Source organism: Mytilus edulis, chromosome 7 (assembly GCF_963676685.1).
Source record: "Mytilus edulis chromosome 7, xbMytEdul2.2, whole genome shotgun sequence".
Lineage (NCBI taxonomy): Eukaryota > Metazoa > Mollusca > Bivalvia > Mytilida > Mytilidae > Mytilus > Mytilus edulis.
Genome location: NC_092350.1, coordinates 72,486,884 through 72,558,972, shown reverse-complemented (window position 1 = coordinate 72,558,972; position 72,089 = coordinate 72,486,884). Strand labels below are relative to the sequence as shown.

At 33.1% G+C, this 72,089-nt stretch overlaps 4 protein-coding genes across 4 annotated transcripts; 3 read left to right on the top strand and 1 right to left on the bottom strand.

The window, feature by feature from the left end:
* The first annotated feature begins 22,503 nt into the window (after nt 1-22,503).
* Nucleotides 22,504-25,041, top strand: LOC139483625 (uncharacterized). The gene is made up of 2 exons (XM_071267615.1): nt 22,504-22,690; nt 23,265-25,041. Exon 2 carries the CDS (start codon nt 23,268-23,270, stop codon nt 24,960-24,962), a length of 1,695 nt encoding a protein of 564 aa, XP_071123716.1. The 5' UTR covers nt 22,504-22,690; nt 23,265-23,267; the 3' UTR covers nt 24,963-25,041.
* Nucleotides 25,042-30,610: 5,569 nt separating this feature from the next.
* Nucleotides 30,611-31,765, bottom strand: LOC139483407 (paramyosin-like). Its single transcript, XM_071267426.1, has one exon. It carries the CDS (start codon nt 31,562-31,564, stop codon nt 30,611-30,613), a length of 954 nt encoding a protein of 317 aa, XP_071123527.1. The 5' UTR covers nt 31,565-31,765.
* Nucleotides 31,766-44,265: 12,500 nt separating this feature from the next.
* LOC139482147 (uncharacterized) lies at nt 44,266-48,287 on the top strand. Its single transcript, XM_071265834.1, has 2 exons — nt 44,266-44,372; nt 46,370-48,287. The coding sequence occupies exon 2, from the start codon at nt 46,373-46,375 to the stop codon at nt 48,065-48,067; it is 1,695 nt and encodes a 564-aa protein (XP_071121935.1). The 5' UTR covers nt 44,266-44,372; nt 46,370-46,372; the 3' UTR covers nt 48,068-48,287.
* Nucleotides 48,288-58,538: 10,251 nt separating this feature from the next.
* On the top strand, nt 58,539-60,032 carry LOC139483406 (uncharacterized). The gene has a single exon (XM_071267425.1). The coding sequence runs from the start codon at nt 58,539-58,541 to the stop codon at nt 60,030-60,032; it is 1,494 nt and encodes a 497-aa protein (XP_071123526.1).
* The last annotated feature ends 12,057 nt before the right edge of the window (nt 60,033-72,089 follow it).

Sequence of the window (72,089 nt, the reverse complement as noted above, 5' to 3'; positions counted from 1 at the left end):
TATTCAACAAATACACACTTGGATATCCACAAATATTCTAATAAGAAGACAGTCGAAAATAAATCAAGACCACTACATAGGGGGGTGTTGATAAACAGCGGAAACGGAATACGGAACGGGAACGGAAATTAATGTAAATATGGACGCAGTTTAAGCAAGAATTCGTTTAGTATCTAGATGTGTAGGCGATGCAATACCCGCAATTACTCAAGGCAGGCTGAGCATCTTTAAAAAGCACCATAGATGAACACACAAAATCTCACGCTACATAAGACATTATATCTTATTATACTTCTTATATCATGTCAAAATGTGGGCTTCTGATTGGTCAATACGAAGGAGACAATTGACTCTATCCCATTGCAAATGCTTTACAAGAGAGTTAATTGGTTCACGCACCAAATTTGTGGGCCAAAAATATGGAGGTTTTTGGTGTAAAAAAGTGCAAAGTATTATATAAACAATCTGTATATTGAGTTGACCTTAATCCTCAATTGCCAGAACTGGCCCAATCCAATTAGTTATGATAATGCTATAACATAGAATATAACTAATTGTGAAGTTAATAAAATCGAAATTCTTTTAAGCGCAGTTGATTAAACGGAATATCATCTAATTCATTTCCAAGACTTGATTTTGACTCGTGACTATCAAAGCGGCATCTACTAACAAAATATTTGTATTCCTCATCTCAGATATGGACTTAAACGCAGCCTTTCACCTCGTTTACTCATCCATGAATTTATGTCAAGATGACATATTTTTTAGGACTCTCGATTCTGACCATTAAAGACGCATTTACTGACAAACTATTATATCTCCATGAGTTGTATCTCAGATATGGATTCATACTCAAACTTCGATCAGTTACTCATTTGTAAAATGTAGGTAACGATTCCTTATTTTTATCAGGACCCCTTGGTGATACAAGACGCATCAAATCTCAAGAACTATGACTTATACTTCCATGGATATATGGACTTTATTTTGTGACGGACAGATGAAACACTATATCCCTCCCCGAACTTCGTTTGACAAAGAAAATAAAAATCTTAAAGCAAACAATTAAATGTCAAATTATTCCTCTCAGTAAAAGTTGAGAAGAAGACATTGCGCACGATGATGGTACTACTCAAACTCCGAACAGTAATCGTTTCCGTTCCGGAACTTTTTTCCTTTACTTCATCATTAGTGTAGAGTATTATGCGGACCCTTATGCGGATCGGAGCTGGAACTGGAGAGTAAGGGTACTACTTAGCGTTTGACGACGTTCCTCAAAATAAGGCGATTATGACCATTTTAAAGAAAGTTTCAGGCGTTCAAGCATACTATTGATGAGGTCAATGTACTGTATGGTTTTTGGTAACCGATTTCGGTTTACCTGAAAAAATATGAGTATTCATTTAAAGGAGTCGTCAGTCGTTCAATGCATATTTGACAATTTTTCTTTCGGCAGCAGTTCGCATTAATAGATCCGATACATTAATTTTGCAAATTTACACAGATTTATTTATAAATTAGATTTTGAATTCATATTCTCCTATATTTTGCATATTCATACATTTGTACATACTCCTTTTGTTGCATTTCTTCCCGTTTCCGTTTCCTTTCTATATTTTATCATTTCCCGATGCTTTCTTTGTCGCAAAATATTTAGGAAGTTAAACGTTCGGGATTCATGTTTTAAATTATCTCATTCCCGTATTTGTGTGACATATAAATAAATCCTTTTTTTTTTAATTGCCAGCAATGGGTTTTCTCTATTTTATTGTATCAACAAAAAAATATACATGTTACTTCAGACGATTTGAAACTTGCAGATGGACAATGTTCCTTATATAAAACAAATATGATATGAAAAAACCCTAAGATCCCGATATTTCTTTATATCAATCTCATTTGGTCAACATTTGAATTTAAACTTAAACTATGCCTTTCTCATACATTGGTTGTATTGTAATTTATACATGTATTTTTATTTTAATTCGAATCATGTAAACTGGAAAAAAATAATGACGATATAAAATTAAAAACCAGAGCATGACATCAATTACGTTATGCGAACGTTGGGACGACACGGCTATACTTTTTGAAACGATCTAAAAATATTGTTGCCTAACGAAAAAATATTAAGCACTATATTGTTTAAAAAGAAAAACAGAAAAACCTTTACCACCAAGTTTTATTTTCTATGATCTAACCATGCTTAGATTGACAGCTTGTTAAAACTCAATTTTAAAGAAAATACAGCGTTGGGACAAGATGGCTATACTTTTTGAAGTCATTGCAATAGAAACTATACGCATGGTTTTCGGTAAAAACTATCATGAACCAGGAGAATAGAAAAAAAAAACTTTCAAAATTTAATAAATATTTTTCCTATCAGCTTTTTTCAATTTCACGGTATAAATGTGCAACCTCGAAATATACTTACCTTGTATAACCTTATTATGCTTGGACTTTTTTTCAGACTGTTTACAAAAATAACTTTTTTCGGATTTAGACTGTGTACCTCAAATGTTTTTACAGAAAAAAATGTCTTCACTGGAAACCCCAGAGCTGAAACGTGTACATTTCAGGTTAACGGGGACAATACTCTGTACCGTTTTTTTGTCATTTTTGCACGATGTATTTTAACAAAGACTGTCAGTGGTTCAGACTAGTGTTTGTCAAAGACATGTCTACTAAGATAGTGAATCCTGCATTCTGTTATGGGCTGTTCGATTCATTCACAGAAATTTTGCAAATGTCAAAAAAAGAATACACCCTTTTCTATTCAAAATAGATATTCTACATTATAAGGTGTCGACGTAAAGTTAAGAATGGAACTTGAATAACTTTTAAAAGTTTAATTTAAAACAAGACTTTAACAAAAGGTTGCCACATATGCAATATGATATTCACACCAACCTTCAAAGATAGGTCCCTTGTATGATGCTTTGTCCGTTTCATTCTCAAATATCTTTTTTGGTTAATAGCTTTTCTCTATAATAGTTGACCAAAGCTATAAATAATCTTGCATATAAATTCTTCTACTCATCTACGTATTAGAATGTTACAAAGATTCAGAATTATGTCAAGCGGCATATATTACAGTCATATCCGGATTCTTTATTATGCGATGCTGAAAAATTCCTATTGTCAAATTCAATTTCAATTAGATATAGAAGTTTAACAAAATTAAATTCTGTTTGTGAAACGTCTGAAAAAAATTATTCATTGTTGGTCTTTAACGCCACTGTTATCATTTGTTTGCTATTTCATGGCGGCCAGGTTTTTTTTATTGTGTAGAAAGCTCGAGATCCCGGATGGAACCACTCACCTTCGGCTGGGAAACTTACAATTATAGTTTTGAGACGAACCCAGCTACCACTTGTGGGGTTCAAACTCTAAAATAAGCAATTAAGCAATAATTTGTACTTATGACAGAAGCTTCTTTCTCACTTTATCCACTTTTCGATTGATAGATAGTTTTTTTTAATGCAAATTGAATATAGCAAGAGATTTTAAAAGAATTGATGAAATAAAAAAACATTTCCTAAATCCATATTTTTTTAAAAGATATGTTTGTCGTTGAGATGATGTCTCGTTAAGGAAAATTTGCATATGTATCTGGATTCCAGTCAATTCACGCACATATCTTTTGGCTATTTATGTTGCTAGGTTGCTGTCTCATTGACGTTTACCCCGTATTGACATATTGATGCACAATACATAAATATATATTTTAAAGCATGAATAAAAAATAGTATGTCATGCTTAATAAAGCGAAGAACAAATGCAAAAAAAACCCTCAAAGAACTGAATAGAAAAAGACGAAATGATCTGATTTGCCAAAATGACCTGTTTGGTCGCTCGTAATCGGTTGTCTATGAATATAGTTCCTGTCATTTGTTATGTATGCCAACTTTAAGTACTGTGTTTTTTACATCTAAATATCTATGGCTAAAAGTATTAGTTATGTTATTTCTTTTATAGAGAACTGTATGATATAATTTTCATTATGCTCAAGATCATTAGGGCACTGTGACACTATTGTTCAAATTGTATGAAGGGCAATTCTGCCTATTCACGCAGTGACTATTCGCATGTGTCTTGTGACTTCATTTCATGTGTAAGCAGTTCCGAATTTGTAAATTCTTGAGTATACGCCAAGACGAGCATCATCTTTTCAACGTTTGTTTCATTTTATAGACTGTGTACCTCAAATGTTTTTACAGAAAAAAATGTCTTTACTGGGAACCCCAGAGCTGAAACGTGTACATTTCAGGTTAACGGGGACAATACTCTGTACCCCTTTTTTGTCATTTTTGCACGAGGTATTTTAACAAAGACTGTTAGTGGTTCAGAGTAGTGTTTGTCAAAGACATGTCTACTAAGATAGTAAATCCTGCATTCGATTAGGGGCTGTTCGATTCATTCACAGAAATTTTGCAAATGTCGAAAAAAGAATACACCCTTTTGTATTCAAAATAGATATTGTACATTATAAGGTGTCGACGTTAAGTTAAGAATGGAACTTGAATAACTTTTAATTGTCAGAGTTTTCTATGTGTTCGACAAAAGAACTGTATTTGTTACTTACTAGTAAACTATGTCAGCATCCTATTTGCTATAAAAAGTGGACGGAAGTTTTTGAGATTGAAGTGAATGATCTTTGTAAAGTATGGAAAAACGTTAATTTTTATTGGAAACCATCTATATTAATGGATCTAGATTTCAAAATAGCACATTATTGTATTTTCACAAAATCTAAACTTATGACTATGAAACTTATAAATTACAATGTATGTGATGTATGTGAAAAGGAAGTAGAAAATATCACTCATTTATTTCTATTATGTTCTGAATTAGTAGAATTTCATCTGTTTATGCAAAAAAAGTTGTCAGTTTTATTTGATAATGTTGATTCTGACAAAATTGATAATTTAGTGTATGAAGAGGTATTTATGTTTGGTTTATTTGGATCTATCAAAGGCGTAAATGTAAGTTTTGTCAATTTCATGTTATCTGTAGCGACATTGTATCTTCAGAAGAAGGAATTTACTTAAAAATTTAAACAGTAATGTTGATCTTATTAGACTATTTAAATACACTGTAAAACATTATATAACTTACCTGTATGAATATTTGTGTGATGCAAGATGTATGAGAAATGTTTTTGAGAAACACTTTTTAAAGAATAATATTCTGGTACAAGAAACCGAAGGTGTCATAACATTTAATTTCTAATTATTGTGCTGATTATATATGTGATTATACTTAAAAACATTGCCTTGTGATATTTTTGTGTAATATGTAATATATCTGTTGTATATATATGTTGAAGAATTGAGTAAAGATAAAAAAAAAAAAAAAAAAGTTTAAATTAAAACAAGACTTTAACAGAAGGTTGCCACATATGCAATATGATGGACACACCAACCTTCAAAGATAGGTCCCTTGTATGATGTTTTGTCCGTTTCATTCTCAGATATCTTTTTAGGTTAATAGCTTTTCTCTATAATAGTTGACCAAAGCTATAAATAATCTTGCATATAAATTCTTCTACTCATCTACGTATTAGAATGTTACAAAGATTCAGAATTATGTCCAGCGGCACATATTACAGTCATATCCGGATTCTTTATTATGTGATGCTGAAAAATTCCTATTGCCAAATTCAATTTCAAATAGATATAGACTAGCTTAACAAAATTAAGATCTGTTTGTGAAACGTCTGAAAAAAAATATTCATTATTGGTCTTTAACGCCACTGTTATCATTTGTTTGCTATTTCATGGCGGTCAGGTTTTTTTATGGTGTAGAAAGCTGGAGATCCCGGATGGACCCACTCACCTTCGGATGGGAAACTTACAATTATAGTTTTGAGACGAATCTAGCTACCACTTGTGGGGTTCAAACTCTAAAATAAGCAATTAAGCAATAATTTGTACTTATGACAGAAGCTTCTTTCTCACTTTATCCACTTTTCGATTGATAGATAGGGTTTTTTTTAATGCAAATTAAATAAAGCAAGAGATTTTAAAAGAATTGATGAAAGAAAAAAACATTTCCTGAATCCATAGTTTTTAAAAAAATGTGTTTGTCGTTGAGATGATGTCTCGTGAAGGAAAATTTGCATATATATCTGGATTCCAGTCAATTCACGCACATATCTTTTGGCTATTTATGTTGCTAGGTTGCTGTCTCATTGACGTTAACTCCCCATTGACATATTGATGCACAATACATGATATATATTTTAAAGCATGAATACAAAATAGTATGTCATGCTTAATAAAGCGAAGAACAAATGCAAAAAAAACCCTCAAAGAACTGAATAGAAAAAGACGAAATGATCTGATTTGCCAAAATGACCTGTTTGGTCGCTCGTAATCGGTTGTCTATGAATATAGTTCCTGTCATTTGTTATGTATGCCAACTTTAAGTACTGTGTTTTTTACATCTAAATATCTATGGCTAAAAGTATTAGTTATGTTATTTCTTTTATAGAGAACTGTATGATATAATTTTCATTATGCTCAAGATCATTAGGGCACTGTGACACTATTGTTCAAATTGTATGAAGGGCAATTCTGCCTATTGACGCAGCGACTATTCGCATGTGTCTTGTGACTTCATTTCATGTGTAAGCAGTTCCGAATTTGTAAATTCTTGAGTATACGCCAAGACGAGCATCATCTTTTCAACGTTTGTTTCATTTTATAGACTGTGTACCTCAAATGTTTTTACAGAAAAAAATGTCTTTACTGGGAACCCCAGAGCTGAAACGTGTACATTTCAGTTTAACGGGGACAATACTCTGTACCCTTTTTTGTCATTTTTGCACGAGGTATTTTAACAAAGACTGTCAGTGGTTCAGACTAGTGTTTGTCAAAGACATGTCTACTAAGATAGTGAATCCTGCATTCGATTATGGGCTGTTCGATTCATTCACAGAAATTTTGCGAATGTCGAAAAAAGAATACACCCTTTTCTATTCAAAATAGATATTCTGCATTATAAGGTGTCGACGGTAAGTTAAGAATGGAACTTGAATAACTTTTAAAAGTTTAATTTAAAACAAGACTTTAACAAAAGGTCGCCACATATGCACTATGATGGACACACCAACTTTCAAAATATGTCCCTTGTATGATGCTTTGTCCGTTACAAAACAAATTAAGGATGTTCCCTGGTCAATTAAGACATCTTGTTTAAATTATTTTTAAATCTTGTTTTTTTCTACAATTTAAACCATTAAGATAGTTATTCATTTAATTTAGTTGCAATACAGGTTAATTGGTTTCATTTTGATTATACCAGAATCAAAATCTTAAAAGCGTGATTGACACTCACAAACTTTAAATATCGGATCAAAAAGTTGCAGGAGTAAATAAATATGACTTATCTCCCTTCTTTTAGTTTCACCATAGATGTATGGGTCATGGTGGAAACAGGATACCCTACAACAGAAATCACCATATTGTGTACTGAGAATCATAACATATGTTTGTGGATAGAAAACAGCATTGTGAATGGACAGTACATAAACTCAACAGATCAATGGACAAGCGTGGTACTGATATATGATGAAACTGGTAATTAAATATAGTACATCCATTTAAATTTGTATTCAAATTTTTTTTAAACATATTTATTTATAGTGGATTGGGAAACAAGTTATTGCAACTTACATTAATCCCTATCTACTTTGTGGGTGCAAGCTATGCTGCCTTGAAGTGCCATTAGCATGCTCTTTTTTTAAATCTATATGGGTGTCTTTTACGTGGAAGAGACATGGCTCTCTCTTAACATGGTTCAGCCATTTTTTCGTCCCCTTCTGATGGCCCATACACACAAATGGTGTCAAGGGAGACTTCATGTTCAATGAAAAATGTGTGCTTTTAAAAAAAGAACCCGGAGAGTTCAGCTCTTAAAAAGGTGACTAAAAAAATGGGGGGATAGTTTACTAAGTGAAATGGCCTAAAATAGTATTATTTGTGTGAAGTTTCAGCTTATAATGCTTCTGATTTAACAAGAGAATCATTTAGTATTTGGTCTGACACTTTAGTAATGTTGATTAAGCAATTCATCTATAAAATTCTATGCAAATTAGTTCCCATGACTGAAATAATGATGAATCTTTAAGTAATTACAACTTTTTCTCTTTTCAGATTGTGCATTGAAGCTTTATATTGATGGAACATTGTCCAGTCAGACAACAGATATTAAACCAGTAGACCTGGTAAGAGTAAATACTGTAAATTCATTTATTTTCACCATGCTACATATCCATATACCTGTCCCAAGTGATGATGGTTTTCTTTAGTTATAAAGTTAATGTTTGTCATTTATAAAATTTGATGTTGATGAAATTTTATAGACTGTTAAATTTTATTATATTTACTTATTTATCATAATGCATGTACCAATGCCTAGGAAATGAACTCATCATAGACACCAGAATAAAAAAAAGATGTCACCAGACATGCATTTCATCTACACAAGACTCGTCAGCAAGTGATGCTCAAATGAAAAAAGTTAAAAAGGCCAAATGAAGTATGAACATGGCTGTAATATTATTTTCTATGATCTTTGTTATGATTACAGGTGTCTAAATTATTGCTTAAATTTATAATTTTTTGCTTTTATTGCAGAGTCAGTATTCATCCACTGCAGACACATTCCTGTACTTAGGAACAGATGTCAGTAACTATTACCAAGGTTATATTGATGCGGTATATACCAATAGCATGTGTTTAAGTCAAAGCTTGAATAATTTTCAAGGTTAATTTTTAGACTATTTGCATTTAAGAAATTTTGCATAGATTTTACTTCAGCAGGTTTTAAAAAAAGTTGACATTATGGGCAGTCTTCAAGCTTAACCACAAGTCCTGCGGCATTGGCTTGTAAAATTGCTTTCGGGCTTGTAAAATTCTTCTGTACAAGCCAACAAAATCTAACTAAAATTTCAAAAAATTGAGCTTCTGGCTTGTGGACTCAAAAAAATTAAGTGTGAAGGCTGTATGGGTCTGGTGTTTATCATTATTATTAACTTGAAATTTGTTTGCATAAATAAATGTAGAATCTGGAAATGGTCGAATTGATTCCAAAGTTTTGAGAGTCTACCCAATATGTATTAACTTTTGAAACCTATGTTTAGACACTATGTTGTCTGTACGTTATATAGAATTTTGATTTCAAATCACAATCACATTCATTATTCTATCACCTTGTTCCCCTACAAGAAGAATGAAATTAATTGTGAAACTTGGATCTAAAAAAAAATAGAGGGGGATTAGGCTTATAATTTTTGTCATCTTTACTATTAAAAAAAAAAAGAAATTTGTTGAGATTTTTTGTTTTTGAAAACAGAAATTTAACATTGGTGGAGAAAGGATGTTAAACTTCATAGATAAATTAACATTGTCATGCTTCTGAATACTAAATTCAAAAGTTATTGGGATAGCGTTGTATCCTTATAATTTAAACTCACATTTTGAAATTTACATGAATGAAACCGAATTTTACTAAATCTTGCAAACATTAAATTCCTTTTAGTGTAAAATGACAAAAATTGCAATTATAAACACACACAATTTACAGTATTTTATATATTTGTTTAGTTCCAGTTCTTCAATATTGCCATACTAGAGACAGAAGTTGTAGAACACATAGAGCTACCATTAGTGGATGAGTATCCTAAATATCATAATTACGGACAGTTGTATTTGAAGTTTGATCAGACGAATGGAACCAGTTCACTGACAAATACTGGTTTACTGTCCCTGACAGCACAGGTTCATGGGAGTGCTGTATTTAAGGAGGTGAGAAATGTAATTTAACAGAAAAACAAAAGGATATGGGTATCCATCCATGATAAAAAATCAGTATGTACATAGCTAAAAAAAAACAGAAAGCAACGGAACAGCATTTTTATTACCTGTTCTTCATTTCAAAGTCACAGTGATATAAAAAGAAGATGTGGTATTATTGCCAATGAGATAACTATCCACAAAAGACCAAAATGACACAGACATTAACAACTATAGGTCACCGTACGGCCTTCAACAATGAGCAAAGCCCATACCGCATAGTCAGCTATAAAAGGCCCCGATAAGACAATCTAAAACAATTTAAACAAGAAAACTAACGGCCTTATTTATGTAAAAAAAGAAGCAGAAGGGATGATGCATATACATATAAAGGTTAATAATACAAAACAAATATTTTAATAAAAATAAATTTAAAAGAAGTTCAAGACAAAAAATGATTTAGAAGAAACTTTATTTGCATATGCATTAACATTTTACATGTAGATCATATGCTTTGTGTAGCAATTACACATTTTAATGTAAAGGAACTTTTACAAAATTTTACTCTGGGTATAGTGTTTGTGGAAACAAGCTCAGTTTTGATTTTTACTATTTAAGAATATGTAATCCCGTTAAATGGGATTGGATTTTCACCAATTTTTTTTAAGTGTATTAAAACATACAAGAAGATCCACATGAAGGTGTAAATAAATATGGTGGTTCCAAATAAAGGTGATTTCTTGAATAAGCTTGATTATGATTTCTTGTTTTTTTTTCAGAGCATGCAGGATTACTACAGATTTCAACTGACATACCCTGATAACTGAAGCCAGACTTTGGCTTGACATTGTTTGAACACCTCATTCTTGTGCTATTATTATTATTTTCATTTATTTATTAATGTCATCTTTTTCTATTAAATTCATTATAAAAAAAAATGACCACTTCTTTTGTTTTGATTTCTGTACAAAGTGAGAATTGTGACTACTGTTATGACTGCTTGTTTGTTTATTCATCTCCTTATTTAAGAATTATTTCAAAACATATTGAGTACCTGACTGATCTGACTTTTTATTTGAAATACTATATTGTCAAACTTAATTTATTGTTACAAGAAGAGCTACATTTATACTGTGTGACCCCTTGATGTTGAATAACATACATTCTCATGAAATTAGGGTGTAACTGGCTTGACCATGCTGGATATTGGATGATGTTTGTACATCATCTTATTTGTAATGATGAGAAAAGGTGAATTTTATTGATAGATTTATGTAAAATTGATAACTAATTGCTTTACATCCAGTGGCAAATATTTCTTGCGAATTTGGGCATTTTTTGCCAATTCGGGATAAAGAAAACAAAAATGCAAGAAAAAATTTGTACAAAATGGGTCCAAGGGGGCTTAGGGTGAGGGTTTGAGCTCACTGGAAAAGAAGGTTATGAAGGGTATGATCTTCAGGGGTAGGACACTTTGCCTTGCAATATTCAACCTACAATATCTTCAAAGAGTTGTTTCAAGGATTCATTCAAGTGTACAGTAGAGAGCATAGCACTCTACATAGGGCTTTGGTTTATCAACTCATTTCTTACTGGAGATGGCCAGATACATATACAACTTACACAATCAGACAAACATCCCTGTTATGTAATAGATTTACAGTTGAATGGGAGAAATCTAAGGGATGTCCATACTTGGGGTTTGAACTTATATAAATTATCCATTTAGGAGTATAAAAGTATATTTTGTTAGTATACTTAAGTTCAGATTTGAATGGCCTGCATTTTTCAAGCAGAACAATAAAAATAGGGTATATTAATCGAAGACTAATATTATAAATTCAGTGTACAAATACATTTTGTATAACAATAAAAATGTAATTTTTAATTGTTACAAATTTTATCTTGTACCATTTTCACATTAATATAAACATTAAATACATTTCTGATTTAAATGATAAAAAGTTAAGTTTGAAAAATAGGCAAAAAAAATTAAAACAACACAACATAAATATCATGCATCTGAAATGTATTTTATATAAGGTGTGTACAATATACTTATTATATATAAAAATTATATTAAGGAACATTATCCACCAATTCTGCAATATAGAAGTAAAATGCAAGTTATTGTCTAATATCTTGAAAAAAGTAAAATAACAAAAATACCAAACTTTGAGGAAAAATCAGAACTAAAAGTCTGTAATGAAATGACAAAACAAAAACCCAAACACATCAAACCCGTCACTTGTGTGAAAATTCCATTATATTGACTATGGTGTGTGAACAAAACAAACAGACATAATAGGCAAAAAAATCAAAAAAGGGGGACCATAATTGATTAAGAACACACATATATATATATATTCCAGTTTGCAAAAATGTTCAGAAGGTAAAGATCTATAAGAATAAAAACAGTGGCACCAAATGGTTCCAAATAATACAACTATCCACAGGTAACCGAAAAAAGGTTGAAGAAGCAATTACAGGTGTGTGTACATACATTTCTTTCCATTGTTTGTACACGAAATAATCAAATAACTCACTAGTATGAGCTATTTACTTTGAGTGACAATTTAAGTTTTTTTGCTAATTACTTGAAAACCTCAAGATACCGACAATCAGTAAACAGCAAAAATGAACAATATAATTCATCTACAGAAATCTCACTTTAAAATTCTATGTTTACAGTTGATTGGTCAATGTTAAGTTTCATGGTTAAGTCTATATTTCAGTGTTTACCCGTATTTGATGACTTGATATTTATATACGATTTTGTTTTAAATTACCGTTTACACATTGTTGAATTATTCGGGACACAGGTTTTTTTGTCGACCTTCAAGCATAGTATATAGTTTTGGTCCTATTTAACAAAACTTTTCCATTTTTTTGTATTCAATGCCCATCTACTTAGAATTTCATCAGGACTTCTAACTTTTTGGTTTTATTTTCACTGATGAACAAAGGAAGAAGCTTGGTATCTGAAATTGAAAGAGGGATTATATTTATTTTTAATCAAGAGGAAACGGACAGCTTAACTTAAACGAAGCCTTTGGTAGACATTTTTAAATATCTTTTGTTTTTTTCATTATACTTTGGAAACGGATGATCTACCGATAGACTTGTATATGTACATAAGGATATGTGGAATGATAGCCATTGAGACAAATTTCAAATTTAGTCGCAGTGTTCTCCCCAAATATTTTATTTAGCATCCTGGTAAACAGGGGAAATTGAAATACCATCTTGTTTCTAAAAATTATAGCATCACAGCCATAACATAATCTATAAGAAATCTACTTCAGATAGCATCACATGTAAGATTAAAGCATCACATGTAAGATTAAAGCATCACATTACCATGATGCTAAACGGCCCTGGGGAGAACACTGAGTTGGAAATGCGTGCATGTACGCGACTATAGATCACCTTAGGCATAAAAACAATGAGCAACATCATATCTTACAACACAAATCTAATATGACCCTGATCCACAGGACAGGTATATGACGGTGTTAAACATATTTGTGAGCCTAAAATGGGACAGCGGCGTAACAACATTATAACACACTAAAAATTTGTTGGAAATGGCTGGACTCATCGGATTAAACCTAGACAAGACGCAAAGTAACCGATACCAGAGTGTTTGCAGTTATTGAAAGTTAATTCAAAGTAAATTGAAAGTAGTGAGGATTCATTTTCGTTCTTGAGATACCAATTTTCGTTAAATTTGTGATTTATTGTATCAAAAACTTTTAAAATGTCAACGGAGTACAAATTTTCTATATACTTGTATGTAGACTTTGACGAATTATTCATTAAAAAATTATTTTTCCTTAATAAACCATTTAAACGGAAAGTCGAGATGTCAAAAACAGTCTGAAAAACATTACCTTGTACAATGCCAAAATATAAGTATACATAATTGTGACCCGCCATGACATTTCCAGGCTTATGGAGGTAGAACGTAGTTGTTAGAAAAATTATAAACATGATCAATATTGTGAAGAAGAGATAAACACTTTCCTTGGCTTCTTTTTTGCGGACGCCGAACTATACATCATATATAAGATTTGAAGAAGTTTTACTTTATCGTTTGAAGTTAAAAATATTTGAATTAATTTTAAATTGATACACAAAAAAAAATCAAAATTCTCTGCTCTATGGATTTTCTTTCATAAATGGAGTCTAAAATATATCCATAACAAATTCATCGTATCAAATGCATATAAGAGAACACCAGTCCACAAATTTTCAACAAGTTTAATTTACATGTTCTAAAATAGAGCTGCAAAAAAAACAAAATGCTCTGCTCTATAGATTTTCTTTCATAAATATATCCATAACAAATGCACTGTATCAAATGCACATGTGAAAACACCAAGACATATAAACTGTTACGCGTCGCATTCGTTGTTTAGAGACATGCATGATAAATCTAAATTAAAAGACAATTAAATTTAAAAAAAATGAGTTCTTAAAGCTTACTTTTACAAATTATAAACCAACTTCGTTTCAACATGTTCAACAAGTTGAAATTACATGTTCTAAGATAGAGCTAAGAATTGTTTATATTGTAGTAAATTTAATTCTTTGAAATTTTATTCAAATACGCTATTGAACATTACTAAGAGCCAATTAATACAATAATTTTGTATTTTATAAATTAGTGCCTTCAATAAATAGAAGTCGTCATAGAACAGTTTCATTTTCGTACCGGTATTCGAAATGACTCGTTTCATTGCTATTACAACAAATATGTCATAATAACATGACAGAGAGTTTTGTTTCGGAATATTATATAGACAAATATACAAAAAGCAAATTTTAGACAATGTACCCTCCTAAGCCTGGAAGTGGCTAGTCACATATAGTTAACGGCGTTTTTTCTCACAATGATGTTCTACCACCATAAGCCTGGATATGTCGTGGCTGGTCACATATATGTAATAGCATCGACAGGATTTAGGACCATAAGTTTTCAGAACTGCATAACTATCATATTTATGTTCTAATTAACATAAAAAACAATGCTAGTACGATCTAGTACCGATTAGAATAATATTCACAGATCTTAATCTGGTGTTATATTGATAGACGTAAAGAAAAAGAAAAAAATATACACAACAATAATAGAATGATTAAAATAATAAGCCTAGTATTTTTGATATTTTTTCTTTGCATAGAGTTTCCCGTGTAACACAAGTATCTGGATCTAGAAAGATTCTCAAGTTGATATGCTTATTATTTCTTTATTAAGTTTTTAATCTTATTTTTAACATATACAATGTAACCTGTTATCGTATATTAAGCCGTACATGCATGCTACTAAGGGCCTCAGGTTGATATTTTATTAAGTTATTGGTTGTATTTTGAATTATCTAATCTGTAAGATTTCACCGTGTTCACATGATTAAAGAAAATGACGTATCATTAACCTACCTGTACACATTTGTTGAACTTTAAAACTTTACCAAGTGTGATGTTTAATTGGTTTTAATTGGGTTTAAGGTATGTACACATGTTGATGCTCTCATTATAAATACATATGCAGGAGGATATTAAAAAGCGTAATCAAATCTACAATTTAAGCTCATATAGATGTATAACCGAAAATGATCTATACAAAACTATCTCTCTTTGACATCGTTCAACAAAATGTATTAGGCATAAACACTTATTAGCTAATAATTAGGCGCAATCATCCAGCTAATAATGTAGACCAGACTAAAACTTCAAGGTTCATTGATCGTCGCTGAGAAGAGTTATTTCAGTCTAACACAAGAGTTTCTCAATAATAGACCCTATGCATTTACATGGTTCGTGAATCAATATTATAATTTCAAAACAAGACTAGTTTAAGGAATATATCTCCCTCATGGAGAAGTCTGATTAATTTCTTGACTAAGGCTATATACTTTTTTTCCGTTTTAATTATATAAGCTTAAACAGCTTTAAGAGGAAACGTCTGTCTGAAAGAGTTCACCTGACCTTGTCATTTTGATAGCTCATTGATGAACGGTACTTGAGTACATCATATTTTCAACAAAAGGAGAAGACATGTTAATGCCATATTTTTGGACATTGGTAATCGTAAATTAAAAAAAATATTACAAATCTATCAACTAACACCCTTCCAAGATGTTCTTACAATACTATTCTGTCAGAATTGATAGTTCTTTTTTCTAGATTTTGTTGAAATCTACAAAACTTAATGGAAAGTCCACAAAAAATCAACTAACATAACGAATGGAAAGTAATTAATAGTAAGATATGAGTCAACACTTACATAAAAAGATAGTTTGTAACAAAATATATATTATAAAGATGTCAATGTGTGTATAATAGCATAAGAGGCAAAGCACTTGTTCATATATATTTTGTCCAAAATCTATGTTTTATATGGCAATTGTTGGTAAAAAAATGTGAATTTCAATATCTTTATGACGTAATAGTGACATCACATGTTGAAGTGTACACATTTTAAATAACAAGTTCCTGTATCAATAAAATAAAAAATATTTTTGAAAGTCTTGAATAAATGTACTAATGTTACAATATCAGGTGCCAAATAATGGCTCTTGTCACACTTCCTTTGTTGTATATAATATTTTTTGGAGTCGTGATTCATAATATATTGATTATGTTAAATTGTTTAACCTGTAGTAGAAGGTCATTAACCATACTCAGTAAAGCAGACACAACCTTCAGTCTGTCCATTCTTGTAAAATAATGATCATATTCTTTGGATTTCAAATATTTTGGCCACGAGCATCATTGAAGAGACATGTATTGTCGAAATGTGCATCTGGTGCATGAAATTTGGTACCGTAAATGTTATTACTTATAGTTTGATGTTTTTTTTTAAATCAAGATTTTATACCAAAAAAAAAACCGAAGAAACAAATACAATACAAAAAACCTTGTCTTGACTTTATGACGTTCCATTGTTTAATTTATTTTAAAATTAAACCACATAGAACTATCTATAGTAACAAACTGTTTGTGTTTACAGGTCATGGCCACTTCTTTCGATAATTGTGGTATTTGTAGTTTGCGATACATTTCAAAGCAGGCTGCTATTTGGTGCTCTGATTGTGAAGAAGGATTGTGCCAAGAATGTTCAGAACATCATAGCTTATCTAAGGCCTCACGAAACCACAACGGTTTTCCTATTAATGAATATCAAACGTTTCCATCTTTTATTGGAAACATAAAACTGCACTGTGATGATCACAACGAGAAATACCTATTGTTTTGCAAAGAGCATAATGAATGTGTGTGTAGAAAATGTGTTATTACAGAGAAGCACGGAAAATGTAAAGAAATGGTTCCCATTGAAGATGTGATTAAAAATTCCAAAACATCTGCAGCATTTACAGAAATTGAAACATCACTTCACGAACTGAAGGCAAACTTTGGTTTACTTCTGGAACACAAACAAAAGAATCTATTTTCAATTTCAGCCTCGAAAAAGTTAATTGAGTCCGAGATATTAGCGATTCGGCAGCAGATAACTCGCCATCTCGACTTAATACAAGACAATTTTAATGCTGAACTTAACAAAGCTGTGGAAAAATCTACCCAAAATACAGAGCTTCATTGCATCTCTGAAGAATAACCAAACAGAAATCGACGAGTGCATAGAAGATTTAGAAAGCTTAAAGAATTATGCAACAGATATGCAAACATTTTTGGGAATTGCGTAATTAGACACCAAACTTCGAAAACAAGAAAAACACCTACAGGATTGTATTGATGGTGGTACTTTGGTTCACGCTGTTGTTTCTTCCCAGTTGAATCCGTTATTACAAAATATACACAAACACATAACTTCGTTTGGAAAAGTCGTCATAGATGTTATACCATTTCAATTATCACTACGAAGAAGCAAGCTAATTCAGACTCAAATGATGAAAGTAATGGTGAAACCAAAATGTTCCGTAGAGAATATAAATCTGGAGTTAAAAACGAAATTTAAAACTAAAGCTTTTAATGTTTCAGGCTGTTGTATTTTACCTTCCGGAAAACTTGTAGTGTCAAACAACTGTCCCTCGTATTTGACATTATTTGCACCTGATGGGGAAATAAATCGAAAAATTAACTGCGATTTATCATATATTTATGGTGTTGCATGTGTCGACGACACAACTGTAGCCGTTGTTTCAATGACTATGGAGAATATCGAACTTATAAATATGGAATCAGGTCAAACATCCACAATTGTTCGCACTTATTCCCCTTGTTGCGGCTTAACTTATAAAGATAATCATTTTATAGTAAGTCCCCAAAAAGGACAGATACAGAAAATCAGATTAGAAGATACAAAAACATATGGTATTGGCAGTTCTATGACCTCATTGAATTTGGCTGCATTAGGCAATACACTGTACTCTAGAAAAAGGGACACGAATACAATCGTCTGTCATAATAAAAACGGTGACGTTCTATGGACATACACAGACACGTCGGTTCTAAATGTACCTAGAGGTATCACAGTTGATGAATATGGAAATGCTTTTGTTGCTGGGAACAAATCAAAAAACGTTGTGGCTATATCTTCTCATGGTAGAGGTCACAAAATACTCCTGTCAGAGAAGGACCTGTGTGGTTCTCCATGGGCACTTTGCTATAGTGAAAAATTCAAATCCGTGCTGGTTGCAAATGAAACTGACGGCCAAGCATTTTTGTACAGCGTTTATTACACATAAACTATATTTGCTGCTATTGTGTTATTTCAAAAAAAGCAACGTTAAAAGTTATATCATACTATGTTTAGCAAAGAAAATAATATAACATATATAGATTTTAAAATGAAAAGTAGATACATTGCATAACATAGAACTGAATAACATTTTTTTGCGTATATTCATGACGAAGACTTACATAAACGTGTCGTTGATACGCGCTGGTTATCTTTTTTGAAAAAGAGGAGATTATTATTAGTGAATATAATAAAGTCTCTTTGAATCTGTAAGAATTTATGAAATAAGTATTGCTAGCGCTCATGTTTTTTTTTTATTTTGGTTTTTTTTTTGTTAATTTGTCGAAACAATTGTTTGGTTCTTTTTTCATGTTTTGCCAATAGATAGTTTTGGTTAAAAATATCTAATCTTTTTCATTTTCCAATTTACGCTTTTTTGTTTATGGTTATTGGCCATTTTAATCGAATGGTTATCTTTGGCTGGAATTAAACGTAGACCGCATTAATATATTGTTTGACATGTTGATAGCTATCGGTTGTGTGTATTTAATATCTTGAATATTCAAATTTTATTCCCCATTAAATATGGCTTATTTTTCTACCCTTGCTCAACTAAATACGTAAATTATCGAAAACAAATTAAGCCATAGAGTTCAAAGACAACAAATAATACGTTGACTAGCTTTTATGTCCAATTATTTCTGTCTATCAGCGAAAACATCTCTTACTTTTGACAGATGCTCAGTATTAAGAATAAGGATTTAGCAATATAAATTCTGATTTCAATAGAGGCTTATCTTATGTTGTAGGCATATCCTGTTCCAAAAGACAAATAGCCGTGTGTTAACATAGATTTTTTGTTGTTGCTTGAAACGAAAACGTTCCTAGAACATCCTCTGATGGCACAGAGAACAAAATACTCCTGTTTCGAGACGTTGTTGGTTCTCAATGGCCATTATGCTACAACTTCATATCGACATTGCCTTATTATTAAATGCTTAACACATAATTCCTAGTGGGTAAATGGTCCGAGACCACAATTATTTCGTAGTGCATTTCTTTTAGAACATAAATGAAAATAAAAAAAATCCCACTTGCGCTTTCTCAAAGAAATTTTTACAGTGTGTTGTACTACTTGTGGGACAAATTATATCAAAATTATAGAAAACTTCATCAGCTCTAACTCAAAATATGGACAATTTTATGTTGAGGGGCGTCTTGAAATCTTTTGACATCTTCCGAAGTGCTAATTTTTAACCTTTTTCAGCTGGACCAAATCACTACTTTCCTTTAAAATTCTGGACCCCAATTTTTTTACAGTGTAATTTCACCCCCCTACTTGCAATTTGAGGCATTAAAAATGAAGAAATAAATTTGGAAGGGGTATAAAAATTATAGGCAAGTAACCCACTGTCAACACTAGGGACTATATTCGTGAACAACGAAAATCAAGGGACGAACAACGAAAATCAAGGGACGACAATGGTGGTCTCGGACCAAATGTGTACTAAAAAGCAATGTTCTGGCCCTGATATGCTTGAAAGAAATAAACGACGCGGATACGCCATCACCACTATAATCTTATGACAAAAAGGCAAATGGCTTTATATATCAAATTGAATAGATGTATACAAAGAAGATAATTTACAAAACGAAAATTATAAAAGAGGAGATCTGCTTATAGGTAAAACTGACGCAAACTTCTGTCGACTCCCTATAGTAGTTATTGCTCTTAAATAATGAGTTTACAAATTTTGTCAATCTGCCTTTTATCTATGAGTACAACCGAATTATTTAATAGCAAAACATTATTAGAAGGACAAAATCTACAAACAAGTCTACTAAAACTAAATTGTCAATCTCTATAAGTTATTGCTCCTAAATGACTACAATTACCGGTATGTGATCAGAAAAAAAGGACATTACGGTATATCCTTCTTGTTACAAATTTTTACACCGTACAGTCATGCCACATCTTTATATTCGAAAAGACAGTAATCTTACGAAAACACATATGTGCAATATGTGCAAGAGGGCTATTATAGAAAAAAAAACCATTTATATCATTATACGGTTATATACTAAAATGAATTTCTGACATGATCATTACAACTTATAATTGAATGAACACAAAATGATTATGAAAAAAAACTATTTTTCCTGAGCTTGATCTACTTGACAAAAAATACTAAACGATTCGATAAATTATTTGTTTTCACAAATATGCTTAGAATGGTTATGTCATACAATGAAATAGAACGCAGTATTATATTCACCAAATTACCTCCCCACGAGGCACAATGCACATATACACAATATAAATTTAAACATTTGCAGAACAATGGTTTATTCTATCTAGACAATAAACACGTAATAAACAAACAAACAAAAAACACAAAATAAACAACAATTTAAAAGGATACATAAAGCAAGTAGAAAAAAGACAGAAGATGTTGTTCAATTTAGAAAATAGCACAGATATTATCAAATAATTTGAAAAAAAGTTTATCATGAGGTATACTCATACTGTAAATTACATTCCATAAATGATATTAAGACTGATTTTCAGTATGCATTAAGAGGCAATGCGCATGCTTAACGGATAAAATTATTTTATTTACTTCAGATCAGTCGACTCACATGCATTCCATATTTAAGGTATGTTCTAATATTTTTATTTTTTTATTTTATTCGTACTTTGCATAATAATTTTTTTCAATCAGCCGATCAAAAATCAAGCACCAAGAAAATGATTAGTAAAAAATCATGAAAGTACAAATTACTGTTCCGTCGCTATGGGACAAAGGGATTAATCATATCGTAAATATATATATATCAAAAAGCAAATTCTCTTTTAAGATACACAACTGTTAATGGAATAGGATTTTTTTTAAATCTTTCAAAGTATTAAATCACTTATTTGAACAATTTTCTGGAAATTCATGTTGTTTGTGTAACTCTTTAGAATAATTTTGCTTATTCGTATCGTAATCGAACATCTCCGTAAAAATGTGGATGTCCTATCTAGTTCGAAATAAGTTTTCCACATCCAAACTTCTGATCTAAATCTTGATATGGTAGAATTTAGAAAAGGCTCAAAGTAATTTGTCGTAACGAAATCTTTAACATTGATAACATTCATTTAAAATCAAAACGTCATTAAAGACACAGGCATAACGAACGAATTGTGACATTTTTCATATGTTGTCATATAACATCAGTGTCCCTGGTTAGTGGTGGGTTGTGCACAAACAAACATGTTTAGCCCGACACTTTCTATATGTGTATGTCTCAAGTAACGGACCTGTAATTTTGTAACTGTCTTTAAAGGCTGTCTGTCAGACTTGTTTTTTCGTGTATTGTTTTGTCATATCAGGTCGTATGTTGTTTTTTTTTATTAGAATTGTTTCACGTTTTGTAATGACATGACCATCTTTTTGGGCTTGCTTTCTTATAGTTAAAGACCCACTTACGATCTATTGTTGATTACATCCACGTTTTGAAAGCTGACGAATAGTTGTTTCATTGATAATCATAACACATATCAATATGTTTTATACATACACTGAGAGATTTGAAATACATCAACTTATTTAGTATATACTTTGGAAAATATTGACACGCATAATTCGTGATGCGTTTGATATTAAAAATCAATATCTTAAGTTTTCTACTCAAAATAATAATTTATTGTCATGAAATATGATTAGTTACCTTGTCATGTTTGATATATTTTAATAACAGTTACATAAGCAAAATTTCCGGTTTCCTGTTTGGGTCTAGATTTTATGAAAATCCCATCACGAGTTTTTATGAATAGTTATTGCCTCAAAATACTAAATTCAGGTCATTAAATTTAGTACATTTCCCTATACAATCATGCTTGCTATATTCATTAAATTAGTATAAAAACTTCCTACTTTGACTTTTTTATTACAAAACTATGAAATGAACCCAAAATAACACGTTTCCATCAATATCGAAATGGAAGACTTCGAGTTCATTAATTAGCATGACATTTTGTACTCAAAAACACTTAAGTAGAAATTTTATTTTCTCTCAGCCTTTTCTCCTTGATTGACTCGACTATGTGACATCAGTAACCAATTGAAAACAAATGTTTCTCATGGATTAATATGAAGCAAAATATTTGAACAAGCAAATTCATAGAAAGTCCTGCAGCCAGGTAAAATCTTCGTTTGTTTTTTTTCATAGAAAAATGATTACATTGTAGTGTTGTGTCGTTGTTCTCCTCTTATATTTATGCGTTTCCCTCAGTTTTAGTTTGTTACCCCGATTTTGTTTTTTGTCCATGGATTTATGAGTTTGAACAGCGGTATACTACTGTTGCCTTTATACATTATCTTAATATAATTGTTTAAAATTTGAAATGAATTATATAAGATACATTTGTATTAATCAACTATAAAAAAAATTAATTTGAATGGTTTTAATGTTGAATATATATTTGATTGGTAAACAAAATACTTGTCGAGCAGTATTTTCAGATAAACATATTGAATGGTTCCGTATAAACGCAGCTTACAACTGAGGTACAGAAGTTAAGTTAAATATAAATGTGCAAATCCCATTACGGTGTCAAAATTTGCACTCATCTGCATAAAGAAAAAAAGATGCAAAAGTATAGGGAACTGCACTACCCATCATAAATCGATATTTTTTTTTTTATAAAAATAAATCTAAATAAAACCATATGTGCTTGTTTATATATATTTTTAAAAGTGTTTATTTGTTTTCAGGCCATGGCTACCTCGTTTGAAAATTGTTGTATTTGTGATTTGCGACTTATTCAAAAGTTGTCTGTTGTTTGGTGCTCTGATTGTAACGAAGGATTGTGCCAAGAATGCAGAGAACATCATAGCTTATCTAAGGCCTCACGAAACCACACTATTTTTCCTATTGGTAAATATGAAACGTTGCCAGCTTTTATTGAAAACATAAAACTGCACTGCAATGCACATGAGGAGAAATATTTATTGTTTTGTAAAGAGCATAACGAATGTGCTTGTAGAAAATGTGTCATTTCAGAAAAGCACAGAAAATGCAAAGAAATATCCCCCCTTGAAGATGTCGTTAAAAATGTTAAAACATCTGTAGCTTTTACAGAAATCATGTCCTCACTTCAGGAAATGAAGGATAACGTTGCTCTTATTCTGGAAGACAGACGAATGAATACGTATTCAATATCAGCTTCAATAGAGAGAATCGAATCCGAGATTTCTGTGACTCGACAGCAGTTAAATCACCATCTTGATAATTTACAAGACCATTTTGTTGCTGAACTGACCAAAGCTGTGGAAAATTCCACTAAACAAATACAGAGTTTCATTATGGACTTGACTAAAAAGCAAAGGGATATCGAAGAATGGATAGAAGATGTAGAAAGCATCAAGAAAAATGCAACAGATAAGCAAACATTTTTAGGGATGACAAATTTAGAAACCAAACTAAATAAAACAAGTAACGACTTGCAGTCTTGGATTGACGGTAACCATTTGTCTCAAACCGTAGTTTCTTTCCACTTGGACACTTTATTACATGATATAATCAACGAAAGAACTAAGTTTGGAAAAGTTGTCGTGCATGCCATGCCTAGTAAATTAGCATTAAAAAGACGAATGCTTGGTCAGGCTCAAATGATAAAAGTGAATGCAAAATCTAAAAGTTCTTTAGAGCATATGACACTGAAATTAAAAGCAAAAATGAGCACTAATGCCTTCAATGTGTCAGGCTGTTGTATTTTGCCAAATGGAAACTTGGTAGTGTCAAATTATGACCCTTCGTATTTGGTATTGATCGCAACTGATGGAAAAACAGAGAATAAAATTATCAGCATCATGCAAACAATCATTGATGTTACATGTGTTGATAATGACACTGTTGCCGTAATATCATATACACAGAAAAATATTGAACTAATTAGCTTGAAATCTGGGAAAACAATCAAGACTATCAGTACGTCTGACCCTGCTGTCTGCTTAAATTACACTGAAGGCACCTTTATAGTTTGCCTCGAGAACGGACAAATGAAAGAAGTCCGGTTAGAGGATAACAAGACAAGTGGTATTAGCAGTACGGTGGTGTCAAGAAGTATTACCGAATTAAACAACACTCTTTATTCTGTAAAGAAAGATACGAATACGATTGTGTGTCATAAAAGAAACGGGGAAGTACTGTGGACATTTACAGACGAAGAGTTTCTACAAAAACCGCGAGGCATCACAGTAGATGACCTTGGAAATGTTATAGTCGCCGGGGTCGAATCAAACAACGTTATTGCAATATCCTCTGATGGCACAATGCACAAAATTCTCCTGTCGAAAACAGACTTATGTGGTTCACCTTGGGCAGTTTCCTTCAACAACAAATTAAAATATTTGCTTGTTTCTAACGACAAAGATGGTCGAGCATTTCTGTACAGCGTCAACTATTCATAAACTAAGCCCTTACCTTGTTTTGTTAAATGACTTTTAATTATTTATATTTCTTGTAAATAGGAAAAACGTTCCAATCCGTTTTAAAAAAAAATTTTCAGAGATTAAAGACTTTATTATTTGTGTCTGCAGTTCTTTTCTGTAAAAAATCAAAGGAGTATGTATGTGATTTTTTGTAAGTGATTTTTCGTTGTCATTTCACAAACACACATCTGTTGGAATGAGGCCAACCAAATGTTGATTCCAGTGTCAACAAGAATTATATCAAAGATCTTCAAAAATAGTCTTTTTTTTGTAATTATTTTATTTTTCAAGATGAAACATGTGAAATTACATAATACAGTATTAGACACAAGGTATAAAAAGTTAATTAGTACTTGTCAGATCGATTAAATCATAATGGTATAACAAGATATAAATATTACAATTGATTTTGTTAATTAAATGCTGCTTCTAACAATTGCCACTTCTGATCCATTTTTATTTTTTGTGTAGGGGTTAAGAAACATACAGAGTATTTTTCTATTGTAATCCAATACTTTAAATATTCTATCCCACCATATTTTGTGGGCAATACACTCTTACATCTACATTTGTATATATAGTATTTAAATAACAACAAGATATTATTAACTGTTTTACTGTTGACAGAATCCTCAGACACACCTAAAATCACCTCTTTTGCGCTAAAAGGCAAGAAGATTTCATAATTTCTAATCCAATCTATAATGGATAACCAGAAGTTTTGTGTTACATTACATTCCCAAAAAATGTGAAAAATATTTTCTTTAACTTCCGAACAAAATGTACATAGTTCAGTTTCTTTTAATTTACATTTATATAAAAAGGAATTACATGGTAAAATCCTATGAACAATCTTAAATTGAAAATTTTGTAAAAACGAATTTTTGGTTATAATGAAGGGCATGGAATAAATAGCATTCCAATCTTCAATCTGTAAATTTAAGTCTATTTCCCATTTGTTACGGGAAGAAAGAGATAATACTTTATTATCCTCCAGAAATAAATTATAGAAAAATTTACAAGACTTAGGTTCTTTTTTAACTTTATCTACTAATTTATTTTCAATATTATCAAGTTTAGAACTACCTACTATCCTACTTTTCCATATATTTGGAATAGCACTTAAAATACCATAAAACTCTACAAAATTAGTATTGAAATTATACTTTTTCGCAAATTCTTCATATGAGAATAATGTATTATTATCTGACACCAGATCATTGATGAAAAATATGCAATTTTCAATATATCTACCCTTCAAAATCATCTTGCCATCCATTTTGATGTTTGGATTTAGCCATATGGACTGGGACAGAATATCGGTGTTGTTTTCAGTTTATTTTTCAATTTTGAAAAATTAACCAGGATATCATGCCAAAAGGGATTGACTTTTTTTGCTAAATAAAGCAATCCTTCCTTACTTAAATGTAAAATTTTGTCCCCCCCAAATTTTTGTATATAACTAAGCAGCAACACTTTCCAAGGAGAGTAATTTTGGGGGTCTAGTAATTTATACAGCCAAGACATTTTAACGCTATAACAAAAATAGTAAATATTAGGCATCTTAAGACCGCCATCACAGTGTTCGGACATAACCACTGTTCTTTTCACTTTATCTGGTTTTCCTTTCCATAAAAAATTGAAAAATATATTTTGAATCTCCTTCAAATCCCCATCTGGGGGGTTAGGGAGGACAGTCAGAACTTGAACCAGAATGGGAAGTGCTAAAGTTTTAATCACAACCACCCTCCCAATATATGTTAGTTCTCTATAAGCCCAAGTATTAAGAAGTGACTTGATACTGTTTATCTTGGCTGTAAAATTACATAGAGTCTTATCCCTTTTAGCAAGCTCAAACCATATACCTAATAGTTTGAACCTCCCAGAAAGGTTCCAAACAAGATTTTTTTCTGGTAAAAGTTTTTCCATACTACCCTTTTTTGACCCAATCCATATGGCCTCAGTTTTGTCAACATTACACCTGAGTCCAGCACATTCTGAAAATTTATCAAACAAATTTAGACATTGATTTAGAGACTTTTGGTCACCATCCAGGACAAGGGAAGAATCATCAGCATATTGACTCAATAAAAATTCTGAGTCATTAATAGTTACTCCAGCAACATCAGGGTCATTTTTAATAGCTGCACTGAGTAGTTCCAAAACTAAAATAAATAGATAAGGAGACAGAGGATCCCCTTGACGAACCCCTCTTTTCAATGAAAAAAAATCTGAAATATATCCGTTGTTTAACACTGCACTAGAGGCATCACAGTAGCATGCCTTAATCCAACTTATAAATGTTTGGTCAAAGCCATAAAACTGCAAGGCCTCTAGTATAAAAGACCATTCGACCGTGTCGAAAGCTTTTTCAAAATCGACTAAAAGTAAAAGTCCAGGAATGTCGTCTTCCTCCATCTTTTCCATTAGATCATAAATAAATCTAGTACATTCACCTATGTACCTACCTTTAAGAAATCCTTTTTGTGTTTGACTTATTATATTTACCAGCACCTTTTTTAGTCTATTTGCTAAACTTGCTGTAGCTATCTTATAGTCTACACACAAAAGTGTGATAGGTCGCCAGTTCTTTAAATAAAACTTTGACTTACCCTCCTTTGGTATACAAGTAATGAGTCCCTGTCTTTGTGTGATTGAGAACTTTCCATATTCTAAAGCCTCATTTAAACATCTTACCAGTGGTATCTTAATATCATTCCAAAAGAATTTATAGAATTCAACAGTAAATCCATCTATACCAGGTGATTTGGAATTCTTCATAAGTTTAAGAGAGGACAGACATTCCTGCATTGTTAAAAGTCCCTCACAGGAACCCACCTCTTCCTCATTCGGTTTTGTAATAAAAGGATTATCATGTTGAAGAAATGTGTCCCTGTGAGTTTCAAGTAACAATGGTTTACAACTAGTATATAATTTTTTATAAAACTGTTTTTGCTCATTTCTAATAGAACTAGGATCTGTTATCTCAGTCTCGTCCTCCAAAATAAGTTTGGGAATAATTTTTTCTGTGTAATGTTTTTTTTCCAAATTACAAAAATAGTTACTTCCCTTTTCCCCCTCTACTTGCCATCTTGCCTTAGCTCTTGTAATTATCCCTTTTACATTTTTTTCCCTCAATATTTTTAATTCTAGTTCCATCCCTTCCCTTTCTTGGTATACTGATGGCAAGTTATTCTCCAAAAGTTTTTCATCTAATAATGATATCTTATATAGTAAATCTTTTTCTTTTTTATTTCCTTCTTTTTTCTGGAAAGACGAAAAAGAGATAGCAGACCCACGGACTTTCATCTTAATCATATCCCATAAAAGCTGATAGCTTATATCAAACTGTTTATCCTCTGTCTCAATATCTATAGATGGATCAGACTCATATTCTTCAATGACAGTTTTGATATCCCCTTTTACTTTCTCAATAAATTCAGTTTCCCTTAAAAGACTGTTATTAAATTTCCATGTACCCTTCCCTCTTATCTGACTAGAAAACTTTAAATTAATCAATACAGGAGAATGATCCGATCTATAACTTATTCCTATATCTGATGAAACCACAAATGCTTCTATATCTGATGTAATCATGAAGTAGTCCAAACGACTTTGTTTGTGATTTGGACCCCGCCATGAGTACCTATTATCAAAAGGGTGCTGCTGGCGCCATATATCTAATAGATCTAGTTCATGCATTACCTCATGAATCTTGGCTTTTGACTGGGGGTTGTTTTCACTTCTATAATGTAATGTGTCCATGTCATAGTCTTGAACAACATTCCAATCTCCCGCTACTACAATTGACGAATTGCTGTAGCGGGATATTTTGTGTTTTATGTTCTCAAAAAAGACTGCGTCATCATTATTCGGTCCATATATAGCTGCCAAAGTTATCCGGTAGTCCTGAATGGTGATATCTAATATAATAAAATTACCCATCAGGTCTATAGTTTCATCATGAATCTTGAATTCGAAAGTATTTTTGAAAAGAATAGCTACCCCTCTACTTTTACTAGAATAAGAACTAAATTTCCCCACATATCCCCATTCATGAAGCCATTGTTTTTCTTTTTCAGATGTGCTATGGGTGTCTACTAATATAGTTATATCATATAAGTCCTTATATTTTGTAAATATATCAATTCTTTTAACTGTTTCTGATAAACCCCTACAGTTTACGCTACCAATAGTTATAGTCGACATAATATAATAAAGTGGTTAAAAATGAGTAGCATAAATAATATAAATACGTGTATCTACAAGCACAATATATCAAAGCAGCATTAACAAAACATACACACATGCGTCTATAATACGTAAAAGTTGTTTCACAATGTTTCAATTTTTTACTTAAAGTTACCCCCACCCCCCAAAGACTTTTTGTCGAAAGCACCATGCTATGAATAGAATGAGCATTACTTTTGTGCTAAAGTAGAAACAAAAAAATATATCATAAAAGTTCTGTAAATTTCCAATTTTTTTTTCTCAATTTGCATGTTTTAAATTTTAAATTTGTGTATTGTTTGTCTAAAGGACAAACAAATAAAAATGAATTAATAATATTAACATCGTGAAAAGAAATAACTGAAGAAAAAAGTAAATAACGAAAAAGAAACAACACAGAATATTTAACAACACATAAACATGATAAACTTGTATTCACACAATGTAAACAAAACACATATAAATATATATACACACACGCGCCCCCACATGCATTTACTGATACAAGAACATACATCTATAATTTTTCCTGTCTGAATTTTTAAACAGCACAGATTCACTACCTTTACATGTACATTCTCTTTATTTTGCATAAATATTGTAAGAAGAGTGCCAATTCTTAAGTATGAACATACCCAGATTTGACGAATCTATTTATAGAAGATTATTTTTACATACATATCAAAGTTGGATCCGTAATTTTAATAATGAACTATCTAAAAGTACATGTGAACCTATGACCTGTTTTATACCATGTTGTAGTTGTAGCTACATGTATTTGTTGGAGAAAGCCTGTCAATTTTAAATTAATTGCATGCTGGTAGGTTTATGCATACATGTAGGGTTTGTTTCTAACTGGATCATAATATCCATGTAATCAGACAAGTTTTATCAAAGTATCTAAACGGTCAATGAAAATTCGTTTTTACGTTTAGATGATGCCGTGTACATGGTGTATATAATTTGTCATTGATTAAGATTTTACTTATATTTAATTATAAAATAGAATACGCTATATTGGGTACACTTTTGCATATCAGTATAGTGCCATTTCAGTTTTGGAGTTAATAATCACAGTAAAAACCGATTAATTCTTACCAATAATCTTTAAAAAGTGTATTTTCAATGTGTGTTTTTTATAAAAATTGTACACCGGAAGTTTTGAAACGGATAGTAAAAGTATACACAAACACGGAAATGACTTTTTATATTCCGTAAAAAAACAAAATTAAATTCAGGTAATTCTGACTACAATACAAATATTCACACTTACAACTCTAGTGAAAAGGAAAAAAAAAAACGAAATACTATAGGAAAAACAACCATAAACGAGAACAACATTAAATAGCTTGAAAAGAATGAACATCAAATATTAAATGGACAGTTACGCATCTATTCTATGATTTTAGTTTCTGTCTTATGTTGTCGTAAATGTCAAAACGATGCCGATCTCCGTTATTGTCAGTGCCATATATGTGTCCGTTGAAATACCACGCACTGGTAACATCCTCATGTAGGTATAACCGATTAAGAAGTCCTTGGTTTAATCTTGTTACATCATCAGAAATCCGAACTTCCAACTTCTCATTGATTAGTTTTCTATTTCGAAGTAAAGCAATTTTAGATTCCATGCGGAGAAATTTTACTAAAATTGGCCTAGGTTTGCCCGGTTTTCCAGGGATCCTGTGTGCTGCTACAATTTCTGATTGGTCAATATTAACGTCCAGTTTACCTATCTCATTGAGAAAATTGTGAGGCAATTTTTCCCCCCTTTTTTCTGGAAAGTCAAATATTTTAACGTTTTTTTTCCGTGAATATTGTTCATTCCAATTAGACAATTGCATTGCATCTGTTGCACGCCTACCTGTATTTTCTATTTCTTCTTTCAGTAGTCTGTTCTCTTTATGAAGGCTTGCGTTTTTTTCTAAAATATTTGCATTGTCAAATTCTACGCTATCAATTCTTGCACTTAGCCTAGATACTTCTGATTTAAAGTGTTGTTCTACTTTCTCTTGGTTGGATTGAATTTCGACCATCATTTCTTTTTTTAGTTCTTTTTTCATCTCTTTTTTCATTTGGGTGAGTAAGCTTGTTACAGTTTCTGTTACAATTAATTTAACATCTTCTTTTCTCAATATGTTTTTCATGGAATTTCTTATTTCATTTAATTCTGTTTCAATGCATAGACTGTGATCGCCATCGCTAGATAGGCATGTATGCGGCCGTTTTGCAGATTTTGGTTTTGCGGGTGTTGAGTCACTAAATACAGAGTCGTCATTTTCCTGTGTAGCAGATAGTTTGCCAACGTTAGCTGTCGATACAAAGCTTGTTATTTGCTGTTGTAGTGCCATTATCGGAGGACGGAAAATGTTAATGTATAAATACTATACTATACAATATTGATATCTGGCTTTGTTTTGTTTTTGTTTACAAAATTTACGATCTATTTTTGAACTGCTATATAGTGAGTGTTGTTTACTCAATTAAGTCACTACCAATGTCTATATTTAGAAAGTTTTTTTCTATTGTTCCAACTTCAGAAGGCTTTTAAAGTATCTTTCTTTAAAAAAATCACCAAAATTGTCATTCAGAAAGACTCACATAGTATTGCTTAAGGTTCCAAAATCCAAGAAAAATCATTTACAGAACTGTAAAACTTCAAACTAGCCCAAAAACATCGGAGCGTCACTACCCTCGACTGACCATAGACGCCATATTTTTCTTTTTTCAAAAATAGTCTTAATACAAAAGACTGACAAACAATAAACCCAAACAAAAACCTGGGTTGAACTCAGGTGCTCGCGTAAGGTAGTTTCTTCTCCACATGCTGCTTAAACATGAACTATCCGGTTATAGTTGCTTTTGGTAATGTTCCAATCAAACAATGGAGAACGGGATTGTTACGACATGTGTACATATCCGTTTCAAAATTTCAAACGGTGACACAGATATTCTTTAAAGTTCTAGCATATCATGATGGCGTCCATAATACTTTTAAAAGGATGACTGCAACTAAAACTTTTTGAACCCTTTATGCCATAGTTTTTGTATACGTAAGGAGTAACCCTATTTCAAGGAATAACGATAAGAAACGCAAGTTATATCGGATCAACTGAGACATATACTAACACTCCATATGCAGGTGTTGCTCTAATATTACTTGACAGTATTGGTAATTTGTTAAATCAACTGCTTTGTTGTAAAGTTAATTCGACTATGAGAAATGATTATTGATATTGGGTATATTTGAAAGAGGGTTACAGCAAATTTTGAATAAATGAAATCTAAAGTTTTTCATCGCCTTTTTCAATCATATAAATAAAAGCAAACTAGGTTACAAAACATCCATATCATAAACTGGATAGAAATAATCTTAACTGGATAATGAGGAACTAAGATAAAAAAAAATCCCGATGAAGTATACTGTCATAACGTATTTTCCTTAAAATATTCAATAAGGGGAACCATTTTCTGTTCGTTGGCGTAGGAATATTTTGAAAAAGATAAACGATTCCAGCTGGTTTCTAATATCTTTATATCATAATCAGCTATAATAATCTATGACATAATCAAATTAAACACCTTGAAGTAATTAAGTTTAATTTTTCCTGAAAAGGGACAGTAGCTGCACAATTTATGTAAAAATATTTTTTTTCAAACTCTCATTTTATTTTGTATGTCTGGAATCATTATTACAGTATAAAACATCAAGATTCCGTGTGTATGGTTGACTAGATAATTTCAAAAGAAAACTATCGACTTAACAAACGAAAACTGTCGATTGGCACGCGACCCCGTTATAATCATGAATAAAAGCAGACATATAAACATAAAATAAAAATACACACCGTCCTCTTCGTCGAAACTGAGGAAAAAAAGAGCACATTCTTGGAAAATGATTACCATAACTATGCATTCGTACAGTCATCGTATACTTTTTTCAAATATCTTCCGAATTTGTCTTCGATTAATCAGTTGATGACTTTTGAACAGCAGTATACTATTGTTACCTTTCATTTTTTGGTAAATCCTAAATCAAGTTCAGCTGGTCCGAGTACACAGTTATCGTCCTTTGATTTTCGTTGTCCTTTCGTTGTCCACGAATATAGTCCCTTGTGTGGACAGTGTGTTACTTGCCAAATTTTTTTTATACCATTCCTAATTTATTTCTCCATGTTTTATGCCTCATAGAGCAAGTAGGGGGTGAAATGACACTGTAACAAATTTTTGTTTAGTGATTAGGTCCAGCTGAAAAAGATCAAAAAAAATAGCACTTCGAAAGCTGTAAAAAGGTTTCAAGACCCCCTTAACATAAAATTGTCCATATTTTGAGTTAGAGCTGATGAAGTTTTCTATATTTTGATATAATTTGTCCCAAAAGTAGTACAACACACTGAAAAAATATTATTGAGAAAGCGCAGGTGGGATTTGTTTATAATTTTCATTTCTTGTCTAAAAGAAATGCACCACGAAATAACTGTGTACTTGGACCAGCTTAATTATATAGGGTAAAGTTACATATTTAACTACTAGACTGGTATCTTAAGATCGAAGACCGCGAAAACAATCCCTAGTAAGTATAGTCACCGACATATCGTGTCGGGCAACCTATTCGGTTAGGGGACAGACGTGCGTTTCATCTACAAAAGACTCATCAGTGACGCTAGAATCCTAAAACGTTAAAAAGGCCAAATAAAGTACAAAGATGAAAAGATTGCTGACCAAAATTCCTAAAATGTTTGCCAAATACAGCTAAGGTAATCCATTCCTGAGGTAGAAAAGCTATAGTATTTCAAAAATTCAAAATATGTTGTAAACAGTTAATTTATAAATATGACCATATCAATGATAATTCATGTAAATTAGTAATTGATACAAATTGGACCACAGTTCATGGTTTCGGAAAAAAATAAAGAATTTGGCTTCTTCAAAAACTGTTTGCCATGATGGAGTCAATAATACTGAAAGTGCGTTAAACACCAACCATATTTTAGAAGAGTGGCAAAACTTAAACTTATCTTTAATCGACCTTAATTTCAATCATATCAATCGGTCAATATAGATATTATTGTGACTAGAAAACAGGTTTACTAAGCAAAACATTTGGAATCCTATATTTGCAAATTTTACTCTGATATTTATAATGATGATCAATTAGAAAAAAAGGTATACATATATCTTTTCATATTGTCCTTTCAATAACTTTTTGTAACACATCGAGATAGATTCTGAAATCTAGTTTTTCTAAACGAAAGATTGCACTATTTTTCAATTCTTTGGTGTATATTTTGAGCGTTAATTAACAGTTTCTAAATGTACTTGCCTTTTTATTTGCTTATCAGATTAGTCCCGTATATGCTTTTGATGAATGTGGCACATCCAATAAGGCTGAGCAGTATAAGGTATATCAGTTAATGCAACATGTCATTAACCATATGAGTATGTGTCTTCCCTCACCTAGTGTAGCTTCTACTGCTTATGTACCGGTGTGTTATTCTTGGTTCATTTCTACCTCTTTTCAATACAAATGCATTTAATTCTGGGAAAGTAATTTAACTCGTCTTTTATGTGTTTTAATCTACAAGGAAGTGTTTTCGGTACATTTTGATCGTCAAGTACCTGGTCGACTTTTAACGTTTTCTGATTCAGATTATAAGAGTTTTTGAACATAAACGAATATGTTTTTTGTAGGCTTACTATATAATGAATTCACTTCTATGCTTCTATTGGTGATATCCTGTCAGGAATTTAGCGCGAATATATACATGTTAACGTTGCTTCCTGACTTATGTAATTATGACGTTACTGATAGCAATGGCTAGACGTTAGAATAAACACGATCTATACACAACGCATGTATCTACTTTACACAACATTTATGGTGCCGTGACTGTCGGAAACAATGGAATCAAAGTTAAAAGCAGTACGTAGAGGACACAGAGGTCAAGTTACTAAAGTTATTAAAGAAATTTGATGGGATTGAAAAGAATTCGGACTTAGATAAAGACGATGTGAAATTAATTTCGGATGCAATTGAACAGAAACAGAGGACTATTGTGAACTTGAATGAAAATATACTGGATTTAACGTCAGGGAGGATGTAGCAGAGGAAATTCAAGAGTCTGATGAGTATATGTTTAATTTAAAGTCCAAACTTCGGAAAATTAGAAAAATATCAAATTCTGATTAAATTCTCAAAATGTTGCATCAACGTCTCTAGATCCAAATGCAAACAGTTTTACGCTATCTTACCCCACAAATTCATCGCTTACCAATGCCAATATTATACGCAGCAATGACACTGAAATTAATGTACAGTCAACCCATTTTGTTAATTTTTGCTCCATGCAAAATACCAATCGTGACTTGCAGTCTACAAATAATTTGTACAACCAAGGCTTTTCTTCGGTATCAAATAGCAGTCAAAACCACAGATTACCAAAACTAGATTTACCGCACTTGATGGGGAAATTTTAACTATCAACTATTCATTTCAACAGTACTTTGACCGAGATACAGAAATTTAGTTACTTGAAAGCCCAACTCCATGGCCATGCCGCCCAAACTATTGAAGGTTTCGCACTGACAAATGCCAATTACACCACTGCCGTTAATTTGCTCAAAGAGCGTTTTGGATCGCCTCACAAGATTATTCATGCCTACATGAAAGCTTTAATGGATCTTCCTTCACCGTCAAATGATTTAAACAGCCTAAGAATGTATGGAGACCACCTAGAAACGTACGTAAAAGGTCTTGAATGTTTGGGTCAAACACAAGAAATGTATGGCGCGCTACTAGTACATGTAATTATTAGTAAACTACCAGTAGAAACGAGAAAAAGTGTTGCCCGTGAATATGACAGCGATCATATAACTCTAAACAACCTCAGAAAAGCCACCACAAAAGGAGCGAGAATTCTTGAAGCGGGACAATTTACCGACCGCGACGGTTTACATATTACCGCAACATTTCTGACCGAAGCTCGTAATTAAACACAGCGAAATTTTAAATACAAACAACCCACGCCTCAATGAGACACGTTTCAATGACAAAAAACGTCCATGCATCTAATTCACTGGTGTACATTTTCCGGGAGATTGCACGATAATTTCTGACGTGAATGAAAGAATAAACATCGTAAAGCAAAAGAAAAAATGTTTCAACTGTCTAGGAAACCACGGTGTTTCCGAGTGTAAATCGCGTAACCGATGTAAGAAATGCAACACCAGTATTTGCGGGGAACAAGCTACAGATGGAAAAGGACAGAACAACAAGGAGAAATCAACTGTTGTAAGCTTGGTAAAAACAGAAGAAGCAGAAACCGCAGTAATGTATACCTCACAACAAGCGTTTTATTGAAAACAGCTATCGCACCAACATCATACGGGAAAACAGATCACAGAAGCTAGTATTTTATTAGACGAAGGTGCCCAACTTTCATTCATTATCTGTCCGAGCTCGAGAGAACATCAAGAAATGGACTACCCAAAAGTGAGCTACTATCTGACAATTTTATTTGACGAAGGTGCCCAACGTTCATTCATCACTCAGAGCATAGCCGAAAAATTACAGATAAGACCAAGCGGAAGGGACACAATTGAACTGTCAGCTTTTTGAGACAAGGAAAAGAATATATGCCATTTGGATACAGCAACCGTACAACTACAAACTGACAAAGGTGAGATTGTAAACATTTATGCATTGATTGTTCCAGATATTCCAGTTCCACTTCAAAATCAGACGAAATACCTTACATGCAATTTACCATACTTAAAGATTTAAAGCTCACACATCCTGCAAATAACGCTGATAGTTTTGTATGGAACGCCACAGCTGTCTTATCTTTTGAATGTTACTTCACACCCTGCAGAGGAAAGCGAGATCGAGAAATTCAGAAATCTAGAATCGTGAGAAATACGTTTACCACAACAGGACGAAGAGGAGAGTTTTGTAAATACTTATCAACAAGACTGTATCAAATTTGAAAACGAACGTTATTCTGCCAATTTGCCATGGAAACTGGATCATCCGGACTTACCTTCAAACATCATGATCACTAAAGCAAGGACCGAAAGCACAATTAGATGACTAAGTCGTGAACCACATTTATTAAGAAACTATTCAGAATTTTTTGAAGACCAAATGAAGAGAGGGTTAATAGAGAAGGTAAACGATAAAACGACAATGGTAAAAGCACTCACTATATACCACATCATGCCGTAAAAAAAGGATTCGACAACAACACCAATATGTATAGTGTACGACTGTAGCTGTAAAAAGTCGCCAGATCACGCAAGTTTGAATGATTGCCTAATGTCAACTCCGCCAGACTTGAACGACTTGACAAAAATATTAACGGGATTTAGAACCAAGAAGTACGCTATAAGCACGGACATTGAAAAGGCTTTCTTTCATATTGGATTAGATGAGAAGGGTCGAGATTTTACACATTTCTTTTTTGGTTGAGCGACACAGATAATCCCAGCAGTACTCTTACAACATGTCGATTTTAATCTATTTTGTTTGGTGCAACACGTTCACCGTTCATCCTAAATGCAACACTGCTTAAACACTTGGATGCATGCAACACAAATATATCAGCAATGATGAAGAATGACCTTTACGTGGATAATATTTTGACCAGTTTGGAAAATGAAGATGACGCCGAAAAGTATTTTGTACAAGCCAGATCATTGATGTCGGAGGCTGGATTCAACCTTCGTTCATGGAGTTTAAATTGCTCAAAACTTACAAATTTAGCCAAACAACATAACGTATGTCAAAAGAAACGTTTGTCAAAATACTTGGGCTGAAATGGGTTATAGTTAAAGATGACTTTTCAAAAAGTCGACTTATTTGATAAATATTACGAAACGTGAAATTCTTAAACAGTCGTCACGTAATTACGATCCACTAGGATTACTTAGCCCTGTATCCGTACGAGCAAAACTTTTAATGCAGACATTGTGGGAACAGAAGTACGGATGGGATGAGCCACTACCATTAGAAATACAGACAACATGGAAAAAATTAGCCAAGGATTTGGAGAAAACGATTTATACAGAATTGAAAAGACGGTATTTTCCCAATTCACCAAATCAGAAAACCAAACTTCACGTTTTTGTAGACGCTAGTACAACTGCATACGGAGCAACTGTTTACATATGTAACCATCATGAGTCATATTTAGTTATTGCAAAAAATAGAGTAGCACCGCTTAAACAACTGACACTACCACACCTGGAATTAATGGCCGCATTGATTGGAGCACGACTAGCCGATCACGTTAAATCAGTTTTACACATAGGAGACATAATGTTTTGGTCAGACAGTCAGATAGTTCTACAGTGGTTATCAACTTCAAAGCAATTGAAAAGGTTCATACGAAATAGGGTAACGGAAATACGCAAATTGACCTATACACAAGAATGGAAATATTGCTTAACGAAGGATAATCCAGGTGACCTTCTTACTAGAGGACTCAACGTGTCACAGCTTGAATGAAAATGTTCATACGAAATAGAGTAACGGAAATACGCAAATTGACCAATAGACAAGAATGGAGATATTGCCCAACGAAAGATAATCCAGCTGACCTTCTTACTAGAGGACTCAACGTGTCACACTTTATAAAAGAACACACTATGGTTCAACGGACCCGAATGGATCACTGATATATCAAAATGGCCGTCGTGGAAGCCAAATGACACAACAGTATTACTAATCAGTACAGATATAGAAGTACAGCGGACAATGAAATAGATAATCAACAAGGAATACACCAAATTGTGCAAATAACTAGATATAGTACATTATCAAAATTACTACGAATTACAGCTTATCTTTTACGATTTATACGAAATTGCCGTTCGCCAATAATACAGAGAAATAAGGCAAAATACGTTTCAAGAGAGGAATTGCAGGATGCAACAGAGTGTTGGATACTTAATTGCTGAAGAATTTCCTTTAAGGACGAAATGTTATACTTGAAATTAATGGACACTAAACCTACTGTTTTAGTTAGACAACTTAGATTGCACCTGAATAACAAAGACGCAATTGGCTGTGGAGGGAGAATTCATAACGCACCTGTTTGTGAAAATACGAAATTTTTACGATTACCGGCGTCGACTTTACAGGAGCGATGTACGTTAGAGATAAACATGATACTGAAAACAAGGTTTTTATATGTCTATTTACCTCAACGAGATCCGTACACCTGGAAGTTGTACCGGACTAATCAGAAAAATCTTATTTACAAGCCTTTAGAAGATTTGCTAGTCGTAAATCTAGACCACACACCATGATTTCGGATAACGCCTCGACATATTTAGCCGCTTCGGAAACATTAAAGAAATTAATCCAATCACCATCGCTAAACGATACGTTGTCAACATATGAAACAAATTGGAGATTTATACCAAAAAGAGCGCCCTGATATGGTGGATGGTGGGAACGCTTTAGAGGAATTACAAAAACTTGTTTGAGGAAAACATTGGGTAGATCTAACGTTAAAATGGATACACTTCAAACAATTCTGACGGAAATAGAAGCGATCATTAACGATAAACTACTGACCTACGTATCACCGGATATTGAGGACGAGGAGCCGTTAACTCCGTCACACTTACTGTACGGAAGAAGAATAACTTTAACGCCGTATCCACAACCGAATATTGAGGACATTGCCGTGAATAGTGAAAAACAAGAACTGCATATACATTTGAATAAACAATTGAGTTTAACGGAGCATTTTGGAACCGGTGGAAATCCGAGTATTTTACGACATTAAGAGAGTTTCATCGCCAAAAAGGAAACAATTTACAAACTATTCAAGTTGGAGATGTAGTGCAAGTCCAAGATAATAAAATACCGAAAACCAATGGCACATTGCCGTTGTTGATGATCTGATCACCGGAAACGATGGTTTTAAAAGAGCAGTTATAATACGAACATGTGCAGGACGTACATCACGTCCTATAGTAAAACTCTACCCGCTCGAAATCCGAACAAACATTAACAATTTAAAAGACAAAAATGATGAAACTTCAACAGAGAGATTGACAAGAGTTTTACCAAAACGAGAGACATCTGTCCGAGCTCGAGAGAACATCAAGAAATGGACTACCCAAAAGTGAACTACTAGCTGACAATTTTATTTGAATAGACTTCGTTAAAAGTGAAAAATTTATAAGTGAACTATTTGAATTTGTTTTAGAAAGACAATTAATTATTTAATTTTCAGTAATATCTATTATGTGTGTGCCTGTCCCAAGTCAGTAGCCTGTAATTCAGTGGTTGTCGTTTGTTTATGTGTTACATATTTGTTTTTCGTGCATCTTTTTTTATATAAATAAGGCCGTTATTTTTCTCGTTTGAAATGTTTTACATTGTCTTATCGGGGCCTTTTATAGCTGATTATGTGGTATGGGCTTTGTTCATTGTTGAAGGCCTTATGGTGACCTATAGTTGTTAATGTCTGTGTCATTTTGGTCTTTTGTGACAGTTGTCTCATTGGCAATCATACCACATCTTCTTTTTTTATATATACTTCTGTAATATAATTGTTTTGTGATTGCCGTTTTATTCTTAAAACTAGAGGCTCTCAAGAGCCTGTATCGCTCACCTGACTCTACTTGGATTTTTGAAATCATATAAAAAAAGATAAAATTTGGCTACAAAGTAACAACACGTGGCCAGCACCTCATAAGGAAAGGAAACATTCATGATATGTTTGATTTCATTCAATTCGGTGGTTCTCTTGAAGGAGACTTTTGTATCCTATATTAAACTAACCCCCCCCCCCCCCCCCCCCGCTGGCGGCCATCTTTTATTCCATTCAGTAGTTCTTTAAAAGAAGAAATTTGTATGAATTTCCCATAGGGTCCTATGTTAAACTAAGTCCTCCGCTGGCGACCATCTTGGATGTTGGATCGGCGACAAAGTTACAACACTTGGTCAGCATCTCATAAGGAACATTCATGCTATCTTTGGTTTCATTCCTTTCAGTGGTTCACTAAATGAAGACATTTGTATGTATTTCCCATAGGGTCCTTTGTTGAACTAAGTCCCCCGTTGGTGGCTATCTTGGATGTTGGATCAGCGACAATGTAACAACACTTGGTCAGCATCTCATAAGGAACATTCATGCTATGTTTGATTTCATTCCATTCAGTGGTTCTTTAAAAGAAGTCATTTGTATACATTTCCAATACGGTCCTATGTTAAACTAAGTCCCATGCTGGTGGCCATCTTGGATGATGGATCGGCTACAAAGTTACAACACTTGGTCAGCACCTAATAAGGAACATTCATGCCATGTTTGGTTTCATCCCATTTAGCGGTTCTCTAAAAGAAGTCCTTTGTATGCATTTCCCATAGGGTCCTATGTTAAACTAAGTCCCATGCTGGCAGCCATCTTGGATGATTGATCGGCAATAAAGTAACAACACTTGGTCAGCACCTCATAAGGAGCATTTGTGCCATGTTTGGTTTCATTCCATTAAGTGGTTCTCTAGAAGAAGTTCCAAATATAAAAAGTTAACGACGACGCCAAGTGATGAGAAAATCGGTCGGTCGGTTTTTTAATTGGTTACTAGTAAAGCGTAAACTATTGACTAATATCTGAAAACGAAGCATAATTTTAATTGGTTACTAGTAAAGCGTAAACTATTGACTAATATCTGAAAACGAAGCATAAAATTCGATATTGTAAAGAAGTCTATTTTCAAGTTTTATCTTTTACAATTATCTTCAAATTACTAATAAATCGATATTTATAAGAAGTGATATTCTCGGAAAAAAAAGAAAAATGCACTACATCGCCCACCCTTTTTTTATCAATTTCAAAGTTGAGGAAATGCTTTATTCTCATAATAACAGTCTGAAGCAAAGTAATGGAAATTAAAATTGACCTATGGCGACCTACAATATTTCAATGGCATACATCTTTTATTTTTATCAAAAACATGATCAAACCAAAGCGGATTTTTTAAAATTCCATTATCAAAATAGCCATTTTCAGCAGTTTTTTGTGAGACACTTGATTTTTTTATACAACACTATAAAATGCTTATATTTTTTTACATTATTATCATAAAATACACATGATTTTTTTCCTTAACGCGTCAAATAACAAATACTAACTTTGTCTTACAATACAATTTGTTAGGATCATAAATATGAACTTGTTGACAACAATGTTAGTAAAGGAAATAAACACGTATAGAAATAATGTACAATGTCATTTAGGAGATTTGTGGTTGTAATTATATAAGGTGGTATCATTGCCAATAAGACAACTTTCAAAAAATGTCAAAATGAGGAGGATGTTAGCAATTTTAAGTCACGATCGGTTTTCCACAATGACCATAACTCGTACCATGTAGTCAAAAAGCACTTAGATGACAACCTTTCAAACCATTCAAATTGAAAAACCTAACTGCCTTGTGTAATATGACAAAATAATAATGGAAAAACAAATATGACTGACAGCAACCTTCGACAATCTATAAAAGAGGGACGAAAGATACCAAAGGGACAGTCAAACTCATAAACAAAACAAACTGACAACGCCATGACTAAAAATTAAAAAGACAAACAAACAACAGCACACACGACAAAACACAGAAATCTAAAAAATAAACAACACGAACCCCACTAAAAAACTAGGGGTGATCTCTGGTGCTCCGAAAGGGTAAGCAGATCCTGCTCCACATGTGGCACCCGTCGTGTTGCTTATGTGATTACAAATCCGGTAAATAGTCTAATTCGGTAGGTCACATTCAGGAAAGGGAAGGGGGTTGTAGTTACGACGTAAGGAACATATCCGATATCATTTGTGATACGGTTATTCCATAACGGTCAACCAACTCGTGATGGCGTCCGTAAAATTTACGAAGGGATGATTTCAACTTCACCATTTGGAACTCTTGATTTAATAGCTTCCTTGTGAGCAGCAACCCTCTATCAAGAAAATCATGATAGGAAATGCAATCACGGGAATATCGTATCAATTGGGAGATATATACCCCGTATGCAGGTGCTGCTGGAATGTTGCTACTTAGAAATGGAAAGTTCACAATTGGAAAGCTGAAATCATCTCTTTTGTCGTAAAGTTTTGTTTTCAACCGACCCTCATTGTCAATTTCTAGATGTAATTCAAGATATGAGGCCGACTGAATTGATCTGTAGTATCCTTTATCTCTAGCTCTATTGGATAGATGCGTTCCAAATAGTCACCAAATTTTGAATTATTTAGTGAAAGAACATCATCTATATAGCGAAAAGTAGAGTTAAAGGATAGTGCTAACTTCTTATCTTTCTTCCTAAGAAGTTCCTGTATGAAGTCAGCCTCATAATAATAAAGAAACAAGTCGGCAAGTAGAGGGGCACAGTTTGTTCCCATTGGAATGCCGACAGTCTGTTGAAAAACACGTCCTCAGAACGTAACAAATATGTTGTCAATCAAGAAATCAAGCATCTGCATGCTTCTTACTAACTTAAGTACATAGTGAATGAGGCAGGGTCATTTATATCTGTGATTGCTGAATCCTCCCCATAAGCTCTGAGACGGTGGCGAGACATCCCAACATTAGTATCAGCTTTAGTTGGAAATGGCTTGGCTCATCAGATCGGCACTATAAACAGAAAGCAAACAACATAAAGACAAAAATGATATTTAAGAGTATTCACAGTTATTTTAAGCTAGCTCAATTAATTTTTATTTTATTAATAATTTTTCTCATTCTTAAGAAAATCAGTGGCAAATATTATGAGGGATATAACATTTTCGAACTGCCTTTTAAAGTTTTTACGTACACTCATCTGTCAAAATTTATACAATGTCAAACTTTGCCAAATAAGTATTACATCTCAACTAACATGACTAATTAGAGCTTCAGACTCTTTGTGTTGTCCATTGTATCTTTAGAATTACCTGTCAAGTGTACTTTTTCAATTAAATAGAAAAATCAAAACAAAGCGAGCTATATATAGATTGGTGATTCAAATACGTTATTGAGTTCATTCTTAAGTTATCTTACCTGTTGCTATATCACGTGATTAGAGGAAAGTGGCGTGTTATTTGCTTCCTTTAACACAGGATTGAGCTTGTTAAATTTGTTGAACTGAGCTACTGTTCTTGTGTTTTATTTAAGGTATGTACAAGAGTTATTGTTATCAAAATTAATCGTTTTATATATTAAACGAAAGAATATTCTAAATTACCCATTTTGCTGGTTGATTTAGCACATTATAGACACAGAGGGGCGTCTACCCATTAAGTTGCCTGACCAAATTCATGAAACTGGAAAAGTAACGGTGAAAAACTTCCTAAAATAACAATCGAAATATGTGACAAAATGTTCTGAAGTACACCCAAGATTTTTTGCATTGCTTTCTTTGTAAAATTGTATGAAACTGAGTTGCAATCCATAATATTTTTAAGGTTCATCAAAAGGAATTTAAAATATATATCCGTATTTACACTACAAATCTGCTCTGAGTATAGACAAACCAAAACATCTAGAAAAATGATTAGGCATGGCTGGACCTAGATATAGGAAACATATATGCAGTCTATTTTTCAAAAAAAAACCTTACCTGGATTTTGATGTGCATTTTTTCCAGTGTGCAGAAGATAAAAAAAAATAAACAAACACTTGAGTTTAATTTTGTTATATTCTTCAGTAGCTTAATGACTGATAACTAAATCCATGTAAATTCTAATACTTTAATAATACAGTAAGACATGATTATAACAACTGCTTGGAATCCCCAAAATACAATTATATATTTAATCAGTTAAAATGTCACTCAATCTGGTAGGCGGTACTAAGATTAGATGCACATGTAAACAGGTAAAGCTAATCAAGTTAAGTAAATACAAATGATTGATATCATTACAAATTTGATGCGGCTCATTCTCTCACACGGTTTGCAGATATCTATTGTCCACCTATTGTCAATCGATACAATGAATATAACATACAATATTGATTATAGGAGTGCAGCTTCTCGAACCTCATTCCAAAATTAGTTTATTTTTGCATCTTCTGCAGGAATTAAAATAAATTAAAAGCAAAATCATAACTGAAACTTTTAAATTTTGTGTATATAGGTACATACTCTAAAAGTTCTTAAGATGAACAGGTTTGTCTGTACCCAGAGTGAAATTTGCGGTGCAAATACAGGGTTAGGATGAACCTTAACGGTGACATGCCTTTGGGGTATCTAATATATGCCAAAGCAAATACGAAGTAAAAGAGCTTACAATACGTTTTTATGGTATGTATTTTGTTATCAACATGATATTTCGTCGTGTGAGTCTTAGAGTGTTAAATATCTATTTTGATAAAAATTGAGATAGCTATACATTTGACATTTGATATTTATGTGCAATAATCAATTTCCCTTAATTTACATCTATGATACGAGATTTTTACACTTTTGTCAGAACTACAATGTTCTATCTTCACACTCCCATTTAAATATAATAGCTTACTAGTATTCATCTAGTTGGACTACGGCAGTTCAGGGAATAGTTTCATAGTGGTGTGTCTTCATTTTTCTAGTTTTGTTGCTGTAAAATATTAGTTACTAAAATTAGCAATGCAGAACTATGCTGAAATTGTTCCATGGTTTGAACTCAATCTATGAGTTATTCTTTAAAAAATAATCATTCCCGAAATGGGGTTATTATACAATTGAAAAATCAATGATCTATCTCTAATAGATATATAGGGATCAATTTCTTGTCAACATTGTTTGCAAAGTGTTCTATCTCCAGAAAGGGGGTGCTTCATGCATTTAATGTGTTTGTCTATTCAAAAGACAATCGAGTTACTCTTCATATCCGAAAATATTGAATTTCTACAACTATTTCTGAACTCTGTCAAATATTTTATGATATCGCGTTTTTAAACTTCATGTTCAATTTCACAACACTTGGATTTAACAACATTACAACATTCACACGGCGATTTGATTTATTTGATTACAGTGCAAAATTGAAAAATAAGGGAAAATATAATGCGGCAGGACTTATATTTAATATAATCATAATTCATTATAAATTTAAGATCTTAGTGTTTTGTCCTCATTCTGAATTTTGATATATCTGATTAATTATAATAATGTAAAAATTGTTTTACAGCTGATGGCTTCCTCTTTTGATCATTGTGGTATTTGTAGTTCAAGACACGTTTCTAAGCCATCCGTGGTTTGGTGCCCACACTGTGATGAAGGACTATGCCAAGACTGTATAGAACACCACAGCTTGTCAAAGGCAACAAGAAACCACAAGACTGTTCCTTTTGACGAATACCATAAATTGCCATCATTTATCGCGAACATCAATCTGCACTGCGATGAACACAACGAGAAGTACCAATTGTTTTGCAAGGAGCACAATGAAGTTTTATGTAGAAAATGCGCTATTTCTGCGAAACATGTAGAATGTAAAGAAATGTTCCCAGTTGAAGATGTCATTCAAAATGCTAAAACATCTGTAACCTTTACCGAAATCGAGTCCTCATTCCAAGAAATGAAAGAAAATCTTAAACTTATCCTTGAGGACAGACAAACGAATATATCTTCGCTGTTTGGTTCGAAACAGAAAATAGAGTCACTCATATCAGCCATTCGACGCCAGATAAATCAACACCTTGATGAAATACAAGACCATTTCATTGTTGAATTAAACAAAGCTGTGGAAAAATCGACCCATCAAATACAAACTTTCATTGCATCACTGAAGAATAACCAAAGAGAAACAGACGAGTGTATAGAAGATGTAGAAAGCATAAAAAATCATGCAACCGATATGCAAACATATATAGGAACAAGGCTTTTAGAAAATAAACTGAATCAAATAGAAAATGACATGCAGTCTTGGATAAATGGTGGTAGTTTGGCTCACACTGTAGTTTCGTACGAGATAGACACTGTATTAAATAACATTAAAAACGAAATAACTACGTTCGGAAAACCTGTTGTAGGCGTGCAATCATGTAAACTGCCAATACGAAGGACGAAAGAGAGCCAGGCTCAGTTGATGAAAGTAAAGGCGGAGCCTAAAACAATTGATCATATCACATTGACCTTAAAAACGAAAATAAAAACATCAGCGTCAAATGTGTCAGGTTGCTGTATTTTGCATTGCGGTAGACTTGTGATTTCAAACTATGACCCCTCGTTTTTGTTGTTATTAACACCTGATGGGATACTTGAAAAAAAAATAACTAACATAATGCCCAAAATTTTTGATGTTTCTTGTGTCGGTAAAGAAACTATTGCAGTAGCATCAGCTTCTGATAAAAACATTTCAATAGTTAGTCTTGAATCAGGGAAAACAATAAAAAGGATCCAAACAATCTTTCCCTGTCTAGGCTTGACTTACACAAATGGCAGTTTAATAGTTTCCCCAAATAATGGACAGTTGCAGGAAATCAGCTTAGGGGATAACAAGACAAATACCATTTGTAGTTCTATTTCCTCAAATTATGTCGCCTCTCTGGGAAATAAACTGTTCTTTGGAAAAGGCGAAGAAACAGATACCATCATCTGTCAAAACAGGAACGGTGAGATGCTGTGGACATTTACAAACAAAACGGCTTTACGAAAACACAGGTGTATCGCAGTAGATGAATTCGGAAATGTGTTCGTCGCTGGGAACAAATCAAATAGCGTCGTTGCAATATCTTCTGATGGCAAAGAACACAAAATACTCCTTTCAAAAACAGACTTGGTTTTAAAACCATGGGCAATCGACTACAACATCAAATTGAAATCTTTGCTTGTGGCAAACGAACGAAATGGTCAAGTACTTGTATACAATGTTAACTATGCTTAAAATAAACGCTACTGATAAATTGTTTTGAACTAAATTATGGACAATGACAACTTATTTTATTATACCAACTGCATTTGATTTCATTTTTGAATTGAAAGGTTGTGTATTAGGAGGCACTTTGTACATAATGTTTATGAAATACATGAAAAAATGTGTTCAAAATATATTCAACTACAAGTAAATGGTTTTGGTTTAGGTTTTTTGATTCTTTATCGTTTGCATTGATGCCACATTTTATTTTCATATTTTGTATAAATGTGGAGGTCCAATGTGTGTTTTCTTTTTTATTGTTTCTCATGTTCTATCCATTGTGAAGTTATATTCATGTCGTAATCAAATAAGTGTCTTGTACTCTATTACTTCTGATGTTTGATAATATAATAATTAGGTTTATAATTGATATTTTTTTAAACATTCCAAATATTCTACAGAAATAAACTTAGTTGTAAATTTAAGAATATCTTGGAGTTTTATGAATACATGAACGTTCTCTGAAAACAACTGATATGTTTATTTTTACACCTTCTGCATTAAGGAAAAAAATGCCCATCAAAATCCAAAAAAGATTTTACCTTTCTGATATGCAAAATACTTTTAACTTTTATATATCAGGTGGATGTCAGGCCTTAAAACTTTTCAAACTTCATAGGTTGGTCTGTACACAGAGTAGTTTTTGAGGTGAACATACGGCCATATTTGTCCATTTGTTATGATGAACCTTAAGGTTAATGAAGCCAACTGTATGCTTTGAATTACGAAAATTTCAAACCGCAATAGCATAAAAACAGCAAAGATAATGAATAATAGAGATGAGCCGTTTTGAACATACACAAAATGGAAACTTCGAGCAGAGCATCATTATTTATAGTTTGATTGCATTTGAAAGTCAAACGGGATTTTGTGGCAAATAAACCAAGATTTTTAGGTCTATTTGAAACTAAATGTGCCATTTAACTATGTTGCTGTTATTTTTCATTTCATTGATTTTAAAAGTTTAAAATATCTAATCTATTTCTATATTTACGAGATTATAGGAATATGACGTATTAATTACTTCCTTAGTTTTTGACAGTTTGTATGTTTGATTGCATCCAAGGTATGTACAAAAGCTTAAAAAATGCTGTCATAACAAAAACGTTAACTTTATAGGTGGAATACGGCTTCCATTCCAAAATATATAACTGGATGGGCTACATTGGTTGTTAAAATCCTCTTTTGGGCGATGATCTAAATAAGACATATTGTTTTAGATTGTATTCCTATTTTATCGAATGTATCGTATTCTTAGTTATTATATTTTGTTTCCGTCTCTAAAATAATGTCCAAAGAAGGACGATTTGTTTAGGCATATTGCTAATATTGCAAAGTTTGATTATAATGACATGTTTTTTGTTATATTGAAGTTAAACATGATTATTTTTTTTTTCTATATCGCAAAAAATATTTCATAAATGTCTCAATAAAGGTAAATTATAGACATCGATAACATTGACATTTTCAATTTCATTAATCAAAAGCAAAACATGTATATTAGATACAGTTATTATCATCAACTATAAATACCAATTTGAAAGGTTTAAATGTTAGAATATATATTTGTTTGGTAGACAAAATACTTTCCTACCGGTATTTCAAATATACATAATAAATGTTTCCGTATAGCAGACACTTAGATGCAGTTTTTGCGGGCGGATATACAATACATCTCATAAAATAAATTTGAACACTCGAACAATATTATGGCAGAGAAGTCGACAGGCAGAAATAATTTTACGAGGAAATCATTTCACGGACAGAATTAGACAAATGATAATTGGCAGTATTCCATTGTAAAATAGTGTTATGGATAGTATTTCACAGTGAAATTGTTGTAGCTTATAACCTTGGTTATCTGACCTGCGCATGTGTAATCAAAGACAAGGAGCTTTTTTATTTAGGGGATGTTAAGAAAATTACAAGGTACTAATATTATAGATGACACGAACAAATTATAGGAACACACTCCTAAAAGTAACAAGGGGAGGATTTGTGCCTTCAGACACTAGTTTAACCACGCCCTCATGCTCATTTCCATGTAACACATCAAGAGCCTTTAATTTAATAGTGGTCGTTTATTGCTATATATTATTATTTTGTTTTTCGTTCATTATTTTGTACATATTTCAGGCTGTTAGTTTTTTGTTTTTTTTTAAATTATTTTACACTTGTCATTTCATTTCATTTCATTTAGGACTGACGTGGTTTGGAATTTGCTCATTGTAAGAGTACGTGTGGTGATCTATTGTTATATTGCTTCCATTATCGAAATAGAGGGTAAATATCACAAACAAAGCAATCAAACATATCGGTCGAAATAAACTAAATCGACTAAGAAAGAAAATAACAAAGAGACAACCAATAATACATAAAAATCAAAATTAGACAACACAAACCCCTTGAACAAATTATGAACGATCCCCAGAAGAGTCAGCAGATCCTGATCCACATGTGGCACCCGCCGTGTTATTACAAAACCGTTTATAAATCAAAATCGGAAGATCACATTCGGAGAAAGAGGAACACAATTGTATCTCCGACATTTGGAACATATTCGCAACAATCTTCAATAACGGTCAACAAACTCGTGATGACGTCTATAAAATTTAGGAACGGACAATTTCATTTGGTCTTTTGTGGAGAGATGTCTTATTGGCAATCATACAACCACTTCTTAGCTTTATATGGGGACGAAGTCCCCAATTACGGTAGAAAATTCAATAAAAAAAAAATTCGGGAAAATTTCCCGAATTTTTCATTGTACTAATGAACTCAAAATCGTTCAATTTTTTTTTATGTCATGTTTTGAAATCCCGGACCTGCGCAGAAATGTACAATATACTTCCTTTTTGCCGGTCTCGTTTGTATGAAACTTTGAGTAAAATATATATTTATCAGTCTAGTATAAAATAGGAAAAAACGCGCAATACCAATTTCATTTTTAATAATTCCTTGATATAAAAAAACGTTACCTAATGATAGCGTTTCTTTGTTTACATTGCATATGACGTCATAATTTAAATAACGTCACAACTAAAATCTCTAACAACAGAACCAAAATCGGAAACGTTACGATATTTCCGTGTCTTTTTTTTTGGACAAATAATTAAATTACAAAAAAATAATTCATACAGACTTCGTCCCCATTTACAGGTAATGCCTGCCTCATATTATTAAACTTACAAATTTTATACAACATATACTATTTTTACAGGCTATGGCTTACTCGTTTAAAAATTGTTGTATTTGTAATTTGCGACATATTTCGAAGCTTTCTGTTGTTTGGTGCTCTGATTGTAACGAAGGATTGTGCCAATAATGCAGAAAACATCACAGCTTATCTAAGGCCTCACGAAACCACACTGTTTTTCCTAATGGTAGATATAAAAGGTTGCCAGCTTTTATTGAAAACATAAAACTGCACTGCGATGAGCACGATGAAAAATATTTATTGTTTTGCAAAGAGCACAATGAATGTGCTTTAGAAAATGTGTTGATTTAGAAAAGCTCAGAAATTACAAAGAAATATTCCCCCTTAAAGATGACGTTAAAAAAGTTAAAACATCTCTAGCTTTTACAGAAATCCTGTCCTCACTCCAGAAAATGAAGGGGACCGTTGCTCTTATTCTGGAAGATAGACGAATGAATAATTATTCAATATCAGCTTCAATAGAGAGAATCGAATCCGAGATTTCTGTAACTCGACAACAGTTAAATCACGATCTTGATAAATTACAAGACAATTTTGTTGCTGAACTGACCAAAGCTGTGGAAAATTCAACTAAACATATACAGAGCTTCATTATGGCCTTGACTATAGTCGCCGTCAGCTGAAATTCGTAGCGGTTATCAGTAAAAATAATCTAAACTATCAATCGCATTCACTCGAGATATAGTTTTTCACATTCCATTCATAAATCGCAAAAAGAAAAACCACTACTGACCTACCTTTTAAGTGATCGCACTGTAATAATCCTGTATTTTTTCTGTAAAGAAAGATACGAATACGGTTATGTGTCATAACAGAAACGGGGAAGTACTGTGGACATTTACAGACGAAGAGATTCTACAAAAACCGAGAGGCATCACAGTAGATGACCTTGGAAATGTTATAGTCGCCGGGGTCGAATCAAACAACGTTATTGCAATATCCTCTGATGGCACAAAGCACAAAATTCTCCTGTCGAAAACAGACTTATGTGGTTCACCTTGGGCAGTTTCCTTCAACAACAAATTCAAATATTTGCTTGTTTTATAACGACAAAGATGGTCGAGCATTTCTGTACAGCGTTAACTATTGATAAACTTAATCAATGCCTTGATTTGTTTTAATGAATTTTAATTAAATAAAAGCTTTTTTTATGTTCTATTCTTTTGAATAGAAAATACGTAACATTCCATTTAAACAAAAATTGCCACCATTTCTTCAGAGCTTTAGTATTTTATTATTTGTGCTTCATATGAAATGTCTGCATTTTTTTCCGTACAAATTCAAAGGAGTATAATACGTCAAAATATGTGATTGGTTTTTCGTTGTCATATCACAAACACACATTGAAGTCAACCAAATTTTGATTCCAGTGTCAACAAGATTTTTTTCAAAGATCTTGAAAAATAGTCTTAACAGATTAAGCACAGGTAAAATTAAACACTGAGCAACAAAAATGAAGTTACTAAGAGTGTTAAATAATGTTAAAATTATTTGTAGGATGTCTTGTTTCTATTTCCAATTAATTTCCATCGTTTTTATTTGCTTACATGTTCGTATCGAGGGTAAACTAAAAAGTGCAGTTATTTTTTTTTTTGGTTTATCTGTAAGGACTCTCGGTGTTTTACATAATATAAATGATTAAAGCTTTTCTATCAATAGATGTTTAGATTAAAGTATTTTCGAGTGCACCTTAAAGCTGGGGTCACTCATTCACGATTTTTACTAGCGTCCTTGACAGGACCATTCCCGATTAAAATGTGTCAAAAGACTGATCAAGATCCTGTGAATCGTTGATGGAAATTCAAAATTTAAATAAAATTTGTAAAAAAAAATATTTTATCACGGCAACAATCAGATATTGTTCAGGAAGCGTCGATATTCAACCGTTTCCATGCGAATTTGTCCCGATGATCCCGTTCTTAATCCGCTTCTAATCCAATTTATATCTTTTGCATGGTAAAATTCGACCGATTCTGTCACGAAGGCGTCCCGATTCTACCGAGTGTAATCAGACAGAGATCAGACAGTGTCCAGACAGTGAACCGACGCTGACGAAAGTTATCTGTTCGAAAACTGTCGGCATACTCGGGATGATCATGTACTATCGGAACATAATCCTATCAAGGTTCGCTCCATCGTAAGACAAACGGCTTTATCGGGTCTCAATCGTATTGTATTCTGTAATTGTCGGCACTCTGACGTGGGTATCATTGACGAATTTCATATTAATAATAGGATTGTTCCGGAACGGTTTCGGCAAAGACGGTTCGCAATCGACAAGATCTGGATGCAATCTGGACTCAATCGGCAGAAAAACAGCACTGAACAATTTCTCCAGATCATTCCCGTTCAACCGGACCCCGTGCAGAAAACACCGAACATTGTTAGGATTTTGATCTGATACATCAGAATCTATCACGACATAGTCACGCTTGTAATCCGACTAGACAAAATTGGCTGAGTTTCCCCGAATGTTACGGGACGCACCTAACTGTCGGAGTGCTTCCCCGAACTATCCGGACCATTCCTTACCCGTAGGAATCTGTAACAAACTTAAACGACTGCATTCAGACAATGATAGGACATTCCAAATAATTGAGGATAGTAATCCGACTTTTTCACTTTTCGTGTCTTATCGCTGTGTGGTCTCAAAAGGGAGCAATAATCGGCAATGTGTGAACCCCGCATTATAAACAAGTGTATATCGAAATGCGCGGTTGATTAAAGTTGTTATTTCTTTACCTGTAATTAGTAAATGAAGTAGATATTTTATTAATTCAGCCGCTTGATCGTATAATGCCAAGGTCTGTATAAGGCATAATCAACGTTTTGGTTTGAATAAAACCGCCGTTGTTTATTCATATTGATAAGGGCTACGGGTTCATTATACCCCTATGTCTGTATAAGACACTGCAACTTGTTTTGAGTAAATCTGATATGCTTCATTTCTCAGAGTGATTCTTCGTTACTTTATTTTGTCCTTTTTTATCTAATGCCCCCTCTAACTATAGAGTCTATTCCACAGCATGCTGTTTTATGTGTACATTGTTGACTTTGATACTTCATATTGTTATTGCAATTTACAGGTGTTGATATCTTGAGAGACCTTATTAAATTTTTAAATTTTACTTATCATAGTCTCGATCTCTTCAGCCATGGAGACTCAGGGCCCAGTGGTTCGAACCTTTATACGCTTTACATTTTAAAGTCGGAAATATCAAGTAGATTTGCGTTTCGGAAATTAATTAAGATCAATTGCGCTTGATTAAATATAATCATCCGATTGCAGCTATTCAATTTACAGTTAACTTATATAGATATTGAACATCAAAGTCCGTGATATGTGTAATTATGTTCGAGTATATTGTACATTTTTACACACGATAAAAAGGTACAATGTAGAAAATACGTGTAGCTTTAGTTGCTGAGTTAACATTACGGACTTCACCAAAAATTAACAAATAATAAAAATAGGATATTTGATTCATAGCAAATATACTAAGGTCGCACCGTCTCCTGTTACAATATAATGGAATTTCAAACTATAATTTAATAAAGTTTTAACATTAGGATGCATTATATTCTTAATACCATTGACATGTGGTTGTCACGAATAGTATACCAATATATGTATAAATGATCATGTTAAATTGAAAACTTACCTTATGTTGAAAAAAATATTTCGATCACGAATGTTGTTAACGCGTTTGTTGTTATCTTTACACATCATTTTTTAATTACATATTCCGTAAGCTGAGGTTTCTGACAAAATCAGTTACTATGATCATAGACATATCTTATACGATTATCTTTCAAGTTATTTGTACACAAGTTACGACTATCTTTCTTTGGAGTAACGATGATCTTCCGTAAATTTTCAATGGCTATTATTTCGGTAAAAAGGTCACATATGATATTAAAGGGGCATTAGCTACGAGATATATAAAAATCTAAAAAAAAAAAAATTCTGTTCAGTCAATTATGAAAGTGAAATAGTGAAATAACACTTCGCTTTTTTGCAGTCTAAAAGGTTCAGATTTGTCAAATTACGCTAAGAAACATCGATAATTAGTTATTCACTTGCAAGTGAATGAGTCGACCTCTTTAAATCCGTATTCATGTGAACTTCAATTTAACCCCTAGCTAGAAGTTGACAACGCATGCATTGTTAGTGTACTGGTTATTTAAAGAAAAATAATGTCAACAATGAAAGTGAAACTACGGTAAATCATTTGATTACTAATTCGATGAACATAAAATTATTCTTATACGGTTAAAAACAATGAGAAACATCTATTTTTAATCTATAAAATAAAATCAAACAGACCTATAAAAATCCAATTGCACGTGTTGGTTTAATCTATTCATATCTTTATTTATGTTTACATCGCGTATATGGTCATCTGAGGTCAAATCGATATTTAATTAGATGGCGTCTGAACTAATACACACGAAACGAACCTATATATTATCTACCCCATGCTTTGTAAACTGTTTATTTTAGACTTTTGATAGTTTGGATAAATGTTTTACATTGTTATAAATCAAATATGAGAATTTGAGTCAAATCGGTGACCATGAATTTTGACAGCTAGTGCCCCTTTAAGAACACATACATACAACAGTACCGGACATATCAACCTAGCGGCTGAGTAATTCTTTAAAACAATGCGTGTACACGGAGAAATGACAAAATGACGATTTTATCTTTTTTGGGCTCCGCCATGTTGGGATCACCGTAACTGCAGTGGTCAGTTCAACATCAGTGGTCATTGATATATCAGTTAAATTGTTTGTCTTTAAAATATGTTATTGATTTCATTTTAAAGTTATCTTACCTGTTGCTATATCATGTGATTAGAGAAAAAATGACATATTATTTACTTCCTTTTACAGGGGATTGATTTAGTTAAATTTGATAGTTACTCTTATAATGTTTTATTGAATTCAAGGTATGTACTAGAGTAAAATAAATAATGTTCTTGCTCAAAAAAGAAGAAACTTTTGCAATTTCTATAACTTTATTAGCGAAGTTGCATACTAAAAAGTCTCAAATGTGAACAGTATTCATCTTTTCCTTGAAATGGTTCTTTTTTTATAAAGTTATTAAATTCTGAGTTATTTTTTAGAAAAAAAAACCTCTCCCTTAGGGGAAGTGCAGAAAATGTGTTTAAACTGTAACTTACATTAACTGGTATATGGCCATTGAAGTTTCTGATATGTTTAGTTTTGATACCTCTTCTAAATGCAAAATGTATTACTTCCTTCCTGAAACGTCGTACAAGTCAGATACAAAACAAAGGTAACAAAAAATGGGCCGGAAACAACCTGCCGTATAGTTTGTCTGCACCCGTAGTTAGGTCAAGGTCCGAGGCGCTACTCGTGCAGAAAAACTATCCGGCAACGGTTGTTACCGACCTGTTTCTTTGTTACACTTGTATTGTATCTAATACTTACTCATTGTTTTGCTTGATTTAGCACATTGATGACACAGTGGGGCGTGCACCCATTAAGTTCACAGAACAAATTCATAAAAATAGACAATTTAAGGTTAAATTTTTCCTACAATTAAGAAATAAATCATTGAAGCCATAGATTGTTGGAAATTTACACATGGCCTGGGCCGATATATTCGAATTTTATCCTGAGCGTTTTTTTTAATTGCACTTTTTAAAACAATAAAATCGGCAAAGAGTCTGCAAATAGGTTCCAATACATGTAGATTTACGTGGGAAGTATATTGTAACAGCCAGTATAATGTATATCTCTGAGTCTGCGCTAAGTATAGATATATTGAGAATTTTATCACAGTGTTGTTTACAAAGCGAAAGAAGCACGTCATATTAGAATAATGTAAGAAATATGTAACAAAGTGTTAATCAGTCAACCCTAGCCATTTACTCTATGATGGCATAATGCTTCCCTATTAAAATTGTATCAAAATTATTTCAAACCTAGTTTCAAGCAAACCTTTTGTCTTTAATATTCAATCTGAAATTTGAATTTATATGAATAAAATAATCCGTTGTATAAGCGGATGACACCACATTACCTAACAAAACCAAATTGATGATCTGTAGTCTAAACGCTGTCGTCAACAATAGACGGGTCTATATTAGTTGTCAAGATCTCTTTTTGTTATGTATAGATTACATAAGAGTATAAATTTAACCTTCTGACATTACATATTTCTGCCATCAACATTTAATTCAACAGACAAAGGATGAGTTTCAAAAAACGAATACAATTGTCGAAGTTTGAAATAACTATATCAAGAAAAAAATCGAGTTTTAACTATTTTGAAATATCAAAATTATTCTGTTTTATCATACTAGAAGGGATTATAGGTTAAATATATCTGAAACATAATAGTTAAAGAGTGTGTCTGTTCAGTGATTCTTCGTGATCTAGTTATTTTTTTCAGTGACCATAAGTAAAGTCTTACTTTTTTTTTATATAATGAATTATTGGAAAGCGTTCTTGGCCATCTAACAGGGTTCATTTACATAGTTTATAAATATGTATACGCTATTTTCTGTTAGTAAGATAAGTGTCTCTGTTTCTGTAAGTATTAAGTCCAAACTACACAAGAATCATCAGTGATGTTACTGGCTATGCTATGCGGGTTGTGCGCATTTTAAAAGAGTTACATATTGTTGTCAACTTCTATGTTTTTTTTATGTTTAGTGGGGAGCGGTGGGGAGTTGTCTTATTGGCAATTATACCAAATCCTCTAATTCTCAGATTAGGTTCATAACCGTATATAAGTCAAATCAAGTACGAAGTAAAGAGCATACACTATATTATTATTGTATATATTTCGTTATCAGGAGACATTTGATTTATTTGACAACAAAACATGAAATATAATGATGGAAAATATAATGTTGCAGTATTGATATTTAATATTATTATAAATTATTGTAAAGATGTAAATTAGTGTTTTATATCCACTCGAAATTTAAACATGTGTGATTCGTTATCATAATGTGAAGATTGTTTTTACAGGTGATGGCTAACTCTTTTGATCGATGTGGTGTTTGTACTTCAAGACATGTTTCGAAGCTCTCAGTGGTTTGGTGCCAAGACTGCGATGAAGGACTATGCCAAGACTGTATAGAACATCACAGCTTGTCAAAGTCATCGCGAAACCACAAGACTGTTCCTCTTGACGAATACCAAAATTTGCCATCTTTCATTGTAAATATTAAGCTGTACTGCGAAATGCATGACGAGAGGTACTTATTGTTTTGCAAGGACCATAACGAATTGTTGTGTAGAAAATGTGTTATTTCTGAAAAGCACAGGAAATGTAAAGAAATTTCACCACTTGAAGATGTCATTCAAAATGCTAAAACATCTGTAAAGTTAACAGAAATCGATTCCTCTCTTCAAGAAATGAAAGAAAACCTCAGACTTATTCTGGAAGACAGACAAATGAATATATCATCACTATCTGCTTCGAAAAAGAAACTGGAGTCCGAGATATCAGCGATTAGAGAGCAGATAAATAATCACCTCGATAAGATACAAGACCATTGTATTGCTGAAATAGACAAAGCTGTAGAAAATTTAATCCAACAAATACAGAGCTTCCTTCCGTCTGTGACAAAAAGGCAAAAAGAAATCGATGATTGCATAGAAGATTTAGAAAGCATAAAGACACATGCAACAGATATACAAACATTTTTAGGATTTAAACAATTAGAAATTAAATTAAAACAAACAGAAAACAACATTCATTCTTGGATTAATGGTGATAGTTTGTCTCAAGTCATGGTCTCGAACCAGTTAAACATTTTATTGCAACACATCAGTAAAGAAATAATTACATTTGGAAAACCTATTGTGGATGTAAAACCATGTAATATATCATTAAAAAGAAGGAAAGAGGGTCAAGCTCAGTTGATGAAAGTAAATATGGACCCTAAACGATCAGTTGAACATATGAAACTAGAACTAAAAGCAAAAACTAAAACAGAAGCGAATGACGTATCAGGCTGCTGTATTTTACCTTGCGGAAAATTTGTTTTGTCAAACTATTATCCTTCTTATTTGATAATTTGTTCAGCGGATGGGAAAGTTGAAAAAACAATTACAAACCTTGTGCATGATATTCACGATGTTACATGTGTCGACAATGAAACTGTTGCCGTTATTTCAAGCTCGAAAAAGAATATAATACTCGTTAGTCTTATTTCAGGTAAAGAATCTAGAATTATCTATACGAGTTCCCCTTCTCATGGCTTAATTTACTTTGCAGGCAATTTCATTGTTTGTCTTACTAGCGGAAAATTGCAGTGGGTCAATATGCAGGGAGTCCAAGATAACCAGACTAATTACAATCCTAGCTCTGTGGGCTCAATTTATGTATCTGCATATCGCAACGATACGCTTTACTCTATTGAGAATACTTCAAATAAGATCGTCTGTCACATTAAAAAAGGAAACGTACTTTGGAAATTTGAAGACGAAAAAGCTCTTAAATGTCCTCAAAGTATAACAGTGGATGAACACGGAATCAGTTTTGTCGCAATGAAAGGATCAAACAAAGTTATTGCAATAGCAGCTGATGGTGAAAAGCATAAAATTCTCCTGTCAGAAAAAGACTTGCGTGGTTCTCCATGGGCAATAGACTACAACAGTACTTTAAAATCGTTGCTTGTTGCAAACGAAAAAGGGGGCCAAGCATTTTTGTATACTGTTAGTTACAAGTAAACTTAATGGACAACCGTTTTATTGTTTAAAACGAAGGTATTTGACTTTCTTGAATTAGTTTATTGGATCCTGTTTAACACCTTATATTATATTTAAGTATTTAAGAATTGTTTCGGTTGATACCTTACATGTATAAGGTATAAAACCTCAAATTCAAGGCCCGGTCAGAAAGAATATACAGGAAAGTAGTACATATTTTAAACATTATAGTTCCTATGCATAGCTGTATCTTTGTCAATAGGTGGAATATTTAGGTAGTGTTGGTAACAAACGAAAGCTTGGGGTCTTGGGATCATTGTAGAACATTTGTTGAAAATATTAATTTGAATAATAAAGAAGTATATGAAATTTTGATAGGAGGGCACATTTGGCCTGTTGTTCAGATCAGAAGTTCCTGTTTTGGTACTATCAAACTACCGGGAACCAGTACGTTCTAATATGCATCTAAAGGTATGTTGAATTCGTCAGCACAAGAAAGGATAAGGTACAGTTTTTAATAACTGTCAATTTATTTGACCTTAAGACAAAGTAGCCATTAATGCTTGAAAATGCTGAATTTAACATAAAAAGCAATGGGGCTATAAATTAGTGGTTTTATACCTTTTAATGATCAAAATCATATTAATATCATACAATCTTTTTTTGGATAAATAACCGGTTCGGCGTAGAGTATCAATGATATATGATAGAGATATTCAGAGGATTTTTCGTTTGTGATTCATTTGAATATAACTTAGTCGAGTCCATGTTCATGTTATGTTATTAGATGACGCTGTTTTATTCCTAGATCACCAATGAAATTATGTTTTATTATGGAGAGCTGAAATATCCTGTATTAAAATAGAGCAGATTGTTTTAATTTAATAAGGATTGGAAGTTTGATCGCACATCCAGCTTGGATTAAAAACTATACATTAATGCGTTAATTGTCTCTTCATGACCATTAGTTACCAAACGTAGTAACGCTAATACTGAAAACCAATATAATCATTTTAAGTCAATACCAGTGGCTATTTCGATCATGTTGACTAATATTAAGATCTTGTAATATTACCATTTTGCTATAACCAGTTTTTGAAATGTTCAATGGAAATGGCTTAAATTGCAAACAAATGTTAACTAGAGGCTTTCAAGAGCCTGTATCGCTCATCTGACTCTACTTGGGTTTTTGAAATCATTAAAAGATAAAATTTGGCTACAAAATAACAACACTTGGTCAGCATCTGATTAGGAAAGAAGCATTCATGCTATGTTAAGTTTCATAACTTAAAAAACATAAAAAGAAGACTTTTGTATGCATTTCCAATAGGGTCCTATGTTAATCTAAGCCCCTCTCTGACGGCCATATTGGGTGATGGATCGGCTACAAAGTAACAATACTTGGTCAGCATCTCATCAGGAACATTCATGCTATGTTTTGTTTCATTCCATTCAGTGGTTCTCTAAAAGAAGACATTTGTATGTAATTCCAATAGGGTCCTATGTTAAATCAAGTCCCCCGCTGGCGGCCATCTTGGATGATGGATCGGCTACAAAGTAACAACACTTGGGCAGCACCTCACAAGGAGCATTCATGCTATGTTTGGTTTCTTTCCATTCAGTGGTTCTCTAAAATTAGACATTTGTAGGCATTTCCCGTAGGGTCCAATGTTAAACAAAGTCGCCCTACTGGCGGCCATCTTGCATGTTGGATAGGCGACAAAGTAACAATCCTTGGTGAGCATCACATAAGGACAATTCAGGCTATGTTTGATTTCATTCCATTCAGTGGTTCTCTAAAAGAAGACTTTTATATGTATTTCCAATAGGATCCTATGTTAAACTAAGTCCCCCGCTGGCGGCCATCTTGAATGATGGATCGGCTACAAAGTAACAACACTTGGTCAGGACCTCATAAGAACATTTATACTATGAAGAGAAGAAGAAGAAGAATTGTTTATTATAGTGCAACCTGAATATAAAGTGTATTGTTACATTAAATACATAATATAAAACTTCAGCCAGCCAAATAGGCTTATGATGTACTGTTTGAATCGTTATTTAACATACATATAATTAAGAAACTTTATCATTGTTCATAAAATTTAGTGTCATGTTATATATATAAGCGAATTGCAAAAAAAGATAAGATAAATAATTTCAAATCAAATGATCATAGTGTTAAAGTTCTGATATGATAACAGTCTGCTATAAAATTTGCCACGAGTTTGCTAAGTTTGTGGTTAGAAAGAAGCTCACACAGTTTATCAGTGTCAGAAAGACCAGATATATTACGGAATGTTACACAAATATTTTCAAACAGTTTGTTTCTTTTCTCTGTATATTTTGGACAGTGGATCAAAAAGTGTATTTCGTCCTCAACGGAGTTTGTATCGCACATTTTACAAGTTCTTCGTTTTACTGGAATGTTTCTAACTCGTCCCTTTTCGATTTCTAAAGGAAATGTCCCACAAACATACGTGAAATAGAAGATCGCTGACTTCTAGTTAAGCAACGTTTTAGAAAAGTTTCTGTTTCAAATTCTGTTTTAAATAGCTTGTACGTTCTCAGTTTAGGTATTTGCTGAATATTGTCTAACCAAGATTGTTTATGTTCGTTTTCTAGATGCGTTTTCACAGAATCGATTAAGTATGGTGTTATAATATGTTGATTCTCTAGAAAAAATACATCGCTGAGTCAGCATGAATCAAACAGTTTCTTTGCGTGATTGAACCACGTATCACGATATCTGGTAGATATATTTTGATCCCAGACGAAAACTTTACGACATATTCTAGTTCCGGTAATTTAACTAGTCTACAATAAAGACGCACAATATTGAACTGAATTCTATGATGAATCGGATACCATCCCATATCTCCAGTGATTGCGGGTATCGGCGTTGTTAGACTTACACCGAGAAAAGTACGTATAGCTCTATATTGTAGTCTTTCTAATTAATCATAGCGCTTATGTCCCCACACACCGGATCCATACTCTAGTATAGGTAAAACTGTCGAGTCAAAAATCTTCGTATATGTATCAAAGTCCATTCCATCCATTGCATAGTATTTCGACACAAGTGAACCTAATGATCTACTTCCACTGGAAACTAGTTCGTTTGTTGTTTCCTTATAATCCAAATTTTCAGTAATTACAAGTCCAAGATATCTGTATTTCGAGACTGTTTCGAGAGTCATATTGTTTAGCTGGAACTCATAATCATTCTTAGGTATCGAAGCTTTCCGTACGTGCATTATCTTCGTTTTGTCCGTATTCACTTTAAGTCGCCATGTCTTTGACCAATCGGTTACACAATGAAGTAATGATTGTAATCCATCTACTGTATCTGAGATCAGTACAATGTCGTCGGCGTAAAGAGACAGCTTAATGAATCTGTTCCAATGTTAATTCCTTTACCTATGCGGTTTATTTCCGTCACTAGATCGTCAACAAACACTGCGAACAGGGTCGGTGCTAAATTGTCACCTTGACGGACGCCTGCTTCTACTGAAAACCAGTCTGTTAGAGATCCGTTTAAGCGTACCGCTGCTTGAAGCTTTTCATAAGTTGACTTGATCGCTTTGTACATATTTCCATGAATTCCAATCGACAAAAGTTTGTGAAAAAGTAGGTTGTGATCTACGGAGTCGAACGCCTTTTGAAAATCGATGAAACAAAGAAAAGTGTCTTTATTCGCAAGTTTTCGATTTCGGAGAATAGTGCACAAACTGTATATATGGTCCAAGCATGATCGGAGTTTCCGAAATCCATTCTGTTCCTCGCTGAGTAAACTATTATCCTCTAGATATTCAAGAAGTCGAGTGTTAAGAATATTGCTGTACGTTTTGGCTATTGTTGAGATGAGGCTAATACATCGATATCCTAAAGGATCTCTATAGTCTTTTCCCTTCTTCAAAAGCGGATGAATGATACTCTTGGCCCAGTAGTCCGGAACTATTCCATGCGTAAAACATGTGTTAAAAATGCGATGTAGGACCGTTAGCAGTTTATCGTTTTTTATTATTTCATTCGGAATATTGTCCAGTCCTACGGCTTTCTCGTTCATCGCTTTTCGAATCGCACGCTTTGTTTCTTCTATCGTAATCTCATCGTCCATGCTACTTATGTGTTGAGATTCATTTTCATCTACATTTACTCGCAATTGTTCGAATTCTAGCTCCCATTGACTGATAAGTGCCTTAATTCTCTCCATGAACTCATTATCGACGTTTGTAGTGTTTTCGGAGAAAAGTTCTGAGTATTCTTCTTTCCATCTTTCTCGGATTACATTCGGGTCGTTAGAATAAGTTCCATCATCCATCACGACGTTATCGATGATTGTATTTTTCCTTCCAGGTTCTTATTTCTTGATCTCATTCCAGAATTCTTTTGGGTTCAATGTATTCAGCGTTTGTATCTTTTCTCTACGTTCCTTCGTGAATTTTCGTGCTTCCTGTCTCAGTATCTTATCGAATGTATTTCTTGCCGTCTTAAATTCCATTTTCAATGTAAGTTTCCTGCGATGATCACCTTTCAACCTAAGATAGTTTTTTTCCGCGTTACACGCTCGTTTGAACAGATTCTTCAATTCATTATTCCAATAGGGTTTGCCTTTATTTTTCACCTTTCTAGTCGATGACCTAATATCTTTGTACAATATATGTTCGCTCATTTCATCGTTGAGTGTGTTAATAAGGGTATCGCAAATCGCGTCGATTTCGTTTTTGACGTTCTGTACTCTAAGCAGTGAGTCTATAATGCCGTTAAGTGCTACGACGCACCGTTCGCCCGAGAAAATGTTCGTAGAGATACTTTTGACGTTGTATTTTCTTTTAAGAAAATTGTGTGAATTATCCGTGTTCCCTGATGCTTGATTTTCTTTATCAAAGTTTATTTCATTCAGTTTTGAATATCCAGATAGTTGAACAGAGCACTGTAAAAACGAATGATCCGGAGGATTTGAATTCGATGCCAATGGAAGATCGTGATCAGAAATGACATTAGAAACGAGTTTCACTTCAAAGTTTTCATACTGCGTCAACAAGTTGTACGGTACGATCATATAGTCCACGACCGATTTACCGATATTTGATACATATGTGAAATTGTTTTTATCTTCTTTCCCCCGACCGTTTAACATACAACATCTACTCTTTCAGAAAATTCTCCAAATGATCACCAAACACGTTTCTCGTATCGTCAACCCATTTTAGTTCTGGAACTAAGTCCATCATATCGTCAAAATCTTGAATAGATCCGACACGTCCGTTAAAATCGCCACAAAGGAATATTGGAACATCATTACTATATAAAAAGATTTGTGACAGTAAACTGTCGTAGAAGTCTTGCGCTATATTTCCCCTGCTTGAACGTTCAGGCTGTAAATAGCATACACAAAAGCACATTTTCATGTCTTGATCGACCTTTGATCTAAGTTGTATCCATAAGATGTCATCTCGATTATTGTCTAAAATGTCCACCTCAAAATGTTGTAGCAAACTCGATTTCAATAAAAATCCCACACCCCCGCTTCCACGCCATGAGTTATGTAAAATGTTTCTTCTATTTGAGCCGATCCATTTGTACCCAAGTAAGTTGATTTTATCATCCCCTTTCAGGTGCGTTTCTCTTAACCTAATTATATCAAAATTAAGGGCGTGTAAAATGTTCTCTCGCAAAGTTCTACTGTCATCACAATTATGGGACAAATACCACCCATTACAATTCCAACTACCTATTAAAAGTTCTGAATCAAAGTCATTTCGCTGGCAGAGTAGTCAATGTTCTTTTTGAACGATTTGTCCGCTTTTAAATTCAAGATCCGGGATAGCCTTCACTATTCGCCGCATGTTGGCTTCTTGCATCCGTTCGCGTCTAGAGCGATCTGGCTCTATATAGATGTTACTAAAGTTTTCGTTGTTTTTTTAACTTGCGTTTGTTTCTCAAAACATTCGTACGTTGCGTTTCATCAGCAAATGATACGATTAACGGTTTTGGTCTTTGATTGGAGCTTGCGGCGGTCCGATTAAGGTGTGCGGTGATCCTTTCAACTTTCAATACATCAAAGTCAAGCTCTAACGCACGCAGTAGACCGTTAGCGTATACCTTTAAACTTTCTTCACTCTAGTTATCGATCGGTTGTACATTTTTAAACACAAGCTTTAGGTGAACACTATTCCTACTATTTTCAATGTTTACATTTTGAGTTAGTTTGAATTCTACATCTTTCATCTTTGTTTCAAGTTCTTTAATTTTATTGTCAACTTGTGCGAATTCTAGCGTCATTTCAGATTTCAGTTTGTCCATGTTCTCTTTGATTTCTCTGGTAAAGTTTTTTTCTAAATTTGTCATTCTTTGTTCTAATGATTTTCTCATAGATTCCTGATTATCTTTGATGGTTATTAGAATTTGGAATAGATCGTCAGTAGATTTCTCTGTTTTTGCGGCGTGTGATGGTGATGGTGAGGTATTTGAAGATGACATCGCACTAATTCTTTTGGGGTGGGACAGTAAGATTGATCGTTGTCAGTGTCAGATGAGCTGTAATTACGGGCGAATTGCGGGGCAAAGCTGGGCTTGTTTTTGTATCTTGACATTTGTTTATGAAGTCATGCAGATATGTGTGCTTTGCAGAGTTACCATATCGTCAAATATTGTTTCTTGATCTTCTTTTGTTGATATTTTGTAAACAATAACACGGAGCACTAAATAAAGACGTCCATATTGGGTAAGCCTCGTTTTCGCTATTGGTTTCATTTCAGAAGAAGTCATTTTTATGCATTTCTAATAGGGTCCTATGTTAAACTAAGTCCCCCGCTGGCGGCCATCTTGGATGATGGATTGGCTTCAAAGTAACAACACTTGGTCAGGACCTCATAAGAACATTCATACTATGTTTGGTTTCATTCCATTCAGTGGTTCTCTAAAAGAAGTCATTTGTTTGCATTTCCCATAGATTCCTATTTTAAACTAAGTCCCCCGCTAGCGGCCATGTTGGATGATGGATTGGCTACAATGTAACAGAACTTGGTCAAGACCTCATAAGGAACATTCATGCCATGTTTGGTTTCATTCTATTCATTGGTTTTCTAAAAGAAGTCATTTGTATGCATTTCCTATAGGGTCCTATGTTAAACTAAGTCCCCCACTGGCGATCATCTTGGATGGTGGATTGGCTACAAAGTAACAACACTTGGTCAGGACCTCATTAGAACATTTATACTATGTTTGTTTTCATTCCATTCAGTGGTTCTCTAAAAGAAGACATTTGTATGCATTTCTAAAAGGGGCCTATGTTAAACTAAGTCCCCCGCTGGCGGCCATCTTGGCTGATGGATTGGCTACAAAGTAACAACACTTGGTCAGGACCTCAAAAGGAACATTCATGCCATGTTTGTTTCATTCCATTCATTGGTTTTCTAAAAGAAGTCATTTGTATGCATTTCCTATACGGTCCTATCTTAAACTAAGTCCCCCACTGGCGACCATCTTGGATGATGGATTGGCTACAAAGTAACAACACTGGGTCAGGATCTCATTAGAACATTTATACTATGTTTGGTTTCATTCCTTTCAGTGGTTCTCTAAAAGAAGTCATTTTTATGCATTTCCAATAGGGTTCTATGTTAAACTAAGTCCCCCACTGGCGGCCATCATGGATATGGATCGGCTACAAAGTAACAACACTTGGTCAGCACCTCATAAGGAAATACATGCCATGTTTGGTTTCATTCCATTCAGTGGTTCTCTAAAAGAAGTTCAAAATGTTAAAACTTCGCTACGCCGACGGACGATTAAGGACGACGAGGGACGAAGACGGACGACGGACGACAAGTGATAAAAGAAACATTCTGAACATTTCTGTTCCTGGCAGATTTGTTTTCTTTAACTCTTTCTTACCAAGATAACATACAATGCTTTCATTTAACCCTTTATTTACCATTTTAGCCTCCGTTGTTATGTTTACCAGTATGAGTACAGAACACTTTTTTTTTTCAAAACTAGATACCCCTAGGATGTTATAATTGTGTTTTTTTCATAAATTTGTTAATTGAACTCTTTCTTAAAATAGTGGGAGATATAATGAACATAATTGTGCAAATCGTGATACAAGCATTAAATTTGGTATAAAGGTTGACTTATTGATAATAAAAAAGAATCAGCTGCAGGCCATAACAAAAATCCATTTTTGTTTCAAGATGGCCAACGCTCATTTTGCAAATGGCGTCATATCCAATTGGCTACATTTCGTAAATCCTTGAAAGCTGTGTTATAGGTATAATCCAATGTAAGTTTTGACAAAACGTAAATTACAATTCCTAAAGTACGACAAAACAACACATAAATGAAGAAAAAATAGTGACTTCCGGTTCCAAAATGGGGGCAAAAACTTTGAAAATGTATATTCTTTATTATCTCCTTCAATATAACAAGTGATATCACTTTTTCTGTGAAGATTAAATGCCTAGGTTGGTTGTTATAACAGTTTGCTTATCTTATAATTATCTGACAGTTGCCAATACAAAATTCCGTACAAGGAAGGCCAGAACGGTGGCATTTACAGTTACCAACACAGCTGATTTTTTGCCTCCACATTTCGAAAGTTCCTGACACGAGGATGCAGCGGCAGCCAAAGAAGTCCAGTTTGGTTTCTAACTGTCATTGTTTTTTTTTTTCTTTTATCCAACCCCAGTGTTCATGCCTTGCATTGGTACATGTACATGTGGAATACAGGAATCAGAGTGAGTCTAAACATGTCCTTCTTGATATGCTTCTCTTTTCATATGCTCCGGGAAAAAACCCTCTTGTATGCGGAATTGCACCACAATGCCGCTGCTTTCTGGCAAACAATTCACATCATGCCTTGTTAACAGCAAATGTTGATGTTATTATGTCATACATGATGCAAATAAATATGATGTGCATGTTTGTGTCTTCATACAAAAAAGTCCGTTTTATCTGGAAATACTTCCCATGTCAGCCAAGCTGACTCCTTCCCTTTCCCATGAAAATCCGGACAAGTATCACATCCACTGAATGCATGAAATAGAGGAAGAGCAGCTACACAGGGACCAAACGCATTTGATATGTCACGTACAGAAAGCCATCAAAAATCTGTATTCCTTCCAAAACCTATTTACAATTTGGTCCATTTAATTTTTCGAGTGCTGCAATTTCTAACACTAGTACATCTGTGTCAGTACTACCACAAATTACTTTTTACAACATTTTTAATAATCATGCGTTACATGGACAAACATTCGTGTATCTGCTACTGAAAGATTACAAAGAGACAGCTAGGAAGTATCCTTTTTGCAATTGCAAAGAATATTTTCACCATGAGTAACATACACATTTTTTGTAAGTCTTTAAGGAAGCAAATTCTGTCGGCAAAGTAACTTGAACAATTTGGTTTCGTTTTCATCGTCACAGAAACAACTACTACAAACCTTTGGTGTTCTACCACAACCAACACCTCTCCGTCTAACACAAGAACCCAGCACAAGAGTCGTGGTGTAGTGGTTAAGGCAACGGACTACTAACACAAAGGTTCCACGTTCGATCCATGTTCCGGGGGGGGGGGAATTTCATAGACTGAATTTTTCGGCTCTCCCTTGACACCGTTTGCGAGTATGGTCTTGAGAAACGATGATAGTCCGTCGGATGGTGACGATAAATGGCTGACCCGTGTTTAGAGAGAGTCATATCTCTTGCACATAAAAGACAACCTTGTGGATTTCGAAAAAGACTAGGCTAATGCCGCTTCAAGGCAGCACATGTACACGCTAAGTGGAAAGGTATTAATATCAGTTGCAATAACGTGTTTCTTAATCCATTATAAATTATATGTTTAACACTTAAAACCTGCCTTTTGTCTTGTTACACATGTTACCGCCTTTAAATTATTAAGTTGGTGAACATCAAATACAATGTCTACTCTTGAATCTTATCAATGCAATATTTTATGAAAGGCTGTATGACATCATTTGTTTCTGTCCAACTTGGTGGCCTGGTATTAACCTTTGCTGTCCCACCAACGATAAATGCGTCAGAATTCAGACAAGAAAATCGCAGATTTTTTCAAGAAAACCCATTTGCAGCGATTTAAAACCACTGCAAAAGTGTCATCCTGAGACAAAGACGGAGGAACAGTTTGGTTTTTATACAAACAGGAATATTCCAAGTCAAACTGTCAATTGTGACAAGAAACGAAAACGTTTTCTGATTCAGATTATAAAATTTTAAAAAACTTTTAAAAAGTGACTTTAATTGTATGTCTGGTCATATATACATGTGTAAAGTAATTGTTTTGTTATTGTCTTTTTATTAAAAAGTATGCCAATAGACTGAAGTTTTCTATCGGTTTGTTAATTGATTTCTAGAAAAGCTTGAATTATTGTGTGACAACTTAAAACGAAGCATACAATATTATATATTTATATCATATATATACAAGTATATTATGAGAAGGGGTCATCTCGGAAATCAACGAACAACCTATTATCTTTTTGTACAATATCAAATGTATGTTTTCTTTTTTTTTATCATTATCATAAAATATCATTGTTTTTTTCTTTTTCTTCAACGGGTCAAAAACAAAATATTAACCACCTTACCTAGCAATGTAACGTGAAATTTCGATTTGTTTGGATAACTAGATTTGAAATTAATGACCACAAAATGGTATGATAGTATTGTCAATCGTTTGAATTGTTTTACAATGTCATTTCGAATTCGGAGCCTTTTAAAGCTGACTACGTGGTTTCGACTTTGCTAATGGTTGAAGGCCATATGGTGACCTATAGTTATTATGTTCAGTGTCATTTTGTGGAGAGTTGTTTCATTGGCAATCATACCACATCTTCTTTTTGTTATACATATATGAATTATGTACAATATATGTGGTGGTAAGGTTGTATGAATGCCAATAAGACAACTATCCAACATAGTGAAAATGAAGTGGATGTAAGCAACTTTAAATTACGATCGGCTTTCAAAAATGATAAAAAATTGAACCATTCAGTCAGCTTATAAAGGACACCTACATGACAAATTTTCCAACAATGTAAAGGGAAAACTCCAACTGCATTGTCTAATATGACAAAAGAATAAATAAAAACAGATATGACAGACAACAACCAACGATAACATATGAACTACATACTATTCACTTAGGAACGGCACATACAGATGAGGCATGGTTAATCATATTTGTGATTGCAGAATACTCCCCCTAACATAGAACAGTGATGTGATAGCACCACATTAGTAATAACTGCAGTTGAAAATGGCTTGTCTCAATAGATCTGAACGATGCACAAAAGAATGAAAACATAAAGACTAAAAAAGTATCTAGCTTAGAGTTCTTGCAGTTATTTAAAGATAGTTCAAATCCAAAAACAAATAATAACTTCTCATGTGTTCCCAAACTTACTTATTTTTTACATCGAATTTTTTTTTTTTAAATATTGTCACCGTGTTTAGTTAATTTCTAATTTATTTTTTCTTGAATAAAAAAAAACATTTACAAATATTATGAGGGATATAACATTTTTCAAACTGCCTTTTAAAGTGAGGCTCTCATTGGGGGTATCCAAGTAATCTCAAAATGACAATTTGTTTTGCCTATATAATCACATAACCATTAGTTTTACTTAAAACGAAGAATCAAATAATCAAGAATAAAGTCTTGATTATCAAATCATCAATTAATTCTCAAATATTTGGTCTGGTTATCAAAAAATCATTATAAAAACGGCCAAGTTATCACATGATCAAAAACCCCATGAGGAGCCTCAAAAGTGTTTACGGACACTCGCCAGTCAACATCTTGACAATGTAAAGCTTATTGATTCCAAAAACGAAGTTGTGATATGATTGCAATGAGACAACTCTCCACACGAGACCAAATGACACAAATTTTGGCAACTTTAGATCACCAATCAGCCTTTACATATGAGCAAAGCCCATACCGCATGTCAGCTATAAAGTCACCGAAATGACAAATGAAAACAATTCAAACGAGGAAACTAACGGCATAATTAGGGTACAAAACATTAAAAGTCTTTCGAACAG

Coding starts and splice junctions, on each gene's coding strand:
- LOC139483625 (XM_071267615.1), top strand. CDS start 23,268: ATGGCTACCTCGTTTGAAAATTGTTGTATTTGTGATTTGCGACTTATT.
- LOC139483407 (XM_071267426.1), bottom strand. CDS start 31,564: ATGGCACTACAACAGCAAATAACAAGCTTTGTATCGACAGCTAACGTT.
- LOC139482147 (XM_071265834.1), top strand. CDS start 46,373: ATGGCTTCCTCTTTTGATCATTGTGGTATTTGTAGTTCAAGACACGTT.
- LOC139483406 (XM_071267425.1), top strand. CDS start 58,539: ATGCATGACGAGAGGTACTTATTGTTTTGCAAGGACCATAACGAATTG.